Raw genomic sequence first — 72,089 nt, 5'->3', positions numbered from 1 at the left:
GAATACTTGACTATAATATTCATATTATCATTCCAAGCGGATCTGACTTGCTGATATTGTCCATTACTAAATAGACTCAAGTTATAATTTGAAGAGGCAAAAAGAAATAACAACAACACTTACAAGATTGGAACCTGCTTGTGTGAAACAATCCATTAAATTAGCCTCATTTAAAAGATGGGCAGCTGCAAATTATTTTGCTGGCATTTCTAGTATTTGGATGATTCTTCTGTAATGAACCTTTTCTTAATTGGCACTTTTTACTGCAAGGTGTTTGAGGGTGTGGTCTAGCTAAGACATAAAATAGGTCACCTAATACATAAATCTTGATATTTTGTTGAATGGAAAATTATAAGGCTGGCTTCTTAATCATCTTGAAGTACTTCATTTGAAAGAAAGGTGTGGCTTGATGTTTAAATAAAAACCTTTCTTCTGTTTATAGGATAGACTGATGAAATTGAGGATTTCACCGGATTTCTGCAAGGCTTACATACTATTGCTGCCCATTTTTGGATATTATACAGTAGAACTGAAGCAGACGAACAGGTTATGCCATATATGCATTGTAGCTTTTCAGATTTCGAGGTCAAATTTCTGAGATGGCCTGAAAAAGCCATCTCAGAAAAGTTAAGGGATCCTCTTTCAATTCCGTATCAGATGCTCCATTGAGTAGAGGATCAGATTCTTGAATACTAGGTGCTGAAGAGCATGGGAGGAAAAATGCTATTGTACTTATTACTGCTCCTGGGTTGTCCAGTAGTATTCTGAGAGAGTTGTGTAGAAAACAGGATGCTGAATGCTAAAGCGGCTTTTGGTCTATGCCAGCATACACTAGAATGCTTTGTTAAGCAGAATACAGAAATTTGCAACACAATTGGTATTTTTGGTCTTGTGCTCTTGGTTAATATAGTTAATATATGCACCAAAAGCAAAAAATAAAATAAAATAAATATTCTGTTACAGTTTGGCCAGTATATTCATCCAAACATATTCAGAAGGCAGTCTGAAGTTCATCATCAAATGTTCTAGAAGTGAATCTTATGTGCTTTGAACTAGTTGCACCAGCTATTTCTCCATCTGATGAGTCTTGCTTTCTATTGAAGTTTCTCCTTCTGCTTTTCCTATTTTAATGATCTGGTTAACCAGAATTCCTACCAACCCTTTGCCCATAGTGTTTAAATAAATTGGAGCCCACCTCATATCTAATAGTGGCAGCTGCAATATTCTGGATGCACTACTTGCCACTAGGTGTTAATCAGGATTATGTGGAAGTTGTGTGGGAACCTTCTCCAAGGCTCCAAATGTATCAAACCAATTTCCATAGTCTTCCATTCATTGCCAAATGTTGTGAATCATTCCTACATATTATCACTGTTCACGAAGATATGTCCTACGTCCATAAGCGCAGTAACCTTCAAAACTTGGAGCAATTGTTCTCATGCACACATAGTGCAATTTCATTTCAATCACTTTTAATTTTATTAGAATCTTTAAAGCCCAAAGAGCCGAAAGTAAAAGCAGATTCTTTTCTTTAAACTACTGTTGATTTAGGATGATCCAAAGCAGGGGTGAAATGCTCCCGGTTCGGACCGGATCACCTGATCCGGTAGCGATGGTGGCGGGTGGTTCGGAGAACCGGTAGCAAAAATCCGTACACCCCCCCTCCACCATGCCCAGCTGAGCCGCACGATCATCAGAGGCCTCTCCTCATGTGAAAAACACATGAAAGCCCGCTTAGAGTTTGTTCCTCACAGTCTAAGAGAGGTTCTTCAGGTGCTTTTTTGAAAACTGGAGTACTGAATGTAGATTCATGAGGAAAAAAATGAATTTCAACAACTGTAGAATCAAGCTGTAGCACAACAAAATGAAGGGGGTCTGAATACTTTCTGAATGCACTGTATCTCTAATTGTCCATAACAATTTGTTTTTTTTTTTTAAATTGCCCCATGGTATTTTCAAACTGAGAATAACCCAAATTGTAAATTTGTCATTTGGATAAGAGTTAAAATTATACATACAGCAAAATCTTCTAAATCAGTCTTTTGTGGGATAAGTGAAAATAAATTTAGAGTGACACCATCAATTCAAACTCCACCCTTGCCCTTCTCCACACCCTGTGGCTGCTGAAGCATTGCCTGCCCATACTTAGCAGGTAAGGTTGGGAATCTTTATTTTCAATATAGGGGCATATAAATGATTTCTCATTGGCACATCATGCAGTTTCATTTCCATTCTCTAACTGGCTTTTGAGTTGTGCCTGTTCTGTAGCAGGTGCAGCCAGACGATCATAATTATGAACAAACAGAATTTATGGTTTAAAGAGATGATAATTTATTGTAAAAACTGGTGAAAGGCAGAATAATATATACAACAGAAAGCAGGATGGTACTTTAGCAACAGTATGATGGGCAAGACATTAGAATTATAAATATAAAGTTTGTAAGGTAGGGTTGCCAGGTGTCCACTATTTGAGCAGACAGTCCACTTTTTTCACATTATGTTCACTATTTTTTTTCACAAAATAGTGGACATTTTTTTTATTCAAAAGCTTTATGATGAAATGGTACGTAAGTTTTGCGAATCAGAATTCCATGAAATTTTGCGCTATGTTCCAACACGTTGGTTAAGTTTGTTTAAAGCGATTGAAAGACTTCTTTTAAACTGGATACCTCTAAAATCGTATTTTATTTCTCTTGGATCTGATGAGTGCCATAAGGTTATCTGGAACCTTATTTCGGATCAGGAAAATGAACTCGCAAAGGACGATGAACCAACAATTTCAGAATTGTATTTATATTTCACGCACTTCTTCATGTCAATAATGCAAGACACCCTAACTGAAGCTGGAAAGCAAGAAAATTCTTGCATGTGATCTTCACATTATCATGTGTAAGCTGTGTGATTCTTTGCAAAAAAAATACGATGAGCAGTTTTTTGGAATGAAAGTTTTATTTGCCTTACGTAAAAAACATTTGCCTGAGAATGCCGTGCAAAAGTTCAAGAAAGAAGCCATCAACGTGTATCAAAGAGCCATTGCGTACCTAGAAAAGTGGTATAATTTCACTGATTCAGTATATGAGATGCTAAATTGTTTCAATCTAATTGATCGCAATAATCCTCCAACTTTAGAAGAAATGACGAACATCTGGTTATTATCATCATGGCGAGAAGAACTTCCACCCAACACTCTCTTTGATGAAATTTCTGCCTTAGAAGAAGTTTATGTTCATCTGCAGGGCGATTCATCCCTTGATAAGTGGACGTACTTTTTCAAGAAAGAGCCAGCTCTGAGTATACTGAAACTGTTCCAGTATTGTGCATCAATTCCGGTATTAAATGCAAATGTTGAACGAATTTTCAGCGTCATGGGAAATTTGTGAACTGACGAACGTAACCGACTGCTTGTACCATCAGTTCGAAGTGAACTTTGTATATTTTTTAATATTTCTCAACGTTGTACTGAAATTAAGGAATTATTTCTTAAACACAAAGAATTGATCAAAGCTGCGCAGTCAAATAAAAAATACACACGACAGCAAAGTAAAATGTAATTTAATATTTTACATATTATTATAATATATTTGATGTTTTGAATTTTAAGTAAAGTTTTGAAGTGATTATTTTAATACGTGTTAAAATGTTTGTAAGAAAATATATAATTTAATTGTAATTTTTATTTATTTTTTTACTACTTAACACCCCCCCCCCGCCCTGCTTGTCCGCTATTTTTTGGAAGCAGACCTGGCAACCCTATGAGGGCTATGCTAGTGGACTCCAAAATGGTGCAAAGCATGAGAGAATATGGAAGGCTGAGCAAAAAATCCTCCATAGTCTGTACATACAATTGTCAACTCTGGTATAAAAGGTAACATTTTTTTTCCCTTTAACGAACCATTCCTTCCTTTTATAGAGTGCATATCTCATAATTGTCCCATACTTCATCTTGTCTTTCAAATCCAAGGCTTTCTGTGAAAATGAACATTACTTAGGAATCTCTTAGCAAAATAGAAAGGATCTTCTTAGGAATGCTATCAAGCATGTGTGTATTTAAAATTAAAAATTCCCAGTCTGTTTTGAAAATAGGAGAGAGAGAGAGAGAGAGAGAGAGAGAGATCAAATTTGGCAAGATTCCACCTACAGTTATATTTAAGCTTAGACTGCTTGCCAAGAGCAAGAGGACCAGGAAGCTGAACTTTGCTCTACATTGAGTTTGAAAAATAAGAGACAACCAGAAAGCTTTTGAGACTCTCTGAGCATATGTTTCTTTGGAGGAGGGATGGTGGATTTCCCTCATTATGCAGATGAATGGGCTGTAGGGGTTTATCTGCTGGCTACACTCCAAACTTCCATTCCTCTGAAGGACACCCTCCATTCCTGTGAGGGATTCATATGCTCTCTGCATGGCCTGTCTGGCAGATACAGGTTCCTTAAGAGAGATTATTTCATTGTTCATGAAAAAAAAATCATATTTTTATTAAATTATCCCCATAATATGAGGCCATGCATTTCTCTGCTACTCAGATGGTCTTTGCTAATCAGGTGGCATAAGGACTCCCGTTTTGAAGGACACAAGGGTAATCAAATCATAACAATGAGCAACTCAGGTTTCTGTTCTTTTCTGCCACATATACTTCTTTGGTTATGTTTGTCAGTATCCTACAGCAAGATGTGGTTGAGAGGTTATTTATTAACTTAAGAAAGTTTCAGTTTGGAAACCATTGGAAACTCACTTCTTCGTTGCTCTCAATGTCAACTTGCTTTTTTATTTCTGAATCCAATTTGGCAAATTTCTAAAAGTGAGCTCATTTGTTATTATTCATGGAGTGTAGTCAATGTCTATTTAGTGGAATTGTCATGGCACAGAAATGGGATGTAAAAATTAAACACAGATATTCTGATTTCCTTTATAGCTAAGGTGTGGTTAATTTGTGCAATGTAACTCTGAATGCATAATCCACTCAGTGATGGCAAATCTATGACACGTGTGTCAGAGGTGGCATGCCATGGCGTTTTGGGGACATATCAGCATTTACTGACCTGTGACAACAATTATTCTTGAAAACATGCCCCATTCTCACGCGATTTTCAAAGGTTGCAGAGGCTGTACAAGAATGGGCCTTCTCTTGTATGGCTTCTAGAACCTCCATATCAGGGGTGAAATCCAGCAGGTTCTGACAGGTTCTGGAGAACTGGTAGTGGAAATTTTGAGTTTGGAGAACTGGTAGCGGAAATTTTGAGTTCGGAGAACTGGTAGAACTGGTAGTGGAAATTTTGAGTTCGGAGAACTGGTAGCGGAAATTTTGAATAGTTCAGAGAACTGTCAAATACCACCTCTGGCTGGCCCCAGAGTGGGGTTGGAATGGAGATTTTGCAGTATCCTTCCCCTGCCATGCCCACCAAGCCATGCCCACCAAGCCACACAACTCCCACAGAACTGGTAGTAAAAAAATTTGGATTTCGCTACTACTCCATATATCTCCCAAGAATAGTGTGTGATTTTACAGAGTTTTTGGAGAGTGCAAAGACTAAGGAAGAGCATTCTCTGAAGCTACCACAAGAACAAAGGCTTTGTGTGACCTGAAGTAGCATTGGGTGGGCTGCAGGGGCCTGCCAACAGAAAGAGAACACTGCTTGAAGGTGAGCAGTGTATGACAGATACTGGGAAACATTGGGCAGTGGGGGCAATTGCACTATTCCCCAAGGCTTACACCTATTCGATAATGGTGCAATATGACCTTTTAGAATGGCAGTGGTGGCATTAGGGCTGAAGTCAAAAAGTGGGCCTCTATTTCAGTCCAAGGCTTGAGACAGCCACTAAGTGCCATTATTCAGTGGCCTAGATGAAAGTTTTTCTTTTGTTCGGAGGTGGGGGCAGGATGACACTACAGCAAAGTTAAGTATTTTCTGAATTTTTGACCCATTGAGCCCAAAATGTTCACCATCACTGGTCTAGCTTGAGAAATTGCCTTGCTGGTTCTCCCTGAGAATTCTGGGACTTGTAGAGCTGAAGAAGCTTCTTGGATGAGAAGAGAAACGTCTTCAAAGAAAAACCAGAAAGTCCAGTTGCCTCTTGAAAAAACACCTTTGAGACAACCATGACATGGATGACTGAGAATCTCCATAGACATCTGGGACTTGTAGTTCACCATACTGGAAAAATGCCTGGAAGACTAGTTTGCCCAGAATTCTTGAAAGTAGGGTTAGTTCCATGTAAATTGAGAATACATCTTAAGGTTACTATGTTTCTTGCATAGTCACTGAAATTCTTTCATTTCAGCATATATTTGTTTAAAAGATTTCTTATGAATATTTTTTAACTTTAACCATGACAAAGCTTCTCTAATCTTACACCCATATCTGCACAATAACGTGAAGTGTAGCATTATCTAGATTAGGCCACTTTGATGTGTTGTGGATTCTTTTGCCAGCTGATAAAGGGGGGCTTTTTATCAGGTCCGCCTGATACGCCAGTTGTGTCCCTTTCTAGATCGGGACTCCCTACGCATGGTCACTCAGGCACTCGTCACTTCCTGCCTGGACTACTGCAATGCTCTCTACATGGGGCTCCCCTTGGGGTGCACCCGGAGGCTCCAGTTGGTCCAGAATGCGGCCGCGCGGGGGATTATGGGAGCGACGGGGCGCTCCCATGTGACACCTCTCCTGCGCGAGCTGCACTGGCTTCCTGTGGTCTTCCGGGTGCACTTCAAGGTGTTGGTGACCACCTTTAAAGCGCTCCATGGCTTAGGGCCGGAGTATCTACGAGACCGCCTTCTGCCGCCAATAGCCTCCCACCGGCCAGTTTGCTTGCACAGAGAGGGCATCCTCAGGGTGCCGTCAGCCAGACAATGTAGGCTGGCGACCCCCAGGGGGAGAGCCTTCTCTGTGGCGGCACCTGCCCTCTGGAACGACCTACCCCCAGAGATACGCACAATACCAGACCTCCGGACTTTTCATCGGGCCCTTAAAACACATCTATTTCATCTAGCTGGGCTGGCTTGATCCCATCCTTGCGGTTTTAATTTGTAATTGGTTTTAACTGGGTTGTTTTAAATTGATGGCCAAAATTATTTAATGTCTTTTAAACTGCTTTTAAATTTTATATGTTGTGTTTTACCGTGGCTGTTCACTGCCCTGAGTCCTGTTGGAGAAGGGCGGTATAAAAATTAAATAAATAAATAAATAAATAAATAAATAAATTAATTAATTAATAATAATAATAATAATAATAATAAATTAATGCAAGTTATGCATTCTGAAGAAAATATTTTCATCTATCTTGTACATTTAAATTTGGGGGCTCTTTATGATGGATTTTTTCCCTGTTAATATTGCTTATTGCTGATCGTTGTTTGTATCTTGATTGTTTATTGTATGCCAGTCAGAATCATGCTGTTTGAGTTGGATGGTCATATAAATTCTTAAATAAAATTTGTGGAATCTATTATTGAAATATAGAACCTGCCTTGCATTCAGTTTCAAAATGGCTCCCAGGAATTCTGGGAGTTGAAGTCCACAAGTCTTAAAGTTGGCAAGGTTGGAGACTCCTGATCTAGATGTGTGGACTTCAACTCCCAGAATTCTTAGCCACGGCCATGCTCAGAATTCTAGGAGTTGAAGTTCACACATCTGGAAGGGAGCAGTTGGACTCACTCAGGTACAAGAGTCACAACTTTTGCACACTGAAAGAGGAGTCCCAAATGATGCTTTTCCAATATTCTGCAGTTACAAGGATCAAGATACGGTCAAAAGGATCCAGATACAGCCGCCCAGAATCACCTTATAGTGGAGATGGGTGGTATAAAAAATTAACAAAAATAAAATAAAAATGCTCCTGGCGTCAGTGGTGAGTTGCACCCGGTTCGGACCAATTCTATAGAACCGGTAGTAAAACCGGCAGGACGCTTTGCCCACTGACCCGGATGTCATCAAAAGCGATCTGTGCATGCGCAGAAGGGTGCGCAGACGCATGCGGGCACAATGTGAACCGCTAGTAAAGGTAAATAGAACCCACCCCTGCCTGGCGTGTATCAAATCCAGTTCTGTTTGTGCTTTATCTGGCAAGTTTTCCTCTCCTATTCCTCATAACAGGCATTAGAGCAGATGTTCTTCAACATTGAGGAATAACCATTGATTTAGTTATTAAATTTATATGCTGCCCATCTCACTATCAAAATGTATTCTGGGCGTTTTTAGGAAGTACAAGGAGCTGTAACAAAAGGAGAACAAAGTAAAGATGAGAAAGTCTTAACACCCCATTTTATCTTAAAAAGTGCTTGCAGGGGTCAATTCTCTGATAAGCAAACACAGTTCCTCTCAAGACGTATATTTTTATGAAGAAACTGAGCACAACACAAACCATTTAGTATATTACAAAGTTATAAACTCCAGATTAATGGGTGGAAGGCTAGTCTAGGAGCTTTGTAATATCTATTTTGTACCTTTGAGTCAATGTTGATTTCTGGCAATTCCTTGGACCAATCCTTGAAGTTTTCTTGGTAAGATTTTCAGAAACGGTTTGCCCTTGCTTTTTTCTTCCTATGGCTAAGAGAGAGAGATTGACCCAAGGTTACACAGCAGGTTTTCATGCCTAAAGCAAGACTAGAACTCACAATCTCCTGGTTTTTTTGTTTTTTTGGTCTGGAGGCTTTAACCTCTACACCAAATTGGCTCTCCTGTATAGGCAAATGTCATAATTTGGTGGTGAAGAAAATTATGCCATGATGGGAAGAATAGTAATATTCTCTTCCAGTAACACTTTTATTCAATAGAATGTAACTCCAGGAAGTTCTGCAGTATCAAGGGCAACTCTTTGGCAGCTATAAAATAAAGGATATATTGGGATGGGGAAATACTCCCCCCCCTTTTGTGTATATAAAGAAACTTTACTTGTCCTTCTTTGAACCTTGCCTTATCTTCTCCAGATCAGCTGAATGACAAACAAACATTTGTCAGCAATCTTGCAAGGCAATCATTGTGTTCAATGCCCTGAAAGAAATAGTTTTATAAAGCAAAAGGTTGCCTATGACTATGCAGCAGGTAATTTCAATAAAGGTTTTTATGGAAATGTTTCGCACGGGTGAAATCAATACATTTTCCGAGCCTTTCACTTCTGACCAGCATATGATGGAACATCCAGGGTGTGCACTTTTATTGACAGCTGGATGACAAACCTCTTGATTGCCTTGACTTCTCACCACATTTCTTATATATATATATATAGGTATAAAATAATTGCTGTTTCATTATTTCTTGGAACCAAAGTAGAAAGTAATGGGCCATGGGAGAATGACTTTCTCCCTTCTTTGCCAATGATCAAGATTAAAAGTTGCCACAAAACCAAAGTGGAATTCTTGGGGCTTGCTCTCCCTTTCACCTGTAATTTATTCTTCGTATATACCTCCTGTCAATATCAAGTACATCTTCAGAGCAGATCTGGGGAGACTCAGTGTTCCAAATGAGTTCAAAATTTCTTTCAACTTTAGATACTTAAGTGTTTTTGACTCACAGTATGACTGTTGTCAACACCAGCATAGATAGCCAGCAATCAAAGATAATAGAAACTATATACAGGGCTGTCAAACTCATGTCACATGGGACAGATGTGTCACGTGCTGGCCACACCCATCCCCGATTTAGCGGAGGGGAAAAAAGTTGTGATACGTCACATGATGACAATGTGACATCATGAGTTTGACATCCGTGCTATAGGACAACACAATGAGGAAGGCTAAGATGAAGGCTTTAGATATTGGTCACTCTTAAACAGGTTTCTCAATCTTGATCATTTTAAGATGTGTGGATTTCAATCCCCAGATTTCCTCAGGTAGCACTGGCTGGGGAATTCTGGGAATTGAAGTCCACACATCTTAAAATGGCTAAGACTGAGAAATACTTTTCTTAATGTTTGTGATGTGACCAAGAGCTACCAGGTATGAAGGATTAGCATATAATGAGCAGACCATCTCTCTCTCTCTCTTTCTTTCTCTCTCTCTCTCTCTCTCCCTCCCCCTCCCCCCTTTCTGTCTGTCTGTCTGTCTCTCTCTCTCTCACACACACACACAGAGCTAGACTGACAGACATAGTTAGGAACAACATTTTCCTTCCTCTATCTCAGTGTTGGCAGCCTTTATTTGTTTTCTTCAGACAATTATGTTCAGCCTCTGTTTTCATATGACCCTTGCTTTAAAAAGCAAAGTATCTTGACAGCCATTTTGAGCAATTGCAGCTGAAAGAAGCTTAGGGGCTGCTGAACACAGGTTGAAGGAACAGTTCCTCTTAATACTTTACTTCTTGGCAGAGGTGAAAACAATTCTGGGTCCTCCATACTTCTAAAGAACCAATGATTATAGGGAAGAGGCGAAGGCTCTGGTGGACTGGTGCAATAAAAGTAACCTGGTTCTAAATGTTAATAAAACAAAGGAGATCATTGTAGATTTTAGAAACAGCTGGCATGGTCATACTCCAGTCTGTATCAAGGATGCAGCTGTAGAGGTGGTCAACAGTATGAAGCATCTGGGGGTGCAGATAACTAACAGCCTGAACTAAATCCTTAGTGAAGTGTGCAAACCAGCATCTGCATTTCCTGCATTGGATGAGAACACATCTTTTCCTTCTGTCCCGGCCACTTTTTACAGAGGCACGATTGAAAGTGTTTTAACAAACTGCATCACTGTTTGGTTTGATGGTTGCAGTGCCTCAGAGAGAAAGTCCATTCAGTCCATTCAGAGAGTGATAAAGACAGCCGAGAAGATTATAGGAAGTTCGCTTCCCATATAAGCGCTATGTGCTTAGAGCTCAAAGCATTATTAGAAACCCTCCCCATACCCTTCACAGTCTGTTTCTGTTGCTCCCCTTTGGGAAGAGGTTTCAAAGTATTTCTACCAGGACTACCAGATTCTGTAACAGCTTTGTTCCCGATGCCATCCATTTGGTAAACTTGTAAGATTCGTTTTTCTTGCCGTGTACATGCATACATCCAAACTAGACTGTATTGTTTCTCCATGTCATATAATATATGTGGGTATATGCATAATTTTGTATTTATTTCTTCTGTCATGGTTATGTAGTGTATATTGGAGGTGGTGACCCTTTGAGAACTGTATGCAATGAAATTTCATTTTAATGTATGCCAATTAGTGTACATTCAAAGTGACAATAAAGTTATTCTAAATTCTTAAATTCTAAAGAAAGTTGATAGGGTAAAGCTCTAATCTATTATCCACAGACTGAAAACTCATGCTGCTATTTCCAACATGAGAACTGCTACCCTTGTGGGGAATTATGCTACTTGCAAATTCAATGCACCTGTGAGGCACTAAACTGAGAAAGACTGATAAAAAACCTCGCAGGCATATTATGTATCGAGTATTCTATTTTAGCACAATCATCCCAATCCATTAAAAAAAAAGTTAGGTCTGTGGTTTTACGTATGACACAAAGCGATAGCTGTATCACGTGAATGGAGATAAGACATAAGGAGAGAATTCTGCCAGCAATTAGGCAGAGGCAAATCAGGTAATTCTGAGGCTGCTTCTTTTGGTTCAAACTTTTGCTGACTAGAAGATTGCTGAGTCACATTTGAATTGCACAAGAGAGCAAGGCAAATAGTAACAATGACACAAAGTATTTTGGTCTAATTGTTAACCCCAGAGCACAGTGCTATGGTATGAATATTTTACAGGAAATATATGTTAAATATTTCTGACATTGAATCTGTTCCCTTCCCATTGCAATAGAATATGGGTATATCATACACAAATTGTTAATAACAGCAGAAGAGGCCTGCTGGCTCATCGTCCAGCATTATATACCCAAAATGACCAAGCTGATCGCATTGGATCAATGATTGAAACAATACTTTCTCACCTATGTGGCTGAGATATTGATATTCAGATGTATGACTGCCCTTGTTACAGAGGTGAAATCCAGCAGGTTCTGACAGAACCAGTAGTGGAAATTTTGAGTAGTTCGGAAAACTGGCAAATACCACTTCTGGCTGGCCCCGGAGTGGGGTGGAAATGGAGATTTTGCAATATCCTTCCCCTGGAGTGGGGTGAGAATGGAGATTTTGCAGTATCCTTCCACTGCCACGCCCACCAAGCCAGGCCCACCAAGTTACACCACGCCCACCAAGCCACGCCCACAGAACCGGCAGTAAAAAAAAAATTGGATTTCACCGCTGCCTTGTTATATATGTTGGGGTGTCATAAGAAAACCATTGTCTATAATAGAATAAAGACTCACCATGGAAATATTGTGGCCCATTTTTATTGAGGTAGCTGCTTCATTCTCTGAAAGTGGCATATCTAGTAAGCTATATCCTCCCTGGATTTATTTAATTTACACTAAGCTCGCCCACTATAAATTATGCATTCAGTGCATAATACTGTACTATTATTGTTATATGATACAAATTATAGTATTATAAGAGATGGGAATAAGCTTCCCAATTCATTTTTTCCATCACTATCATTTTTCTCTTTGCTTGTACTATTTTTATAACAGTCAAGGACATAATTCTGCTATTATTGACCTTATTTTTGAGAAAACAAAATTTCCAACATGTCCTAGGCTTTCCCAGATAATAATTGAGATTTATCCTTGCTCTAGATTAGATCTCTGGGAGAAAGAAAAAGTTCTTCTACACACAGCTGCTTCTCACTTGTTAATTTCACAACGTTGTGTTGAGTCTGTTTTTGGTTCAACATATCTAGGATCGTATAGAAGACATTCTTACTCTCTACAATATGAGGGCTGCAAAACATTTCTGTGCAGCCATTTTACTATTATCAGGCTCTTGTTATGTCCTGTTTTCTGGGCTCAGACTAGCTTCTCTCCCCTGCTCTCTTCACATATGTTTTAGATCTTTTAAAACAATAGAAGAATAGTGACCTTGTAGCTTTGTAGCTCCCCTTCTAGGGAAGATCTCTGTCCCCTTATAGGAATTGCTTTTGGAGAAAAAGAAAAGAAATGGTCAGGTCCCTAAGATCCCAATTGGGACGCTGCCATTCTGGCAGAGAGGGGCTCCTGGATGCCCCGTTACAACCTTTCCCCTATATCTGGTCTTCCTGTTACTTTGATGTACCTGCTTGGGAAAGGGAGGGGGAGGGATTGGCCTGAGGCCATCTGTTTTGTCTCAGCTCTGAAAGAACTAGCAAAGCGGTGCCTGAGAACAACTTCTTATCACCTTCTCAGCTCAAGTTCTCATAACAACTTCGTACCTGTGGATTGGCTCACCTCGGACTGGACATAGGGGAGGGGTTTTCTGCAACATTATCTAGCATTTTTTGAGTAGGAACTTCAGATCCTGCCTTGCTTTCAGGGGTGAAATGCTCCTGATTCGGACCGGATCACCCGATCTGGTAGCGATGGAGGCGGGTGGTTTGGAGTACTGGTAGCAAAAATCCCTGCCCCCCCCATGCCCAGCTGAGCCGCACAATCATCAACCTCCTCATCTGAAAAAAATGCTTTTAAAAGTAAAAAAAAAAAAAAGCCTTTGATGATCATGCGGCTCAGCTGGGATCATCAAAGGCTTTTAAAAGAAAAAAACCCTTTTTTTCTTTTAAATGCCTCTGATGATCCCAGCTGAGTTGCCTGATCGTAGGCAACTCAGCTGGGATCATCAGAGCCTTTTGAAAGCATTTTTTTACAACCTCTTCACTGAAGAGGTTGTAGCAAAATGGTTTTAAAAGTTAAAAAAAAATTGGCCACGCCCACCCAGTCACATTACCACCACCCCACCAAGCCACGCCCACAGAACAGTAACAAATTTTAGATTTCACCACTGCTTGCTTTCCTTGCTATTATTTCCTTTCAATAAAAGTTTCCTTTTGAAATAATGCCTGTTTCAAGAGTTCTGCTTTCTTGAGGAAAGAGGAGAGGGAAGACCTTACAGAAATGATGCACCAAGGCACAGAATATAAAAACTAAAGACATGGCAGGCAGGATCTGGGATAAGGACTTGATTCAGGGATGTGTTTTGTATTCTTTAAATACCGGTAGGTCTACAAATTTTGGGAAATTATCGACCTCTGAGATAAAATGAGTTAATTTTACATATTTTGATTACATGAATTAGAAAACAGATGATAAAGGTGCTGGTTGGCTAAAGTTTTAAAGATATTTCACAATAAACATTTATATACAGGTGAGTATATTTGCCTACAAAGGAGGGAGGTGTCTAATGATCATGATGTCTCGTAACTTCTCAACTAAGTATGGTAGAACAATGAAAATGGTACCATACGGAAATGTATAAATTTATCTTCACTTTGAGAACAGCAAGGCAGATGACTATGAAAAACACATGGAAAATTTGCTTAGGTCCTATAAAGCACTTGGTGCAAACATGTCACTGAAAATTCACTTCTTACTCTTGCATTTAGACTTTAGCATTTCACTTTGAACTATGGGGCAGTGGGTGATATGCATGGGGAGACATTCCACCAGGATATCGCAGGCATGGAGAAAAGATACCAAAAGAACTGGAGTCCATCCATGCTTGCCGATTACTGCTGGAATCTCCCCAGGGATGATCCTACTGCAGTTCACAAGAGAAAAGCCAAAAAGCGCAGTTTAGACACCGAATAAAGATAGAACCTTGTCTTTTAATCTGATGTTAGAGCTTGTCAGTTTTTCATACAAAAAGCATGAAAATGTTACATGAAAAACCAATAAATGAATGGAAAGTTATGTAATTGATATCAATAAAAATATAAATGTATAATGATTGGTGTGGCACCATTTTCATTGCTTTATCACATTTTGCAGAAAAGTTATGGAGCATAATCGCACATACCCCTCATAATTTTGATGTAATTTTGACCTGAAGTTGTATCTTGGAAACTGGATCCAATTAATATTTAGGACTTAATTTTCCTTTATTGGTGACACAATTCTAGTAAAATTAAGCTACTTTTCATTTCCGAGGCTTTCTGCTTGTAGACCAGTGTACCTGAAAGGAATGGTTATTCTCAGGGTCCTGAGACCTTGCAAAATTGAGATAATGGTAAATTGGCTTCAAATCCTTTTCAAAGGAAGTGGGAAGTGAAAACGGGGCAGTCTCAAATAAAGAAAGAAAGACATCTGACCATACTTTTGTCATTTCTATCTTTTGCCAAAATTGCATCCCAGTAGTTATCTCTGAGCCTTGTGTGTTGGTTCAGGTAAGGTGAGTGCAGGGCACTTTGTGCTACAAACCCACATCGATTGACATTTTTAGTCTAACAGCTGAGCAAACATTATAGGCATGGGTCATTGCCCACAGCCCAGTTTCTGTTGCTTGATCGAAAAACAACAACATAGTTTTACAGAGATGCCAGATGGCTAATGTTCTTAGTTCTTAGAAAAGATGGCAGGCCCCCCCCTTTTTTTAGCACCAAGTGTTCGCAAAACCAATTTCTTTACATTTCTTGAAGCTGCACTAATGCTATGCAAATGATCAAATCAAGGAGTGGCTTTTTATGAGTTTTTATGTTGTGCATTCTTGTAAGTCTGGAGTCACCTGTGTGTGAATTGGGCAGCCATATAAATTGGTATAATAAATGAAATAAATAAACCTAAAATTTGGTCAGTGAGTAAAACATTAACATACTCAAAAAACAGCAGGAGAGAAAAAACAATAGTTATAGACAGGGTATAAAAATCAAGAGAGAAATAATAAAATGGCTGAAATGATCAAGATCTATCTCCAGTATGCCTTATATAGCACCACTAGGAGAGTATATAGGACAATGAGCATGGGAAAGAGATCTTCTCTCCATGCCATTTTGCCATAGGCTTGTAGGTTTCCCAGGAATCACTCCATTGTTTTGATAGGATAGGGTTGCAATGAAGCGATGAGGTTCATTCCCACTCACCTTTGTATCATAAAAGAAAAAAGTTGGTGGGAAAGAAACCCTTTTCATTTCTTGTCTTTTCAGACTTGCTACCCTAAATCTGCAAGCAACAGCAAGTTAAGATTTGACTAGTAGTTCGTTCCAAAGCTGAATGCAATAAATTTACAAAGCATAGCAAAGGAAGGTTTTGAAGGAAAAAAATATTATTTTATCTTTCTCCCTTAATAAAATAAAATATAAAATGTTTAATGGCCAGAACAAGAGCATCTATTTCTAGTGGTATACTGTATAGCAGGGGTGTCAAACTGGCAGCCCGCAGGCTGGATGCGTCACGTGCAGGCCACACCCACCCTGGGAATAGGAAAAACATCGCGAAACATCACGTGATGGCAACGTGACACCGTGAGTTTGACACCTGTGCTGTATAGATATGTGGCCAAAGTGTGTTGCAACAAATTCCATTTAACATATCCATAAATAAATGCATCAAGACTCATTGCCAGTTTTATCATAACATAGTGGATTTTTTCTGTATCTTATCAGTTTAACTAAATTTGCTTAGTTATTTTGGGATTGATGTAGGTATCTCTTGGTATCTTAGAACTAAATCCTCATTTCCTTTGAAAAATGTGCTAGCCAAGTGATTCGGGATTATGAAAGACCACATCTAAGATACCCAAATACCTAAGATATCCAAAACAGCCCCAAATTGCAAACGTCAAGTCTGACAAAAAATCTTGGGGAAACAAAAATATAGGATCCACACACTATTCAATTTTAGGAGGTGAAGCAGGAAATGAACTGCAAAAGTTTCCTAGACTTCACTGTCATTACAGCTAAGACCTTTGACTTCTTCTCATTTAAAAGTGAGGTCATGTCTCTTGTACTTCATTAGAGATATTTGGAGGTGGACTCCTCTATGCCCTTTGTTATGTACCTTTCTTGCAAAATTCAGCAAGGAAAACATTAACTAGAAAAAAATATTGACTTATGGTAGAACAAGTTGAAGTATTCGGATAAGCATTATCATATAGCATGCACTTTGTCCTCCTTTGGTGGCCTTTCAGTAAACACACCGGTTTTTTGTTCTTACGAGAATTTTTAAAAGTATTTTTTTAGCCCTGTTCTGGTATCTTTAGAGGCACGTGAACTCTACAGGCAAGGAGGATGCATAAGGCATTCATTTGCTTTCTTCCATATTCATAACCCTAATACATGGGGCAATTGTCTGCAATAGACGACCCCCCACCCATGATTTCAAATCCTACTTTTTTAAAGTTCTTAATTTGATGAAGGTAGTGGCTCTTCATTGCCATTGGTGGTTCTTTTGAAGAAGACAGTGGAAAATCAAAAATTGCCAAGAGTATCCATGTCAGCAGAAGTCAAGCTTGTTTTAAAAAAATTTTTGACCTAAAAAGGAAAGCAGAACTAACACATTCATTTGTATCACCTCATTCACACCCCAATGCTTGAATTTGCTTAATAATCAGTTAACATTTTTCAAGGTCCCATGAAGTGGTGAGATTCAGCCAGTTCTCACCACTTCGGGAGAACCGGTTGTTAACTTTTTGAGCAGTTGGCAAACTGGTTGTTGGAAGAAATCATTAGGGCAGAGAACCAGTTGTTAAATTACTTGAATCCCACCACTGGTCTCATGGCACAATTTTGCACAATGGAGGTAAGAAAATCAGCAATCCATAACCTGGGAGTGAATATCAAAGGTTTGTGAGGTCTAACATGAGATTTCAGTGTTTCGGGTAAGCTCTTGAGAGATGTGTTAATTTCACAAATTTTCAGGCACAATTTTGCAGAAGGGAGAGACAAAGTTGTCCAAGCATCATGATGCCAACTACTGCCATTTGTTTGTTTGTTTGTAAGTTACAAATGAAGTGGGAAAGATCATGTGTCCTTTTTGGTCAATACAAATTATTGCTTCCTTGCCAAGGCCAGTCAAACTCATGTTGTCTTTTCTGCTGGACAAATTTTATTTTCAGAGGTCAGAGACCACTAGTATAAAATAAAAAGGTGGGATATAAATTCTATAAATAAGTCATGTTTTTTAAATTATTATTTTCCTTAAAATATACCTTGTTGGCCAATTTTAGTAGACATGCTATAAAAATAGATATGTCTCCCAAATCCTATGTTTTCAGCTTATGTTTCTTCTCCACTCATTTTCATCTAGATCATCATCAGAGAAATGCTAGGATATTACAATCCCTCTTAATAAGGCAAAATATTGGCCATTCGGTGTCCAATCCAAGTATGTTTTAATCCATGGGTGGAACTATTATGAAGAAAGTAACTATATATTTATGCTCTTGAGTTATTTATCCAGGAAGTTTAAAAATGGACTAAATATAATTTTGTAATGACATTGAAAACAGTATTGAGTTGACATATATGCAAAAATGAATTATAACGTTCAGTATTTGGGATTTTTGTTTTGTTTGGCTTTTAAACTGCTACTATAATTCTCTCAAATCAATCCAAGACTTATCTACAATTTACAATGGAAGCAATCATAACTCCATTTTGATAAATTAAATTAAATTTTGTGTATAAAATTCAGTTTCAATTTAAGAGTTCTAGAGAAAATTCTAAACACAGGTTTTGTGAATCGCCACTTAATTTCAGATATGGGATTAACTATATTGTGTGCAAAACATATTACCCAAATGAAGAAAAGGCAAAAATGTGAAAAATAGTTTATATTTATGCATACAAATATTTTACAAATATTTAACAAACAGAAGTTGAAAATTACATTTAGAAAAACTCCGGAGTAGAGTAAGAGGATTCAACTCTATTTTAAAGCAAAGTGCTTGTAGCATTGTTACTGCAATTTCCACAAAAGTGCATGAAACTTACTGTAAAAAGCATTGTATTCATTTCTGTATACCATAAAATGTCTCCAAAAGCAATTCATACATAGATGGCATTGTCGCTCACTACTGATTATCAGTTTGCTTTTACATTAACAAGTTTTAAAAAAAATACACTCACACACACATTCCAATTGCAAACCAATTGCAACTTATTTAAAATAGTATTTTTAGTAAGCTATGGTATAAAACAACCAGAGTGCATAAGGGTATTAGCTCTGTAAAACATTTTAAACTATACAGATGTACCCTAATTCACCAGTGTAAAGTGAAGCAGGACTCTGCATGCTGACCCTTTTTCTAAATGCAAACCATGCCTGCTGATTAGCACAGTAGAACCACACTAATCCTGTCACTGAACAGAAGGCATGCACCGCTGCCAGTCTTCACCAAAATCTTGCCCCAATATACATTTGGAGTTGTCAACATCAGTGCTGCCCAGAAGCTGTTCGATAGTACAAACACTGCTATGCTTCCTTTTGGATGCAAGTTGCTTTTGCAGATATAGATCTATGATCAGGGACATGCTTTTACTTTAATCATGATTAAACTATTAATCATGTGTTCACAAGTTACACAGCTAATTTTCCAAATTACTGACATACATAAGAAAGGCATACACACAAAATTCATACATTGTCTCATATTGTTCATCTAGAAAACAAATTATTTTTTTTTGTCAATTCAATGTCATTTGAAATGGGTTTTATATAAAGAAGTTGCTCGTGGTGTATTCTTGATTTCTTCTAGATATTAAAGGGGGCTATTGTACAATAAATGGTTGCAATTTTGCAGCTTAGGTGCTTTAAATAATTTAAATAATTTTGAAAAAAATAGATTGTATCTTTCTTTTCCCTTGTACTCATTAATGCATGGACGCACACTAACACACACACAAAACCTAGTTCTTTCACTTCATATATTTGGCCTTTAATACTATGAAACCAAGGCTTAGTAAGCATGTTACTGAAAATTTATAAAACCAAAAATATTTCCCCCTTATGTTTTACAATGCTATACTGTATTATATAAATAGCTTCGGTCTACGCTAGGTTAATTGCCTCCTATGAAGTGCTACATACATATTCTATACTATTTTACATTATTTCTTATTCAGATAATATACTAAAATAACCCAGATGTTTCTCCAAAACTAAACTAGAAATAACTTCACAGAAAAGAGGTCTTGTTTGTTTGTTTAAAGGCACATTTGAGATCTTTTTGAGATCAATAAACTTTGCTGTCGTTGATTTGTATGTTTTCCTCACATCTAGTATTTCTTTTAAAAAAGAAAAAACTGCACATCTATGCTGTATGAAACAATAACACCCACTAATCATATTACATATAAGAGCGTATTTTGTTTAATTTATTAATCTCCAGCCCACTCCAACCAATAGTAATTGTATATTTGAAAAGAATCAAACTTATGTCCATCTAGTCAACTGCTTTTTTTTTTTTAAATTAAATTTTAACTATTGAGGAAATATCCTCTTAAATAAATATGTGTATCTTTTGCACCTGGTAAAAATCCATACTTGGTTACTTGCCGAAAGGCAAAGGAAAACAAGGCAGATTGTGGGCTTGGGTGCTGGAAAGGAATATCCTTTTAGGTGCCAGCTGTTTCTGACCCATAATAAAGCATGCCAGTCAACATGGACTGGAAAAAACACCTGGAGGAGTCAAAATCCTCTATGCATTGGATTCATCAGGATTTGGAGGCTCATTGGCAACTGACTTTAACTCAGGAGTACAGCAAAGAATGACATTCCTCCCCAAGCTTTTATGGGCAAAACGGAAGTACATGATATGACCCATTGCGACGAAGGAAACAGAAATGATTACTAGCAGTCCAAAAGCTTCAGGGTTAGGAGCCAGTATAACCATGATGAAATGCAGCAGATCCAGAAGGTAATTCATGGAGTTCTGGACGCCATTTATGATACCTCTTTCGGACTCTATCACATTTTCCTGAATCAATTGTGTGACTGTCAGGTCAAAAGACCAAAGGCCTATACAAAGCAAACAAAAGGAAAAAGAAAAGAGTATTTAATTCCAGCTGAAGCAGGGCAGGAGACACAGAAGAACACTAGTTAAATAAGCACAGATCTCTATACTTCAAACAAATCATTTTTTTTCCTCAATTCAAAGCCTTGCCACCCTGTTTTGAAAATATATACAATGGAAGCATTTTGCTCCAGTCTTCCAGTCAGAATAGTTCTGATGGAAAAAGACTGGGATATGGAAATAAGATAACCACTTCTGCTGCGTTTTTTCCTGCAATGCAGGCTACATTTGTATATACCCAGCAACTGTGATGATGCTATTTCTGCACCACTGAGATTTATAATTATTAGTCCATTTTACTTATCTTGGATTTGTTTATGAGAATAAGACAACTTCAATTATGTTGGGGAAGGGAAGCAAGTCCTAGAATGCTTAGCTGCCTAGACATTCTAGAAGTTGCAATCTAATACATAAATTATAATCCAACTGTATCTAGAGATCAGCTTGAAAATCTAGACTTAATATATGATTTAATGACAGGTCCCACAACTACAACAGAAGTATAGATCTGTATTCAAAGAAGTACCATGAGTATTTTATACAGAAATGTACGTACCAACTCTTGCTACAATGACTCCCGCGAACAGAAGGCTAACAGAGATGAGAGACACTGGGCTGGGAGCTAATCCTGGATCAGAAGACGTTGCATTGATCAAAGCAGGCATTTCAGTGGTAAAAGCCATTTCAAGGAGATCGCCATCAGGCGCCAGGGTGGGTAATGGATTGCTTTCAAACAACCTAGCACTGATGTCAGCGAACGGGGAAACCGTGAGATCCAAAGGACTTCCTGGTGTGAACACTGAGATCACACACAAAACAAGAGAAGACAGCTGGGCTATTCCAGAGATGATGCCTGTGCGGATTAACCCACATTTGTTACGTAGCCAAGTGAAGGCTATTGTTCCCAGGATTCCAGTTAAGGCAGAGGCCCCCATTAATAAGCTTAAAGTGGAGCCACTCAATCCCTGAGTGTATGCATAGCCAGTAGTAATGCAGTCAAAGCCAAGGACGGTCATGTAAAGGAATGCCAGGGCCAGACCTGCAAGGAACACTGACTGGTTATAGTAGGAAACCCATCCATCACGGAATGTACTGAAGGGTTCGGCCATGCGAGAAAGGCAGCTAGTATTTTCCTGTTCAGGCTCAGAAACAGCGGTCTCTTTCTTGTGAATTAACTGGACTCCTTCGGTGCCCTTCGATTCACCATCTGCAGAAAGAAGCAGCAGATTAAGGATCGCCCATTCAAGCAAACAAATTTGCACCCATGAACAACAGACATGCTCTTAGCAAGAAACTTTAGAGCTCTGTCCTCAGTCAGAGCAGGTTGTAAACAATTTTGACTGACAGGTCAAAACTGGTTCTCGCAGCATAGCAGGAAAGATTTCCCATGTCCCCACCCCCCACTCCATTAGAAAGAAGAATATAGGAAAGCACCAAATGCTTCTCTTTCCTCATTTCTGCTCTTCTGACTTAGGGCTTTGGGTATGTCAAATCAACCCTTAGTGTCGAGTGCTTCAGCAGCAGGAGTGCCACTGCCTTACTGGCTTTTCCAAATCTTAGAATGGATTTTTAAAAGTCTACTATATAAAGAATCAGAAGGAAACAGAAGGAACAATGAACTCCGTCGAAGTTAAAATGACAAGGAAGTATGCAGAAGAGCATGCACTCATTGATATTTGATCAAAGATAACTTCTGAAATCCTGTTACCTTTCTGTACATTGAGCTGCTTCAGTTCTGACTCTTCACCCTTTGAACCAGTTTTGTGAGCCAAAGCAGGCGTCTTCTTGTACACTTTGTAGAGCAGTGTATATTCTATACACATGGAGATCATGTTCCAGCCAGAAATGAACCCACACCCTATCACTGGTGATCCAAAGGTCATTATTTGTCCCACGGCCATAGGAGCCAAGATGTTGGTCAGCTGATCAATCCTTCGTATGGTAGCATTCATATCTATAAGCCAATGCACAATGTCACAAAAATAACTCTCTTTTCTGTGCCAAATCTACACAATGAAAGGCAGTTTCAGAAGTGGCTTTCTGGTTCCTGAGCTATGGTGGTTTTTATGAGGCCGACTGAAGAACTGCTTACTTTACCAAGCAGCTTCGTCTCCTCTTTATTCTGTTTTTCAGTGTTAACATTTATAAATAATCTCAACAATAATACAATGGAGACCTGAGTATTTAGCATTAAGATAAAGATAGAAACCTTTTTTATATTATACTTTCATTTATTTTGCAATTGTCTATCAATGTTACACTCATTTTTAATTGTACAACTTAAACAATCTTATATTTATCAATATTTTAGAACTTATAACCCTGAAATAAACTTTTTTCTCATCTTTAAAGTTTCAAATTATCTGAGCTATTATGAACAATTTCTACCTTATACCACTATCTCCAGTTAATATATGTATTTCATAATGTATTATTCACAAGTTCTACTGCAATAAAACAATTACTGAAGAAAAAGGAATACTATTTCTTAGGCTTTGTAATTATAATTTTAATCTTTTCTTAAACCCTGGCATTATTTCGACTCTTCCCTGCGTTTTTGTCTAATTTTACACTTGCTTTTAACTTTTAAAATCTGGTTGCATACATATTTGGCTTAGTACGAATACAATATTTATATTGTTTCATAAACCTTTCTAGAAGGCTATATAAAGTATGTTAAATAAGTATCACATATAAAAAAGCAAGTTGTGTGTATTCATTCACAAAAGAATAATATTTATTCTAAACAAGTATCACTGGATGCAAAGATATTATGCCTATCTTGAAGTCTTCTTACTCACACTAAACCTAAACCAGATAATTAATCTTTTATATATTATTGTCACATTGTGTTTCATCAAATTCTAGCATTTAACTAGTATTGCATAAAAAGCATATCCTTTTATCCACCATTCAACATTCCCATCATTCAACATTTTGGGTTGACTACAAATAGAAAAAAAACAGACTATTACAGAAGGAAAAAAGCACAATTTCCCCTTGTCTCAGTAGTCGATTGGTTACTTCTAATCTAACCATTCCTGTTACATATGTAAATTAGAAAATTTTTTAGAGCACAGCAACATTTCACTATCTACCTATGATGTAAAATGGTACATAAAATAAAAATATAGAGCATAAAGAATTTGGCATCATGCTATATAACAATTAGTTGCAATTCATTGTATATCTGAGGGTCATTTTTAGTTTCAACTAACAAAATCTGTGGCGTAATTTGAAGCATATTATTTCTATTTGAGTCTTTATTCAGTTACCACTACAACTCAGAATGCTTAGGACTAAAATCTAAGGCTGCTGTTGTTAGTTTGCATCACAGGCTACCCTTCTTTCCATAAAAGAAGCGACATTAAGGTATCTTATTTGGTACAAATAGAATGGGCTTAGTTATTTGTAGAATTGCCTGCCTCCAAATACCTCTGCCTGCTGACTGAGTCAGCATGCTCCAAGTTCCATCATTTAAGCATGGTCATCTGGTGGGGCTAGGAGATGTGCCTTTATGTCTCTATGCCTGCCCCATGGAACAGCATTCCTCCCAAAATCCATATGGCCCCAATTCTGCCCCCCTTCTGAAAGGCTCTGGTGATTGGGTTTCTCCACCAGGCACAAAGTAAGGAGAGTTTGTGAGCCAATCTTGATTAATTGTTGAAGCTGCTTCTGGCACAATGCAATTTATATTTTATTCTTTGGATGATAATGAGTATTTGTTGTTTTTAACTGCGTATGCCATCCGGAGTTGCATATTGAGTAGGTATCTACATAAATTGATTTGACTGATGAACAATGGAAACAATATTGTTTTGCAAAAAAAGTGATAAAGTAGTATTTTAAGGAGTATTACAATTTGTTTGCTAAATCTTGATGAAACTATAAAGACTACTTATTCATACAAATTATATAATTCTCTGATCTGTTGCTTTATCCAAACAACTAGAGAAAAAAAAGATCTGGAAAAGAAATCTAAATTCATGTTCTCTTGCTGCAGTCCAGCAAAATGTGTGGAATTCAATTGTTCTTTTAAGCCAGTCACCCAGAATGAAATAAGGTAAACAAATATACCTTACCTGCTAATTTGCTTCTATTGTCACCAGCAACAACAACAACCCAGTCTCTCTGTATGGTGATTGCTGTGGCTGTACTGGCCAAATTCGCAATGTTTGCTATTGAGATGACTAGAATATAGCACAAGGTCTGTGGAAATGGAAAGAACTTATTTATGGAAAAGGTAAGAAAGTACAGGCCTTCCTCCCACTACTTAAATCAACTTTCCCTCCTGAACTGCTGCGTTTTGCATGAATTTTACATCTCAAGATATTTGGCCACATATAAGCAGACATAAACTGATCTCCTTACTCTTCCCTTAACCCATAGCCCCAAAGTCCTCTCCAAAACCATCTCCAGGATGTTCTAAAGACCTTTCTGAATGAGATTCTATAGTGAACCTAGTAGAGATACTTTGTAGATACAGCTAACTGTGATTTATAAACTATGGTATACTATATAGCTTAATGTAATATGTAAAATAAGCCAATGTGGCTTAGTCAGCAAACAGCAGTTATAATAAGACATAGCATAGCTTGATATAATCCCTCTGCTTAAGGATATCAGGCTGGCTGCAAAAATGACCACTAGATACCATAATATAAAACATTGTAGCTGTCTGAAGTTTTTGCAGTCCGGATCTCTCACTCTTTTTAAGAATCAGTATATCTACATTTGCAATCAGTTCTTTGCTATTGGTACTCACGTTGTACTAATGTTAAATTGTAAAGGCAAACTGATCTGGTGTAAATATAATTGACTGTATAAGTGTTGACAATTAAACACACTAAAGTTTAAAGCTGATTAAAAACCTACCTAAAGGTTGTCCCAAAGGTGCTTTTTGAAGAGGCAACTGGACTTTCTGGTTTTTCTTTGAAGGCGTTTTGCTTCTCATCCAAGAAGCTTCTTCAATTCTGGATGAGAAGCAAAACGCCTACAAAGAAAAACCAGAAAGTCCAGTTACCTCTTCAAAAAGCACCTTTGGGGCAACCATGACCTGGATGACTGAGAATCTCCATAGACATCTACCTAAAGCTTGAAGCTGACTACAAAACGTGAATGTATTTTTCAGAGAACAGTTAATAGCAAAGTACTTTGTATACGCTTATAAATGCTTTTAAGTTCTGTGCACTTACAAGAAGCCATCCTTGATACAAATTTATAAGCTGTGCTTTAAACAGGAAGACGATCATCAGAAGGATGCCACACAAAATGACTGATGCATTCTGCACAATTAAGGACGTCTGGGCTACTGTTTAGGAGAAAAGAAAGGGAAAGGGTGCACAATGTCAATACTTAAAATAGGAAACATTTCAGCCTGTTATTACATCAAGATGTTTACACCTATTTTCAAGGCAACATTTTTACGGCAATGTCCTAAATATGGACTTAACAAGTAAAAGAGTGTGAGACATTCATCTCTGCATTAGTGCTTAAACAGCACTAGACCATGGACGGTTCCTTCCTGGTGTGAAAGCATCACTTTCAAATTGCTAACGCTATTACCAAGGAGGAAACACCCAGCTTGAGTAGTTGATGTTTACATCTAATGGACATTAATTATTCAAAATTAGCTTTGCTTAGGCTAGATAATTATTTGTGAAGTATTTAGCCAAATAAGACAAGATTTAAGTTGTATTAATAACATAAACATATTAATTTTGAAGAGTACATAACATAATTACAGAAGCCACGGAAGTATGAGGTAGCGTCCCTACTGTGCATTTTTAATAAACAGTTCAAATTACTATTCTAAAGTAGTCGCAGATCCTACCGAGTCATGCCTCATTATGGAGTAAGTCCCAGTGAAGCCTGCAATTCTTGAAGAATAGGTAAACACAGATATGACCGGGCAGTCTATTTGTTATTTGCATAGCCATTCTGAATGAGACACTTGTTCTTTACATTAATGTCAACAGAACTAGTATTTTTTTTTTAAGTTGGGATGTAAACCTTTAATTTTGCATTAGAGAGAAAAGTCTCTTTTAAATCAAGCTTGATATCTGGGGCTTGATGAAGATGATCATTCATTTTTCTTGGCAGCAATACAAAAAATGGTTTACCACCTTTTTTTGGGGGGGGGGGTTGTTTAATCTATTGGTCTAGTCCATGGCTTTCATGTGGTTTTCCATGTAAATGGCTTTTCTGTAGACTTTTCAGAGCCTTCCAAAATCAACTATCTTTGAAACCGTAGGGAAATCTTTGGCTATGCAGCTGAGCATTCTATTTTAGGATGGTCAGTAAGTCTGGTAAAGTTTTTCAAGCTTAATTAGGTGCAACTAGCCAAATGGGCACACTTGGCACTGACACAATTGTTTCAGCAAATTCCATGCTTTTTTGTGATTTAGATTTCCCTTATTATATGCAAATAGTCTTCAATATTGTATGACACTACTAACCTTTGAGCCTTGAATTCTTGTCTACCCAGTCTCCAATAATGGCACCTAGAAGAAGAACTGATCCTGCCACAACCAATCCATAAACAGCAGTTAGGAGCAAACTGTTTCCATATAATTCAACCAGGAAGACAGACACTGCAAAATGCCACATACGATCCCCCTAGAATGAATACAATATGTTTAATTATTCATCACTTTTTAAATCTGCAAATAATTAGAAAACTTTGGGCAGATTGCAAGGTGATACACAACATTCAAAATAAACATCAATAAAATAGCAAAACATACTGCTATATCACCTAAATATGTATATATTACATTTTCAAGTCTCTAGCAGTCTTTCTTATCCAAAATGGCTAGATTCTCAACAGTCTTAGTAATTAGATTCATTAAAAGGAAAATAGGGATAGGTTACAGAATCTTGAGAACAGGATACTTGGACTATTCTGCCACTATAGTATAGTGTTTATAGGGTTTATATCACAGTCTAAAGATTCATACTTTTATTTATATGTTAGATTTTTTTATCTTGCCATTTACATACATACATACATACATACATACATACATATACATACACATACATACATATATTAATATATTACACTAATTAATATCAACATCTACACGGGGAGGCCATCAATGATATACATACAAATTGAAGGAGGGGCTGGAGGTGGTTTTTTTTAGTAGTGGTACTTTGCTAAGGAACACCTTGTTTTCCTTTCATTTTTTCACAATAAATCTACTTATGTCTGACAAACTTTCAGTGTGAGAGAGAAGGTTCTTATATAATTTTTATTTACATTTACTGTTTTTATATTTGCTGTATTGTAAACTTTCTCTGCACTGAAAACAAACAAATAAACAACCTTCAACCAAACCTACAATTATAACATTAATATTTTTGGATTGCATGTCCACTGGAAATTGTGAATCTCAAAATATCTGGAACCTATCATCTTGGAAAAGACTCTCTTAAGACTTGCATCCTGTCTCACTGATAAAATGCACCATCTCTTAATGTCTAGGCTGGCAAGAATTTTTATTTATTTATTTCTTGAACTTAAAGATTGCCCATCTCACTCACAGAACAACTTGGGGTGGTGCCAGTTGTTTTGTCAACTTTTATGTTTGGGTTTTCTTATAAGTCAGATTCTTAGAGGAAGAGAAAAAAACTAGCATTGAGGAAACACAAGGTTACAAATACCCTTCACTTGGCCTCTTATAAACTTTTCAGAATAAGGCAAGGTGTGTTTGCACTGTAAATTCCTCATTAAGAATCCACCCAGGTGTTATAAAGTATATGAAATTGGCCCAATCTATTTTATGTGCACTCCTAAAGGTATTTCAGTTTACACTGGCAAATATAAATATTGTATATGGGTTGATGAGGTAAGTTTGTTAAGAAATCATGGTTAATATCAACTCTTTGGAATGTACTTTTTAATTCCCGGTTTGCTTTTGCATAAGGTATAAACTGACCACAATTTAATGAAGTTACCACTGGTCTAATAAGGAAGCAGATTCAGTGGGCTTTGAAAATGTAATTACTTTTGACTTTGCCATGAAGTAGAAGCTACAGTTTTTAACTCAATATGTAAGCTTGCTATTGTTGAAGTTCTAGCATGAGTTTCTTACTTTCTAATTAATAAATAACTTAATAGCTAAATCAGCAATATTGATATTTACTGAAATTGCAGTATTTCTAAACTTCTTGATACTTTACACAAGTATTTATTTGCCTGTTTCTTTCTACTTAAGAAAGAAAAAAATGATTTAGTCATTCAATATTATTGTATTTGGCTGTTTGCTTTCCACTTAAAGAAAAAAATGATTTAGGCAGACAATATTATCATGAATGAGTGTAAGCAATCATTAATGAATTAAGCAGAAATTTTTATAAATATATTCTGGTATACAAATTACATAGCCATTTCAAATTATGCCATAATTCTAAATTTCCAAAGACAATACAATGAAATAAATAATGCTTAATTCCTTATTGGATCATAGTACTAGTCATATAATTCATTAAATCAAGGGACAATCAAATATGCTATTGTTATGGTTATTGTTAATTTTAACAACTGGAAAAGTGATTATCATATCAAACACATTATTATGATAATGATAAAATGATAGACATCTTTTGGACATTTTAATGAGGATGGCCATGATTTTAAATTTTAAAATTTAAGAGTTGCTATCCACGACAAAGAGCTGACCAGTCACACTATATACAATGCTTTTATATTAAGTTCTTACAATAATTAGTCACTTTACAACCAAGTCAGATTTAAATCAAAATGTAGGTGTCAGGTTCATCAACCCAATACTATTTCTATCTCTTTCTCATACATACTTTTAATCATAATTTTAAATATAGGATATATTTTGAATGTTGTTTGTTGTTTCTAATTTACTTGAGTATTTTTAACTAGAAAAGCAAGTAAAAATAGATTGAGTAATTATTTTTTTTCTTAAGTCCAACATTGTTGCCAATCAGATATTTTTCACGTAAGCTCTCTTACTACTGCAGTGAAAAATAAACAACTTTTTATTCAAATGTAGAACAATGCAGGAAAAGATGCAATAAGTGAATATTTAATATAAGTGAAAACCAAACCCTCTTCTAAAATTCTGAAGATTATAAGATTTAGCATTAAACATTAATAGGTCACAATTCATAATAATCAACGTAACTCTTAAAAATCAGTTACTAAGCTAACATAAAAATTACCAACTGCTTGTTTTAAACTGTTGCTCGGAAATGCAATGTACTCTATCTGCTTTTTAAAAAAGTTTTGCTTCCTCAAAAATGTGATGCAAATCCAACTTCTTGAACAATTAATTTCTACAAGTAGTTTCTATTTGCAATGCAAAACCTCAAACTTCTTACCCACAGAATATTAAAAATTACTAAAAGAGAGTTAAATCCATTGATGATTGTGTTGCAAGCATTGCCTGAAAAAATGGAAACGTGTCAAAGAGAATAAAAATGCCTCAAATCAGATGCAAAGTTCAATTTATTTTGTACTTAGTAGGTTGAGACCAGCGAATGACTTTTTAAGTAGATATATTAAAACCAAGGGAACAAATTCATAAATTATCAAGTTAAGGTCCACCAATTTCAAAAGATCTACCCTTAAGTATGGCTGCATCTGGACCTACCATTCAACAACTGTATGAGATTCTTTAAAATCAGTGAATCATGTGTTTTATCCATAAATTAAAAAGTCCAAAATCTAGTCCTAATTGTAATATTACTGACTGTAGGAGTGATTTCACAATTTACACCAGAGCATAATTTAACAGATGTATTTTTGCTAAATATAATATAGTAATATAAATGCATATGTATCCAAGTAATTGTAATACATATTAATTACCCTCAAATCAAATGCAAATTCCTGTGGTTTTATTTCACTTACCCAAGTGGACAGGGCATGTCCAAAGTACAGGAGGACTTTTGCAGATGTCAAATAGTTAATACAGGATTCTAGGATGGAAAAAACAAAACACTGTAATGAACACAGGTTGATGCCTGGTAAATTACTGACTGCAAGTGTTTGTTATTACCATCATTGTTCAGAATCTTCTTTTAAAGAATTAATTTGAATTAGATTAATTCAAATTTTACTTCTACTACTAAGGTAGCTTGACAGTTACCCATTAATATATTTCAAGAAATACTTGCCATCCTTTAATAGTAAGTTTTTAAAGTGCCTTATAATACCTTTTGCCAACAACATATTATGGGGTTCTGATCATCTCCATTACTCCCATTCCATGTCCCTATATCCTTCATCACGAATATGTTTTTATTTCTAGGTGCTGTACATTTGGAAGGGCCACTCCAATCAAATATACAAGGGATAACTGGATTCACTTACCGGTATTTTAATGTAGAAAGTTGTCCCAAAGACATAAAAGCAACTGTATAAACTTAATTTTCTGGCACAAAATATCCCATTTGGGCATGGTAAGTGGAGGAAAAAAACACCCAAATCATACAACCTGCAGAAAGCACAATCTACCTGCAGTTCTATATATATGTTGGGCTATCTGTTGGGCTATATATATGTTTGGCTGGCCTGGACTGATGGGGTTTTAATTTTTAACTTGTTAGTCTTAATTGCACTTTTAACTGTTAAATTATGAGATTTGGATTTAATTTCTTTTAACTTTTTCATTATATGTTTTTTACTGTTATGAGCCGCCCTGAGTCCGGCTGGAGATAGGGCGGCATATAAATCATAATCATAATCATAATCATAATCATAATAATAATAATAATAATAATATCTGCAGGTTGTATGATTTGGGCCATTTTCCTCCGGTTACCATCCCCAAATGGGATATTTTCTGGCAGAAAATTGAGTTTATACAGTTGCTTTTATGTCCTTGGGACAACTCTCTCTCTCTCTGTATGTGTATGTATGTATGTATGTATGTATGTATGTATGTATGTATGTATATATGTATATATGCAAGTTTTGGTGTATTCGGGCCTTTTCCGTGTAAGATTGAGAGTATCTTGGCCAAGATACTCTCAATCTTACACGGGAAAAGACCCTAATACACCAAAACTTGCATACCTCTACCAGTGAAAATCTACGAACACGAACACACACACACACACACACACACACACACACACAAACACACATACTGATCATTTTCTATGTGCAGGAGGACATTAATCTCACCAATGTCATTCTGGACACAAATGTCATGTCTTATTGAACAGTCCACCAGGGCTTGCTCTGAAGCATCTTCTTTTATCACAAGAGCAAAAAGGATTCCTATAGCAACATTCCGGTGGCCCAATATTATTTAAACCCAGTTTCTAAAAGAAGTGGGGTTCCCTCACGCCTGGAGAGTCGCACAACTGGAAAAGCCTCCTTCTCTTCCCGACAGTCCACTTGATGCTCGAATTGTGCTTCCCTCCCCACCCTCCTCTTTCCCCGGTTCCCCCCACCACCACCACTCCATCCTTCCACCCATTAGTCCCACTCGCCTCCCCCCCCATCCCCGCTGGGAAAAGCGCCTTCCCTGCGCGTCGCGCCCACTTGGCCCACGCGCGTTTAACCCTTCCAGCACAAAACGCAACCTCGACGGCTTTCCCACTGCTGCCGTTCCCTGAAAAGCCCACCCCATCGGGCTCCCGCACACTCACCGCAACAGCCTCGGCTGTTTTGTTGTTCTGTTGCAGACCGAGCCATGGCAATCCGGGGTCGCCTCTCCTCTTTTTTTTTTTTTTTGCTCAGTTGCGGAGGCTGTCAAGCCCTTTCAGGCGCAGAAGCAACAGAGAGAAAGAGGTGGAAGTAGATGAGAGCGAGATACAGAAAGCAGAAACACGGGGCGATTCAGGGTGGGGTGGGGGCTAAAAGGGGTGCAGGAGGACGCAGCGGCTTCTGTCTGTTTGGTCTTTCCAAACTTAGCTATCACTGTAGCTGAAGTTGGAAAGGAATGGCCTTATGCCCAGGCAGAGGCCAAGAACGGCCCCGAGAGAAAAAAAGGGGCCCAGCGAAGAGCCCACCGCCCTCGTCAGACGCTAGCCGCCTCTCTCCTCCGAGCCACAGCTGCCCGCTTGGACTCTGTTGTGCCTTGCGGGAGAGCCGCCTGTTTATAAAACGCTGCCCAGAGGGGCCGAGCCGAAACGGAGGAGAGCCCGGGAATCACCTATCAGCGCCCAGCTGATCTGCATATCTCCGCCCGTCGGTCCGTCCGTCTGGGGTTCTTGCGCTCGGCCTGCGACCTCGGGAAGGAGGTGGAGGAGGAGGAGAGTTTGGGGTTCGCGCGCCCTTTGGGGAGTCTGCGACTGACAAGAGGGGGGCCTTTTATACCTCTGGGAAGGCTGACCGGAATCTCCACCCCAGAGCACCCTATTTGCACCGAAACAACACAACACCCTGAAATAAAATGCAGGGCGTCCTCTTTGGGCAGCCTCTGCGTTCCACCCGAAAGCGTTTAAAACCCCAAAGCCGGCGATTCTGCTGGAAACAAAAAGTGTACGGGATGGATGGGTGGGTCGTAGCGTACATCATTCCCCCCACCCCACTTTTTAATAAAAGTTTATACGTTTTTACTTTGCCGGGGATTTTTCCCTGCGTCTTTTTTTGGTTTAGTTTCTCTTCTTTTGGGCTGTGAATGTGGTTGTTATTTTTTTGTGTCGAAACTTGTATTTTTATAAGCCATTGGGGGACTTTTTAATGGGAAGCCACTCATGGTATATGTATATTTTATAAACGAATAAAACCCAATTTAAACAAATAATCAACAATGACATTTTTTTCCCCGGTGCAAATATGTCAGGCCGTTAACCTTTTGTTTAAAAGCTGTGTCTTTTCTGCTGGTCTCTCATTTGCCTGCTATTGTTTACTTGGGTTACTCAAAGTTTCCTTCTACTTTATCTGTTCTGAGCATTTATCAGCTTTTTCAGGTGAATATTTCTGTGGTTGGCTTCCTTACTGAGGACCAAGAAGGCATTTGGCATCAGAAATGGAAAAAATACCCCTCCTTCCACTGCTAAGTAGAGAAATTTTAGTAAAAATAATTGACCCTTTTTTCTTTTTTTCCATGCAATATCCTTAGTTGGCAATTGAAAATTTTAACTTAGGAAGGGAAAACTCATACATTTAAACCATACCCTTTTCAGCCCCCCCGCTTCCAATCCAAGTCTCCTACGCTGGAATCCTTGAAAATGGGGGCATACCCCTGAACAAGAGCATTTATTTTTATACATGGAGAAACGCTATAAAAATTTGCTGTAGGGCCTATTTGTAGGTAGTAATGTCAAAGTCAATAAAATGTGATCAGTTGGGAATCGCCAACAGTAAGATGTCATTTTTACCTATTTGGACTAATATGTGTAAAGAAAGATCTTTCTTTTTTTCTAATTGGCAGGTTGACAAGACTCTTTCATTACACTAGTTCTTTATCAAAAAACAGTGATTCCTTTTAAACAGTGTTTTCCTTTTCAATTATTTTTTTTGTTACCATACATGTAATTTTCTTGTTTCCTTGTTTTTATATTTTGCAATGATAATTTTGCTTGTTTTACTATTGTTGATTGCATCCAAAATTACTTGAGAGCTTTTGGCAAAATGGACAATATAAGCCTTTTCTCACCAAAATGTTAGTCTGAGACATTTTCTTGGAAGGACTGATTATAAATGAATAGGAAGAGAGGAATCTTAAAATGGAACCTTTTTATCATTTCTGTGTAGTTCAATGGTACTTTGGCATCATGAGGCAACTGGGGATAAAAAAAACATTGAGATTTTTTTTCTTCAAAAAATGGACAAATTAAAGGGAAATGATGTACTTGAGGGGCTTAATTTGTGTTTAGTTAGTACATACAATGTCTTTAACCCTCATCCTAGAATATGGGAAATAAAGAAATAAAAGAAATAAAGAATAATAGATTAAAACATGCAAAGTGGCATTTGTTCATCGGGAAGCATTAATAACTTTTAAAAAGGTTTCCAGGAAAGATTTCCTTCTTTGTGAAAGATGTTAAGCACTATTAGTCCATTTCAGTTTCGGTCAAAATATATAACCTCCCCAAATGGAGTTGAGTGCCAAATAGTACACATTTATGAGAGTTTATTTCCTGTCTAATGCACCTCATTAAAACTCAAAACTCAGCAGCACTTTTTCGTATGGCTGTTGATAAAAACAGGATCGAAACATGATCGCCAACGTCCGATGATGGATATGGCACCACCACAACAACAAGAAGAAGTACCTCATTCCTTTTCTAATGGAAGCAAACACAGGAAGACAGTACATATCAGCTATATCTTCTGTTTTTGTATTGCGGTTGGATGCAACTGGCAGTTAAAAGGAAAAGAGCCACTAGGAAGTCATCTTCCAAGAATCCTATTTATTGGAATCTTTATGCATTATTCTATTGCACAGTAGACACTCTGGACAATAGTAACATGAAGAACAATATAAACAATATATGTACATATAGTTTACAAATGTTTTTGCACATTAAAACTAGGGCCTAGTAATCAAGTCATAAAGTGCAATTAACTATTACAGAGCCTTTGGGAATGGGTGGCATACTAATACAGTACAAAAGTAAATATACTATTAAAGATCAAATGAACAACAATGTCTTCCGCAGCCATTTATAGGATGAAAAGAGGAAACTAGCCCAATCACATTGGGGAGAAAGCTCCATAATAAGGAAGCTGCTACAGAAAAGGTCCTGCTTCCTTCCGAAGACTGGTTAAGCAAAGTGATGCATTTCCTGTTTTTCAGGGATAGCCCTAAGGGGCAGAATAGAGAATTAATACAAATGTGGAATGAAGAAACAAAATAAAGAGGAAAAAAGAGAAAAATGATTCAAGAAAAGAAAATATTCTCAGAATTATGTTTGCTCTTAACGGTGAACTTATGGATGGCATTTCAGCCCAAGTACAGGCAATTCAGCCCATGCCAAGATATAAATTAAGCTTCAGAACAGGAATGATGTGCCATAATTCATTTCTATTATATTTCCTCGTAAGAATATTTTAAAATCCAGAACATATTATTTTCAGAGGTTTTTTTTGAGAGATTCTATTTAGTATCTTAATCATGTTTTAATCAAATCGTTCAGATTGGACATGCAAAACAATGTTTTTGTGAACCTACCAACACAAGACTCAGTGGAGAAAATGATTTTTTTAATTTATTTTTTATTTTTTAAGACAGACAAACATTTAGTACATCTATCATCCCTCCCCTGTGACATCTCAATGTTATCTTCTTCACTTCTTTTTATTTCTTCTTCTTCCAAAAGTTTCTTCTATCTTGATCTTCATCCAAACCCCTATGACAATTCATTCCTATAACCATATTCTAATCATCAAGTTTTTATACATAATTATAAAATTAATCATTTGTATCTCTTTTCCAACCAACAATAAAAATAATTCCATATCTTAAAATATTCTAGTCAGTCAGAGAAAATGTTGAATACATGAATATTACTGAAGAAGAGTAACAGTATGCACTGAATAATTTCTCTTGATAGTGAAGCTTGAAAAGATTATGAGCCAAAGACTCATAAAATACAAATCAAAAGAAAGGCAGATTAGAATCCATTTCATTCAACACATAAGATCTGATACAGTTCCAGACCTGCTTTTAAAATGATATTAAGAATCTGAGTATCAACCAGGAGAGGTCCAAGTGAGTGCATTGAATCCATCTCAATCTGATTCACCCCAACCAGCAGTTGCTTAAAAGGAGACATGTAACGGATGCCCCTTTTGAGGAAGTGTATTGAATGCATTCAACTGTTTACTGAATTGAGATTTACATGCAACTGAAGCAAAAGTTTCTTAAGTCCTTCTCATGGCCATCTTAGAGGAAGTGTGCTTGTGCATGTGTGAGTGAGGCAAATTTATTTATTTATTTATTTATTATTGAAACTTGTATGCCGCCCTATCTCCAAAGGACTCAGGACTCAATAAAAACAAGCAAAATCAATGTTAAAAATACCCAATAAGATTATAAAAAGACCATTAAAATCCCCTTTAAAACCCCTTCAGTCCAAACCAGCCAGGCGAAATAACTATGTTTTAAGGTCATGGCAGAAAGAGCGAAGATTAGGGGCCACCTGGAGCTCCAGGGGGAGCTGATTCCACAGGGTAGGTGCGCCCACAGAGAAGGCCCGCTCCCTAGGGGTTGCCAGCCGACATTGTCTGGCTGACAGCACCCCAAGGAGGCCCTCCCTGTTTGAGCGCACTGGGCGATGGGGAGCTGTCGCTGGTCGCAGATGGTCCGCCAAATACCCCGGGCCTAAGCCATGTAGGGCTTTATAGGTAATTACCAGCACCTTGAATCTCACCCGGAGGGCAACCGGTAGCCAATGAAGGTCCCGCAGGAGAGGTGTAACACGAGAGTGTCGGGACACTCCCATTACTACCCGCGCGGCTGCATTCTGCCCGCACATTCTACCCATGCGGCTCCATTCTGCACCAGCTGAAGCCTCCGAGTGGTCTTCAGGGGCAGCCCCATATAAAGAGCATTGCAGTAGTCGATCCGGGATGCTGTTAGAGCAACCATGTAAGACCCAAATAAAAGTAAGATCTGATCATGATGTTCCAAAATGTATTTATTTGCTGCAAGCAGTTCTTCAAAATGATAGATATTATACTTGGTTTTATAGAAATGCTAAACTGACGTAATTTGTCACGAAGCATCTGCTGCTGCTGAGTTTTAGGTCATTGCTGGAAGCCTGGCTATCAGTTGCAGGGACGGGTAATTTGCTCTCCCATGGAAGTTCTTGTTTAAAATATGCCCCGGTTAACCTGGGGTCAATAGTTGTATCAATGAATCACACTGTTCATCTTACCCATGGGAGGAATATCTTCTTGGTGAGGACCTTAAACACTGGTAAGAACATAAGTTAATGAATGCTTCTGTTAATAGAGAAGACTTAATATTATGATATGGTTGTGCCATAACAACACGTGTGAATAAAACATACACTGGCAGCATATGCACATGGTCATTTTCTTTGATAGATCACGTTCAGCATGTGACCGTGTCACTATCTGTTTGTAAACAAAAAAACTTTTCCCCTGCTTTTATTTCAGTTTGGTTGTGGATTCATAATTGATAGCCTCCCCAAAAATGGTATACAAAGATACTTTTCTGCTCATATACAAATTCCAAGGCCAGATTTATAAGTAATAATAGACTCTAAATAAGAAATGTTTTGGTCTTCCATTTCAAACAAATGTTTCACATCATTTATCTATTCATTTCATTGCACGCTAGTGATCCCCTTATGTTTTTTTTCTCTCCAGATGCTATAGGACTAATATTGTGAATCTTCTTCCTTATAACAGCTGGTTTGTGACTGCTTACAACCTGTGCTCAAAATGTCTAAAAACATGCTTCTGTGTTATATATGTGGCTATATTGCCACGTCAAAATGATGCATACTTCTTGTCCCGTAAACCACTGAAAGATCATAGACAATTTTGAAGATGTACATCTCAATGTTGGGTCATTAGTTCAAGGCACTCTTTGTCATCAAAACATTTGCAATTTTGATTTCATTCAAGGAGGAGACTGAGTACTTGAAACTTAAGTGTGGTGAACTTCCTGTTTTCTTACCACCAGCTAGCCTGAGCAATTTTGCAAAAAAACGATTTGCACGAGATGCAGCACCAAACATGTGACAGGGTGGATCCTTGGATAGGAACCCTTCAGGCTTCTCATATCCAGCTTCAATCAGTCAAAGGAGGCAGAGAAAGAATCCCGAGGGTTGCAAATGAAGGAAATCTGGTGGGTAGGAGGATGCATTCCTTTGAGGGCTAGATAAACAGCAGTTTTAAAAAAATCCCACGAACGTTATCAGGCAACAGATTGCAAGGAGAGAGCTGTTTGGGTGCAGAGAGAGGGGAGAACCTTCATAAAAGGCATTCTAACAAAAGAAGTAGCCCTTTTAAAAAGTCATAGACCTGGAAATATTACATGCCTGACGTACGTTTGGCAATCAGATAATTCAAGCTCAGCCTCCTTCCTTTAAAACAGAAGTGGGAATTCAATTTCATCATCATGGGCAAGTTGCCTTGATGCAAATGCTTGCCGGCTAACGGTTCAGTTGGGGAACAGAGACAGCTCAGGCACAAACAGGTATATCCCAAACAAGGAGTGGGCAAACTACTCAGCATATTTGCCCATATCCACACAATGAATCCACATGTAAGTGAATGCCTACCATGGTAAGCAACTGAAATGGGAAAGGTATAGAAGACACAGTTGGGCTGTTTTGGGGGTTTCAGATGACGATGAATCAAGTGGACATCTTTTTATTGTATACCAATCACTTTTCCATTGTTTGTTTATATGTGTCAGAAGTGTCACAGTTACCGTGATGGTGAACATATGGTACACGTGCCACAGGTGGCCCTAGCTCACCTCCAGCACGCATGCGCGCGCTGGCCAACTGATTTTCGGCCGGCTTTGCCCATGCCGTCCCTCCCCTCCCAGGAGTCTCCACATGGCCCATTTTGGATGCCACATAAGTACAGGGCTTGCACGGAGGCTCTGAGAGGGCGTTTTCGGCCTCTGGAGGGCCTCCTGGAGTGTGTGTGGGAGGCCATTTTTGCCCTCCCCAGGCTCCAGGAAAGCCTCTGGAGCAAATAACGGGCCTTCCGAGCCCATTGGAAGTCTGGAAACAGGCCGTTTCCAGCCTCCAAAGGCTTCAGGGAGGCCTGCTATGCCCAAAACGGGGCTCATGGGAGTCATGTGCGCATGCGTGGGGGAATGTGTGTGGGGGTCACGCACGCATGCACATGGGATGCTGGGTTTGGGGGGCAGTGAATTATGGTTGTCGGCATGCGCACACAGAACTCCCATGCGACCCCCGCTTTTGGCATGCGACGGCAAAAAGGTTAGCCATCACTGCTATATGATATAACATTTAAAATATAAAATACAAGATTCAGATATATACAGATTAAACAGATGTTGCCCAGCAACATTAATGGTGTTCTGTTGCCCTGCCATGAGGTCCTCAGGTGCATTGATCAGGGCATAAAGGCTGTGTTGTCTGCATTTTACCACAATTGTAAAGGGCAGAAACCACCGGATAGCCCCAATTGTTCAATGTCTCTGGATTTTGTAGTACCCATGCACGGTCTATTCAACAATTTCCATAGTTCCCAGCTTTCGTCAGAGCCAGGTGTCAGCTCCTCCGTTGATCCTGTCCAGTATTGGTTCTTTGTAGCTTTCCATAGGTCCTCTCTGCTTTCAAATTCTTTGAAAACTTAAAACATTTCTTTAAGTGCCATATATAGCATTCTATCCTTTAAAAAAAATATTGTGAGTGAGAAGAGATTTCACTTTCTCCTTGGCCCATGACCGTTACAGGCCACTCTCTGGTTTCTGAGGGCAAAATCAGAAGATGTCATCCTCTCACTCCTGCTCTTTTGTAAAAGCACCCCATGATTTCCAGTTTTACCCCACTCCTTTGGTTTCCAGATTCAATTCAAAACAGCTGTTTCCTAACCTGAGCTGTCTTATGCCCTTCAGAGCGGAGGCCTCATTCCAATTCTAAAGCAGCCCCAGCTCCATTGACTGCAGTGTCCAGAAAGTCCTTCCTCTCCAGCAGCTGGTTGCTGTCCTGTGCAGTTATTTCATTCTAGGCTTTCAGGAGATGGCTGTGGTTTGTTTTAGGGCAGTGATAGCAAACCTTCTGGGTGTGTCAAAAATTCCAAAAATGCCTATGTTGGCATCTCTGTCTCTCTCTCTTCTCCCTATCTAGTCATCCTGGACAGTGGCACTTGATGGCAGTGCTGAGGCTGGCCTAAAATAGAGGCTTGGGCCTTGACTTCAGAGCCAGTGCCACCCTTGCCACTCAAAAAGGCCATCTCATGCCATTCCCCAAGGTGTGCAAGTCTTGGGGAATGATGCAATTGCCCCTGCATCCCAGTGCTTTCCAGGAACTGTCTCACACCACTTACCTTCAGGCAGTGTCCTGTTTCTGTTGACAGGCCCCTGCAGCCTACCCAAAGCTGCTCAAGGTCATCCAAGGCCGTTGTTCTTGAAGCAGCTCTTCTGCAGCCTCCAAAAATTATGCCAAAATGTGCCTTGTTTTTGTGAAATTTTCGGAAGCCCTGGAATCTGTGCGGGATCGTGTCCTCTTATGTGACTTTCAGAAGCTGCATGAGAACACATCCGTTTCTCACGTGGCCTCTGCAGTCTACAAAATTGCATGAGAATGTGGAGTGCTTTTGAGAATAGTTGTTTTTGAGTCTTGTTGAACACTAGTGTGTCACCCAAAATCTTGTGATGTGTCACCTTTGACATACATGTCATAGGTTCACCCTCACTGGGTTTAGAATCCTGAGATGGAACCCTATTAAGTCAATGAAACTCAGACATATATTTCCCAAAGGGCAGTCATCCTTTCGGTTCTGGACAATGCTCTCCTTGCTTTCCTATTCCCTCCCCATAATATTGCAAAACTTTCCTTTCCTGTAATTTTGCAAAACATAATTCATTTGCAATGTAGGAATTTTGCTATTTTATTTCATTGTCACTAATCTATCTGTTCTTAACTTGCTACAAAATTCCTATGGACCTATATAGGAAAGTCACAGCCTGCTGTTCTATATTGCTTTGATAATATTGTAGTATTTTAAAATTTTTTGCACTTTCTTGCATAGTACAGCCTTTACTGTAGTTGCTTTGAGGTACAAGAACTGCAAAATGCAAAAGAGGTGTGTGAGATAATATCAAGACTTGCACATTGCAAGGTTAGAGATAAATTGTCTAGGTTTGTTTGGCATTGGCTAAAGGAATAGTTGGAAATATTCTATATTTACCCCACATTGTATAAGTTTGCCATATTAAGCATTTCTGGGTATGGAGTTCAGTATTTTCTGATTTGTTATACTGAAGTAATGTGGACAGATATAAAGAAGAATTCCTTACATCATCATGAAATCCCTTTGGATGCCTTTTTTCATTCATGCAAAGCATTGATCAAGGTTATGTTCTAAATAAATCCCTACCCATTACTGCTCTGCATTTGATAATTATTTCAAATAAGGGTGGTAGTAAACAGCTAAACAGCTGGTTTCTTAAATAATAGATTGACTTGCTGCATCAACACAGAACTCACTGCAACCTCAGGCTTTATGGATATTAAGTTGTTTTTTTTCAACTCATTGCTCAAGGATTCCATTTCAGGATTCTGATGTGATTATGAGGGATTGTATTTTTACGACTGTCCATAATTTGCTCTGGCCATTCTCATAAACAACAATAATGCCATTTCCTTTCTCCCATCCCAAATATCTTGACATGTGTGGCTTTCACAAATACTTTTTATCACTGTTTTTATTTATTTAAGGCTCTGGATAGGGGCAGAAAGGTACGTAAGGAAATCTGTTTCTCTGTTTGTTTTGATAGGAATGGAGAAGAAATCCATCCCAGATTTCCTTTATATCGAAATGTTCTGATCTGCCAAGCTTTGCATAATGTAATAATTCATTGATTTTTATCTGAATTACCAAACGTATTTATTGCATAGTGCTAAAGGCATTCCCTCTATCCAGGAGGCATTATGCAATCTTAGATGTAACTCATTTAATTAAGGTTGTATACCACCTCCACACATTCCATCTTAATATGATACAAACTACACCAGCATTTTAGGGCCTTTCCCTGAAACCTCTTCCAGTTATAACCCACTGGAGTTTTACTGAATATGTAATCTGAATAATTCTGGAGAACTCAGAAGTTTCTGCACTATAATGAGAGGTTTTAGTTTGTTTATTTATTTATTTATTTATTTATTTATTTATTTATTTATTTATTTATAAAAGATATTGGCTGCCCATCTTACCATAGAATAACTCTGGGGGACTTAAGAGTTACATATACAATTAAAACATAAACAATTAAAATCAAATATTAAAACCAAAGGCACATGGGGAGAGGTGGAGGTGGGATCTGTTATTACTCAATCAATCAGCTCCATTGCGCTGTTCCCACACTGGGGCCCCAAGCCAACTGGTAAAGCCACATCTTTATGCCCTGATGAAAAGGGGGCCAGGATGTTCCAGAGGGCAGGAGCAACAGCAGAGAAGGCCATCCTCCTGGACTCCACCAATCAGAATAATGGGGCTGATGGGACCCGTAGCAAGTATCCTCTGTTGGCACGAGTGGTACGGACCAATCCCAGTGGAGTGAGATGGTCCCTCAAGTAACCTGGACCCATGCCATGAAGGGCTTTAAAGGTAACCTCCAACACCTTGAATTGCACCTGGAAGCAGACTGGCAACCAATGCAGCTCTCAGAGCAGTGGTGTTACAGGTTGGTTGGAGGTAATAAAAGGAACTGCATGGTTACTGGTCTTCTAGGCAAACTCTAGTAACAATTTCCCTAGTTAAACAAATAATGCTCTCTCTTATCCAGAAAGCAGAATAAAGAAGGAAGACTTCAGCAGCATTAATTGTGCATCTATTTTGGGTAAAATCTTAATACCACAACATAGGCCACTTTAGAGACATCTGCCTCTTCCAAACTGAAATGACTTTTTCTTGAAATGGTCCAAAATGAACCAGATTAGATTCATACTTTCTGTTTGTCCCAAGGCCAGTATGGACTGGCCACCGATTCCTTACTGGAGGAATAGATAACATATTCTGTTATACACTCCCAATTCATTGCAATTGTACCTCATACCTGTCTTTTCAAGTTTTCATTCAAAACTGTTGCTTTCCAGCCTGTTGTGTCTTAAGCTCTTCAAAATACTGTAGGTAGTCTGAAGCTCTTCATGCCATTCTAACTGAAGCTTCAGCTATGACTGACTGCTGGCATGTCTCCCTTTCTCTAGTAGTTGATCATTGTCCTGGGCAGTCATGTCATTCGGACTCCTGAGACACAATGTTCTCTGCGGGTCAGCAGTTCCATTTTTAAACTTACCTTGTGGTTGATGCAACAACTGTTAAGTCTTTTTTTTTTTGCCTGTATTTTCCCAATTTCTCTGCAGTTTTTTCATTCCATTCATCCTTACATCTCTGGGAGTCTACCTTTTGATTTATCTGACATAAAAGCATGTTCCCCTTTTTCCCCACTCTGGGCACACACAACTGAAAATATCCTTCCCTTGTCCCTGTCCCTGTCTCTTTTCTTTTCCCCACCCTTTTCCTTTCCCTCTCTTTCTCCTTCTCCCCCTTTTTCTCCCTTTCCCCTCTCCCTTTCTCTTTCCTCCTTTCCACTTCCCCTTTTCTTTTTAACCTGTAAGTTGCGATGTAGGCGTATTGGAATGAAATTAAAAGGTTTAAATTAATGTTGCTTAGCAGCTTCCATGAAACTGAACCATCAGTTTCTCTTTGCTAAAAAGTTTCCATGGCTTACAGTGGAACACAGGAATGAAGGAGCACCTGATTTCCTTTGCTTTAAATCATTACAGCATCAAAGCAATGATGGCACAATAAAGGGGCAGAGGAGAAAGAAAGGGCATGTATCTGTGTTCCCTTGGGAAGGGTTTATGAAGCCATCTGTATGTACAAAGGTCTGAAAAAGAAAAAGTATAAGGACTATTGAGGAATAGAACAGTCCCTTAAAGGAAAAAGCCACCTAATGAGAAGGAAGGACTGACTGGAGAAGAGCCTAATGTTGGGAAAGATTGAGGGCAAAAACAGGATGACAGAGAACAAGGTGGTTGGATGGAGTCACTGAAGCAGTAGGCATGATCTTAAATGGACTCCAGAGGATGGTAGAGGACTGGAAGGCCTGGAGGAACTTTGTCCATGGGGTCGCGATGGGTCGGACACGACGTCACAACTAACAACAACAACAACAACAAAGGAAAAAGCAAGCATTGGTATTCTGATTTACTTAGAACCAGCAGATATGAAAGGCAAGAAACCAGAGAAAGACCAATTATGGCCTGTAGTGGCCATAAACTGGAGTGAACACCAACCCAGCCCTGTTGTTAAACCAAGCTGCAATTTCGGAAGCCGGCTTCCAGAAGAGCCCGGAGCAGAATGGGAAATGAGCAGGTGAGGCTGTGTAATTGTTATTCTGGTTGTCGTGTCTGATACTTTGTGACCCCCCCTGGACCACAGCATGCCAGGCTTCACCCCAGATCCTCCACTGTTTCACATAGTCTGCCCAAACTCATGCCTACTGCATTGATGACACTACCTAACCCCTTCTCCTTTTGCTTCAATCTATCCCAGCATCAGGGTCTTGTCCTCTCTTCTCATTTGGTGGTCAGAGTATTTGAGCTTCAGCTTCAGCATCTGCCCTTCCAAAGAACAAACAGGGTTCATTTCTTTTAGGATTGACTGATTTGATCTCCTTGCATTCCAAGACTCTCAAAAGTCTTCTCCAATACCTCAATTTGAAAATATCAATTCTTCGGCAGTCAGCCTTCCTTGAAGTCCAACTCTCACAGCCATACATTACTACTGGGAAAACCATCGCTTTGATTATTGTATATGTGCTGTGGTCTTGCTCTTAATCCTTCACATTCCCTTTGGAATTTCATTAAGACCTTGCAGCAGAGTTAGCTTTTCCACAAAGGTTTTATTAGGTGAATGAGAAGGAAAAAAAGCACCCTTCTGAAAAACTGCCAGAGGCTATCCTATCCTCCATCTGAGAGTCAGGGTCAGGTTTTTAAATGACTTAGCTCTCCTCAGAGGTGGATCAATGGCCATTCTGTACCAGATTTTCCTTTTCAATACTTGTAACTTTTTTATATGGAAAGTAGCAATCAAAACACATACTCCTCTTTGCACCAGAAACTATAGGAGTGAGGTAAAATGTTGTAACATCTAAACACATCCTGGGGTGGGGGTGGGAGCTGATCTATTCTATTCCATACACTCATAAATTGAAGTATGCATATTCTAGATCAGAAGTGTCAAACTCAAGGCCCATGGGTCAGATCAGCCCACGGGGTGCTTAGATCTGGCCCGCGGGGTTGCCCTGGAAACAGCAAAGGACCGGCCCGCGGTGCCTCTGCCAGTGAAAACTGAGCTCGGGAGGGCCACGGGTGGCTCTCTCAATGTCAACCCTGAAACTCCGTTTTCACTTGCAGAGGGCTGCGGGTGGATCCCACAGCCCTGCCTGGGCCACCATATGTGCCCCCGACACGAGTGACATGAATCTTGCCACGCCTCATGGCCATGCCCCCTGCACCCCTGAGGTCAAACACAACCCTGATGCGGCCCTCAATGAAATTGAGTTTGACACCCCTGCTCTAGATACTTGATCCCAAAAGGGAAAAAAAACAAAACAAAACCTGCAGCACATTAAGTTGTCATCCAGAAGTGATTTGTACATTTTCTATTCTTATAGTAATAATGACAATGTTTTTGAAAGCTGGCCTTCTTATCAAGACATAAACAATAACACAAGTGAGAACACAATAGCTTTGAGTACACCTTAGTTCCAGGTGCAGTTTATTTGTATTTTGTTTATACTTCTTGAATAAAGCTTGCTGCAGTTGTTGTCACTTTAAGAACGTACTTGAGTCATTTGCCCTAAGCAACACAAAACAACTTTAAAAAAAACGACTGTTTTTTAAGTTCTTAATTTTATGCAGACTCATCTCAAATAGTGGAAATATCAAGTCAAATTCTGAGTGGAACTTAAATAGCTGACAAGCTTTTCCACACTTCAGACCTAAACTGTTTCTCTCTCTCTCTCTCTCTCTCTCTCTCTCTCTCTCTCTCTCTCTCTCTCTCTCTCTCTCTCTCTCCTCCATCAAATAAAATGAAAGTTGCTTGAAAATGAAGTTGCTTTCTAAATTTCAAACTTTTTCTTTCCTTTGGTTACACTGAAGATTTGATGTTCTGTTCAGGCCATATTTATCTAGTGATTGGCAGATCACCTTGCCAGCTGAAATGGGGAAGAAAGGGAGGGAGTGAGAGAAAGAAAGAAAGATTTTACTACTTTTCCTGTCACAAAGGTGCTTTTCAAAAAGGCAACAGGATTTTCTTGGGTTTTGCTTCTCATCCAAGAAGCTTCTTCAGTTCTGACTGAATGGTGGGGGTTGGAAGGATTTATATTCTTTGCAGTCATTTGGTCGTAAAGCACTCCAAAGGTCCGTCATTAGCTCTCAGACAGTTGCTCTTTTGAAGACAGCAAAGTCCACATTCTGGACAGTGAGGGCCACTGGTTTGAAAGGGGTCAAAGAGGCTGTCTATATTGAAATTAAACAGCCCTCTCTCAACAGAGGGGGAGGGATATCTCCTGTCTACAATGCAGCCTTTTCAGCAGTTCCAAGAAGATCCCACACTGATTTGCACTCTGATTCAGGTGACTCTGAGGATACAAATAAATCCCCAAGTGGCCTCAACGACTCTCAGAGAGCTAACAACCTCAGAAACTAAGAAATCACTGCCTGAATTCCACAGTAGCTGAAAGCTATCAAGAACCTACTTGCCACCTCCGCTCTGTCTTCCTGAATAATCAACAGTTGAGGAGCACTATCTTGCCTTCTCAACCCTGATTTTCCACACCCTATCAGTCAACTGATAAACGCTTGCTGCTCGCCATCTCAGTTCCCACTTCTCTGCTTGTCCTAATGGTCAGATTAACATTTCCATGGTTGAAAACAGATTCATTTAAATGTACAAAGCATAGTGGATGTAGCAGTGTGAGTATTAATTTCAGAAATCAGACGATAATGAACAAGTCCCAAGTGCCGTGTAGTGGCCAACTGTGAATTTATGTGTTGTGCTATGTGATTCCACTTAAGGAATATAAAACAAGTATGAGATTAATAAATATAATTATGAATACTGAAAAAAGAAATTATATTGGGAGATCTGCTTGTCTATAGACCCTTAGTTCTCAGACCCTTAGTTCTCAGATATTGAAGAATATTCTATTGAAGACTATATACAGAACACACTAATGTGTTTTTAAAAGTTTGGTCATTTAATAATGCAGGTAGTTCTCAACATCCAACCACAATTGAGCCCCAAATTTATGTTGCTAAGTGAGAAATTTCTTCAATGAATTTTGCCCCATTTTACAACTTTTCTTGCCACACTTGTTAAGTGAATCACTGCAGTTGTTAAATTAGTAACACGGTTATAAGTGAATCTAGTTTCCCCATTGACACTGCTTGTCAGAAGGTGACCCCGGGACACTGCAAGTGTCATAAATGTGAGTCAGTTGTCAAGCATCCGAATGTGAATCATTTTATTTTATTTTTATTTTATTTCGAATTTATATACCGCACCTTCTCCCGAAGGACTCAGGGCGGTGTACAGCCAGATAAAAAACATACAATACAAACATTAAAAACAATTAAAAAGATATATATTAATTTGGCCCCAATTTAAAATAACAAACCAATTAAAAATATTTAAAAATATATTAAGCCAGCCCGGCTTGCTGAAAAAAGAAAGTTTTAAGGGCACGGCGGAAGGCACCGAGGTCTTGGATTCTCCTTATCTCTGGGGGCAGCTGATTCCAGAGGGTAGGTGCCCCCACAGAGAATCATGTGACCATGGGGATGCTGCAATGATCATAAGTGTGAAAAATGGTCATAAATCACTGTTTTCAGGGCCGTTGTAACTTCGAACAGTCATTAAACGAACCATTGTAAGTTGTATTAAATTCTCCAGATGTTATTATGCTTGTTAATTTGAACTGTATTCTGCAATACAACTCTGTTAATTTCAAACACCTATTAATAAAGTAATGGATAATGCTGAGAACTAAAGAAAAATTTGAATGGTGACACACATGGGGTCCATGATATTACACTATGCTAGAAAATATGCCCGTGTCTATAATTGCTTCTGGATGGCATTCAGGTGTTCTGGATACCATTTATCTTCAGATGAGCTGAAAGCCAACTCATAGAATATTGAGCAATCATACTTCAGGCTGGCAGGAAGGATTACAATACAAGAGCCTCCTTTTTTAGACTAGACTAACAATTCATCAAGAACAGCATGTCTCAGGCTTCATTAATATCAGCCAGACTTGTAAACTCAGTACAGTTTCTCTCTCACAGCCCAGTATCAACCATGTGCTTCATAAATGAACCCACATAGATCTGTCAGATTGGGATATGAAGCCAATACTAGATTAGAAAGGAAATTGAAGAAATATGTCACACATCCTCCTTGTATAGACAAGTTGAGCAACACTAAACAAATTAACAGCTCTTGCTAAATATCGTTCTATTCAAATCAGCCTTAAGTAATGAGACAGTCATGCTAAGGAAGCAGCATACAGTTAATCCACAGCTGCATAAATACTTTATTGTATTTTACTATTTAATTTTCTTATACGCTGGTCATTGACCAAAATGATTTTTTTAAAAAAAATTTCTTCTCAGTCAGTCAAGGTTTGTGGATGCTCATCTTCTCATTGATCTACTTCCTTTCTCTTGGTATTAAACCCACCATCAACCTTGGTAAAAAAAAAAAATCTTGGAGGGCTCTGGTGATCACTGATACGCCGACCCACTTGTGGGTATAAACAGATGAATGATGGATAAAATTAAACTGCAACTGAAGATTTGTGGATTAGTATGCTCATAGTCTGGCAGTTGCCTTGGGTGGCAAGTTGTTGCCATAGTTGGGAATGTTTCTCTGCTCTTTCAGATTCTGGACAGACTGGTTGCAGTAATGCAGGCCTATGTCATCTCCCAATTAGATTGCATTATCTTTATGGATTTTCCATTGAAAAGTATTTAGAAATCATAACAATCAAATTGTTGCTGTTTGAATTTTTTTTACAACCTTGTGGCAGTTAAGTGACATGGGAAGAAGATTGTATAGCTGCTGCTGTTTTTTTTTTTTTTTGAAGATCTTGGCTTCACATGTATTTATTATTCAAAGAAACAATTATGTTTCAAAGATGTTGTGGGAGTCAAAATATAGGCAGAGTCTCCATATTACCAAAGGGTGCCCTTCTCTGACATCAGTGGGGCTGGTGTAAAACCCAGCTGTCACATGATGCTCTCCCTTCTCTCACTCCATCTCACATGAATTTCTGAAAGGGAGAAGAGAAGGAGGAGGAGGAGGAAAAGAAGAAGAGGAGGAGGAAGAGGAAAAGGAGGAGGAAGAGGACTGCAACAAACACACATTATGCAGGGAAACTAAACAAACCTGTAAGTCAATTCATCAGGATGGGAGCTTAAAAACAGAAACAAAGATATGATGCCTGTTTCAAGGAGTGCCATTGTGCACCTCCAGATTCCTGGAGAACATAATTTTTCCTGAGTACTCACTCTCTCAGTGTCAGCCAGATTAATAAACATCTTTTCATTTACCAGTCTGTTGATGAAAGGCTGCAAGCACCTTAAGCTGACATTGGTAAAAAAAAAATCTAGCCAAGAAGTTTAGGAAGATTGTTGCTGAGATTGAACAGCTATGGGGCTGAAAATTCTCCTTCCTTCTTTGATTCAGGCTTTTTCTGAGGAAGGCAAATTATTAAGAAGTATACTTTGATATTTGTATTTGTAAAATCCAAATCATATTTATGATATTTGATTTTAATTTAAGCAATCAGTAACAATAGAAACAATTAAGACTGTCTATGGCACTGCATCTATCTTTAGACATAACAATGCTGGTATGGGCAATCTTTTCACATCTTAACAGTTTTTCAAAGGCAAGAATTGCAGAAAGAAAATGATGACTTTAATAAAATAGGCAGAATGAGAATTTTCTGGTGTTTTTTCTTGGATGTGAGAAAACAATATGGGGTGGAGCAGAGCTTTGATTGAATAATATTCTTTGTACTCTCTTATTGGTCAGCTCAGAACTTCAAGATGATTGACAGGAAAACTGTTCGTGGGTCAACTTCATCGTGCTTTTGAGGAGGTAAGTAGAAACAGCTGCATGTTGAAAATGCCCTTCTTGTGATTTTTTTTCTTGGTATGTGAGGAAGACTGATACCTGCTTGTCCAGCTCACCATTCACCTGAGCTACAGTTGTGTTGAAGAGAATGCTAGCAAAATCTTGCTAAATCTTTTTAATGCTTGGCATTAAACAATCCAATAATCATTTCCCTTACAGAAGAATCTTTGGAAGTGGGAAGAGTTCCACAAAATGAAGGCTAACATAGGAAAATAGGTGGTAAAATGTAGGACAGTGGCCTAGGTAAAAAAAGGCCCATACAACAAAATTTTATGGTAGAGTCTCTGCTGCCAGCCTGGATCTCCTTCTCTCTGCCTCCTGTCAATTATTTTATGTGAGCAAGGGCATAGGCCAACTTCAAAATGGAGTCAATCTATGAGTGAGTTTTCTGTTTTTCCATTTCTGCCTTATAAGCTCACCCTATCCCAGTCCATATTTCCATTATCAATAAATAGGCTGATAGGCATTCTGATTCCTTACTGATTTGTGCTATTCTACAACAGTGTAAAACATTCCATGGGCAAAAAAGTGTTTGAGAAAAACTTTTCCACAGACTTAAGCTGTAAGAGTACGTAGTAATTTTAGCTGTGATTAAAGCACGTTGTTGTCATTGCAGGCTACTGATACATAGAAATACAACCAGGTAAAAACATGGTATTAACCCATCAGGAGGATTATTATTATAGGATTGGACCTAAATTGGAAGGGATTGTTTTAGTGAACAGGGAGGAAACATAACTAATGAATAATGCAGCCTTGGCTTTGCAGGTTGGATTTGTATCTGTACCAAGATGGAATTAGTGGGGAGAACAGAGGAGAAAATATTTTCCTTTCTAATTATATGTTGCTTTAAGCTTCATGTTTGCTTGAGGTTAAACACATCACAGTGCCATAGCTCTCATCTGATATGCTTTGGTTACAATGCTATCTGATCAACATTGTCTATTTGTGTTTACCTGGGATCAGTTCAATTTCCCCACCTATGCTTAGAATCAAGATAAATTCCTGACCTACACAATCATACACAAACATGAAAATAACACACGTGTCTCTCCCCCCCTCCAAATCGAAACCTGTCAGAACTGAACGTACTGCTTGTTCAACATTCCAGAGCTTTTAGAGAGGCACTTTGGTTTTAGAAAGATAGTCAGGTAGAAAATTGATACCTTACACTGGTAAAAAGAAAATATATGGTAGCTTTTACTTTAATGGAGGGTATTTTTTTGCCTTATCAATGTATAGTGCTCCAGTCTAAACTCTACTTTGGAAAGAATGGGATAGGATGTCAAAGGAAAAGAAATTCTTTGGGAAAACGTGGAATAATGTCAGGTGGACATTAAGAATCTGAAGAATGTAATAAAAACCAAGAATCTAATAAAATCGAAGTGTAATAATTGTGACAGTTCAAGTAGCGGGAATTATCCAAAGGTATTGTATTTAAGCAATGGGAATAAGAAGATGGAGAAGGGAAGGAACAAGAGAGAAAACTCAGCTTGTGATTTCTTTTCTCTTTTGCTTTGGCATTCAGATACAAAAGCTGTTACCTGATTGTGCATGTTATGTTACAGAGTCAACAACTGTGATTGTAGCAAGCAGAAGGTTGTCTGGATCCAAATGAACTGTAAAATTAGTTCTGAGTTTTTAACAACTTTATGGTAGGCCAAAGGAGAGATCATTTGTTTAGCGTTGAGGAAAAAGTCTCACTCGGTGCGCTTGTTCTTCTGGTTTGCCAAAAATATGTCTTGGAATTCTGACTAACAGTGCATGGTTTTTCATCCCCATCTACAGAAAACGCACATTTGTAGGAATCCTATTTTTGAGAACTTTAGACTGACAACTTGGAATGTATATACTGTAAGTATTCTATAATATTCTTCAAGCTACACGATGCAAATCAGCTGCAAATGTAAAGCACAGATTAACCAAACACGCTGAATAATCAAGTTAAATGTGATAAAACATTGATTTACATTTCCTCACTATTTGTAGAATCATAATTATACAGGTAGTCCTCGAGTTATGACCACAACTGAGCCCAACTGAGCCCAAAATTTCTGTTGCTAAGTGAAATGTTTGTTAAGTGAGTTTTGCCCCATTTTGCAACCTTTCTTGCCACCGTTGTTAAGTGAATCACTACAGTTGTTCAGTTAGTAAAACGGTTGTTAAGGGAATCTGGCTTCCCCATTGACTTTGCTTGTCAGAAGTTCGCAAAAAGTCATCCCATGATCCTGGGACACTGCAACCGCCATAAATACGAATCAGTTGCCAAGCATTTGAATTTTGAACATGTGACCATGGAGGTGTTGCAACGGTTGCAAGGGTGAAAAACGGACATAAGTCACTTTTTTTCGTGCCGTTGTAACTTTGAATGGTCACTAAATGAACTGTTGTAAATCAAGGACCACCTGTATAAGAAAGCAACCTTCCCTGAAATAGAATTCTAGATAGCAGAATTGTAAATAGCAGAATTGTAAATATCCATAGAGATTGGTCTCAGGAAAAACATCAGTTGGTAAAGAGAAAAGTGGCTAAGATGTTGAGCTTGTTGATCGAAAGGTCGGCAGTTCAGCGGTTCAAATCCCTAGTGCCGCGTAATAGGGTGAGCTCCCGTTACTTGTCCCAGCTTCTGCCAACCTAGCAGTTCAAAAGCACATAAAAAATGCAAATAGAAAAATAGGGACCACCTTTGGTGGGAAGGTAACAGCGTTCTGTGCGTCTTTGGCATTTAGTCATGCCGGCCACATGACCCTGGAGACGTCTTCGGACAGCGCTGGCTCTTCAGCTTTGAAACGGAGATGACCACCGCCCCCTAGAGTCGGGAACGACTAGCACATATGTGCGAGGGAAACCTTTACTAAAGATAAAACGGAGTGAAAAGGAAAATAAATAGAAATCCTGAGGATGAGTCCATGAAACGAAAAGGAACAAAGGCAGCCTCTGCTTCTAAAGGAAATATCAGGCAGAAATGAGCCTGAAGAAACTCAGAGGAGAGGTGGAAAAAAAAGGGAAGGTCCTGGGAATGCTTCAGAAGGAAGAGGGCAGTTTGGCTTAATGATAGGCTACAGGCAAAATGCCAGACACTCCCTAAAATAAAATCAGGATCCAGAAATGATTTATTGTGCTTGGCTTGAGAGTCTCACCTAACCTCTCTCCCTCTATTGAAACATCTAAGCAAACAATATTTAAACTACCAGTCATGCAGCAATTAAACCTCATAATATCCTGCTTGCAAAGCTGACTGTGAGAGGAGAGTTGACATTCACCAACAATTAGCTTCGTGTCATCCTGACACTATGCTTGTTTACAATAGTGGCGACTATGCTTGTTCTTAAGGCTCAAGAAAGAGGCCAGAAATTCCAAAGCAGGAGCATCACTGCATTGCCTGTGGAGCAACTGGGTACCGTTTCCTGCCAGGCACGAGCTGCGTTAATTTTGGGGGTAGAGTTATTACCCCTTTCCTCCAAATCATTTGCTCTGTTCTTCTCATCGACTTGCAAACCTTTGACCCCTGCCTACAAAGATGAATCAGGCTTGGTGCTGAAGGCATTGTAGATTGGATTCCCTCTTGCAAAGATGCATGTGAGATGGTGATGGCCAAAAAAAGTCAAGAGGTAAGCTGCAACCACACAATTAAAGCACTTCCTCTTTTCATATGTGTAACATGTAAAACAATTCCATTTTCGACCACCTCTGTCTGTTTGGAATTGCCTACCATATTTTGCATGGTATTTATTTCTTGACCATCTTTTTCTGCCCTTACAATTTTGGGTGATTTCCGGCACTTGGGGTCATCAAGCGAAACAGGCAGAGAAAAGAGAAAAATGAAAATAAAATGTGATCTAAGAACTTTAACCAGATTGTTTAATCATGCTCCCCCATTGCCCTCTGGAATATTTCAATCATCTGTGATTTCCAGAAGGCCAAGAGCAAGGGGGTCATTGTCCACTCCTGTCTTAAAATGGTTACTCTATCACAGACATTATCAGACCAAACTCCTTAAGAAACTTTATTGACTCTCCTCATAAATGTGCAGTCCTTGCTAATATGTTCAGTAATGGTGACCCTGCCTAAGATTATGACATTAATCAGAGTAATAAGGAAAACAATTTGCCTGTAAGTGAAAGAAGACTTCTCTGATTCATAAAATGATTCCTGATTCAAAGGCTTTTAGCATTCATATGTAAAACACAACCATATGTTAAGGTTACTGACAATAAGCTATGTTTTTAAGAGGTGAGCAAATGCTGGAGTTTGTTTTAAATCATACTTTCTTGATTCACGTTGTTGGAAGAAATGTCCATCTGGGTTCAGTTCCAAGTGGGGAGAAAGACACTGGAAACATGGAGACTGCTTGGATAGATGGTTTAATGGTGGACAGGACCACATGAGTTTTTTGGGTCCTGGGCAGAAAGAGACATGGGTATGTGTGAGAGAGATTTATACTCTTTCTTGGGCCCCGCCTTAGAGCTTCCTGTTCCTGTGGCAAGCTATTGGCTGCTGTAGGGGTCATAACTAACCTTGTAGGTTTTCTGAGTCAAGCTTGGTTGAATCTTGCTGGGTGATGATGTAATGAATGGGCTTTGGGCAATTCCTATTATGGCTTAATGGCTTTGTCCTGGTTTGGATCTTGAGTGAGGGCTAATCCTATCATGTCCTGAGGGCCATGTCTTTTGTGTTGTAGATAGGCTGACCCAGCCTTTGTCTTGTAGATAGGTTGACACCAAAATATCTGCTGGGCACAGGGAGCTGAGGCCCTGAGTTTATGTCTTTAGAAACATGTTTTTCCTTTAGGGAAAATACAATATTCTGCCTTTTTAATATTTCCTAGAATGTTTCATTTTTCTAGGAGAGGGGTGGGTGCTAACTTCCTACAGTGTAAAACAAGCAGAAATCTTCTACTGTGACATGGAATAAAGAAGAATCTTTATTCTATTTCTTGTGAGGGGAAGGAGAAGAGACAGGAAATGTCCAAAGCTGGGTGAATGTCACTTGGACTTCTTTCTACCTGGGAATGTACTTTCACTAATTTGTATTTCTTGCAAATGCACCTTATGAAAAATTATTCACTTTTTTGGGGCTTTTCTGATATTTTTCATCTCTTTTCCATCAAAGCTCTTGAAGGTTGATGTGGGTCTTTTGCTAGTGATCTATAAAAAGTCTGATTCCTGTTTCATTTCTTTCATAAAGACAGTCCTACCACATCCAGTGTATCTGCATGAAAATGTACTTGCTATCTTTAATTCAGTGCCTGGTTCAGTGGTGGGTTGCCCCCCGTTCGGACTGGTTTGCAAGAACCGGTAGTAAAACCAGTGGGAGACTCCACCCATTGACCCGGACATCATCAAAGTTGATCTGTGTGTGCGGGCACGATGCGAACTGGTAGTAAAGGTAAGTAGAACCCACCCCTGGGTTGGTTGCATCATCTTGAATTGCAATAATTGCAGCCAAACACTTCCTTTAATTTCTTTCACAGCACGGAGTTGGAATTTTGGCTCATCTATCCTTTACAAACTGCTTCAAATTAGCAAAATCGGTAGATTTTCCAGTATGAAACTGCTTAGTTCAATACATATCACATGTTTGTCTTTTTATGCAGAAGTTGTTTTTGGCTGACCCCTACGTTTGAAAAGACAAATAACTGCTTGAACATTTACAATGCAGAAGCTTGGTTTAAGCCTTATTTTGTTTCATCTTATATCTAGCATAAAATTAATTTGTTTTAAAAATCTTTACTTTGTTATTAGCTGATTCCAAGGAAGCAAACACCATCTTTCAACGTTGCTTCATTCTGATAATGGGTTGGATGGAGGAGTCCTAAGAAGGAATGAAATTTGGACAAAACAGAGGTATAGCAAAGAATATATTGGACTTGAAGTCTGTCAATGTGATGGGATTGTATTCCTCCAGAAAAAGCAGCTTTGCAGTTTGCAGATGCTCACTGATCCCCAATTCATCTGGATTTGTAGTTGGCAGTTGTGATGAGAAACATGTTCACACAGTCACAGCTACTGTGCCATCTGTGACCCTTCTTCAGCCAGATGGACCTAATAAAATTTATAGATATATTAAGAGCCTGGTGGCGCAGCAGACTGATAGCCTGTTATTTACATTCAGCTGTCTGCAATTACTGTAAGTTCGAATCTCACCAGGCTCAAGGTGGACTCAGCCTTCCATCCTTTCTAAGGTAGGTTAAATGAGGACCCAGTTTGTGGGGGCAATAAGCTGACTTTGTATAAATATACAAAAGTATGAAGGCTATTGCTTAACGCATTGTAAGCCGCCCTGAGTCTCCGGAGAAGGGTGGCATATAAATCAAATTAAAAAAAAAAAAAAACCTGTTGGATACAACCAGGGGTGGGCTTCAAAAATTTTAGCGAGGGGTTCTCTGCCCGGTTGCTGGGTGATCATGGCCATGGTGGTCATGGCCTAGTCGGCCTCCTGCACCACGGTGTGTGTGTGTGTGTTTTTGCCCTCCCCGGGCTCCAGAGGCTTTCCTTGAGCCACCAGGAGGGTGAAAACGGCCTCTCCAGGCTCCGGAGGCCCTCTGAAGTTCCCGAACTTCTGGTAGGCCGATTTTTCACCCTCCTTGAGCCTCGACATGCGCCCTGCACTTACTTGCATCCAAAATGGGCTGTGTGGGGATTCCTGGGAAGGGTGGGGCGGGGTGGGGCCAGCCAGGAATGGGATTTGGGGGTTCTCCAAACTGCACAGAATCTTAGCTAGAGGTTCTCCCGAACCCCTGCAAACCCCCAGCAGCCCACTCCTGGATATAACACATATTGACTGTTGCATTGTATTATAAGTTTTACTCTTGGCAAACATCAAAATTTGCACTTGGTGTGGGTTACTTTTTCTGCTAAGTACTTGCCCAATGACCTGGATCCGCCGATCTTTTTGAGGAAGCCCCCACAACTAGAAACTTGCATGGCTTCTAGCTGTAGAATGCAATGCCCAAGGAGATACATCTCTCCCTCACACTCCCAACATTTCTACTGTACTGTTTTTAATTGTTTAATGATGTTTAACATATGCATTGGTTGCATGGCTGTTTTTTTTTTTTTTTTGTATTTTTTATGTTTTACTTGTAAGCCACCCAAATGTGAGATGGATTGCTATATATATTGAATAAATAAAAACAATATTTTAAAAAGTAGCAAAAATTATCCCTTTTATTAAGTCTTGAATTGTTAATTCAATTAACAATTAATTTAATTAATAATTAATTGTTAATTGTTACTGATAGTGATTTAAATGGCTAATCTTAATACAATATGTAGTAAGTTTTTTTTAAACTATTGTAAGCGACCATGAGAGTTTATATAAATAATGTGAGGTACATTTAATTATAAATAAAATATATGAAATAAATAAAATTGTGTGCTGGAATAATAGCATAGTTTCATAGAACAGTCTACTTTCTTTCTCTCTCCCTCCCTCCCTCTCTCTCTCTTTCTTTTCTTCTTTTCTTCTTTTTTTCTTTTCTTTTCTTTTTTTCTTTTCTTTTCTTTTCTTTTCTTTTCTTTTCTTTTCTTTTCTTTTCTTTTCTTTTCTTTTCTTTTCTTTTCTTTTCTTTTCTTTTCTTTTCTTTTCTTTTCTTTTCTTTTCTTTTCTTTTCTTTTCTTTTCTTTTCTTTTCTTTTCTTTTCTTTTCTTTTCTTTTCTTTTCTTTTCTTTTCTTTTCCAGAATTTCCACATCAAGCTATTAACTCTTTGGAAATTCTTAACAAATTCAGTAGTTGCAGTTTTAATACATTTAGAGGTCCCACTTTGGAAAGTTGCCTTTACACCTTAAGTTTTCATATTTAAAATCTGGGAACTAAGCAATGATGGAGCAGACTGTGCACAGAAATTGTTGAATATCTTCCTTAAGGCTGAAAGTGGAGACTGGACAAATAGCTATTGGATACAATTTGAGGGTAAAAACTGGCCATTTTGCAGAATTTGAGGTTTAATTCCCAGATTCCCTTTATTATGAAAGGAAAAACGTAACATTTTACAAAAATACACAATGTATGTATGTATGTATGTATGTATGTATGTATGTATGTATATATGTATGTATGTATGTATCAGGGGTGAAATTAAATTTTTTTGCTAGCGGTTCTGTGGGCGTGGCTTAATTAGTGGGCGTGGCTTAATTAGTGGGCGTGGCTTGGTGGTAAGGTGACTGGGAGGGTGTGGCTTATTGGTTAGGTGGGCGTCACTTCTTTGCCCTTTTTTAACCTACAAAACACAACACAACACAACTGGCTCACCCAGAATTTAAAAGCAGCTGTGCTAGACCCAAAATGGCCCCTGCAACAAGCAGGAACCTCACATAGCCACAAAAAGCCCCAAAAAACAACTTTCACACTTTACACACACACAACACAACACAACACAACTGGCTCACCCACAATGTAAAAGCAGCTGTACTAGACTCAAAATGGCCCCTACAACAAGCAGGAACCTCACACAGCCACAAAAAGCCCCAAAAAACAACTTTCACACTTTACACACACAAAATTCCACATACAGCTTTGTGAGATTTTGTGTGTTTGTGTAGTTAGAGTGAAACACTACAGAAACCCACTAAATCTCAGAAAGCTGCACAAATTTTATTTTATTTCATTTCATTTTTATTTTTATATAAAAGCAGCTAAATTTAAAACTTCCTAAACTTTAAATGGCTAGGTCTAAAAAAAAAGAACAACTAAAAAAACCTCTAATTAACTATTTTTTTAAAACTCCCAAAGGGGAAAAAAACTTACCCAATAGAACAGGGGTCTCCAACCTTGGCAACTTTAAGACTTGTAGACTTCAACTCCCAGAATTCCTCAGCCAGCTTTGCTTTGCTGGCTGAGGAATTCTGGGAGTTGAAGTCCACAACTCCCTGCCTGCTTGATTGCAGGCAGGGAGATTCAGTTGCTTACTGATGCAATGGATTGCAGGGATTACAGCAAGGTGTTGCGACCAGCAGCTAAGGTAAGCAAGCTGAGGGGGGGAGGGGGAGGGGGAGGGATTTTTGCTACCGTCAGAGCCATTTAAAAGAAAAAAAGGTTTTTTCTTTTACATGGCTTTGGTGATCCAAGCTGAGTTGCCTGATTAGCAGGCAACTCAGCTGGGATCGTCAGAGCTTGCCTGGTCAGAGCCATTTAAAAGAAAAAAAAGGCTCTGATGATCGCGCGGCTCAGCTGGGCATGGGGGGCGAGGGCAGGGATTTTTGCTGCCGGTTCTCTGAACTGCCCGCCTCCATCGCTACCTACTCACCCTAGCCGGTCCGAACTGGGAGCATTTCACTCCTGTATGTATGTACGCACACACACACACATCACACATGGGGGAGGGCATGATGATTCGATGGTTAAAGATGCTGAGCTTGACTATTGGAAAGCTGACTGCCTGGGTTTGAGACCTGAGTGTTGTTCAACAGGGTGAGCTCCCCTTCCTTGCCCCAGCTCCTACCCACCAAGCAGTTCTAAAGAATTTATTTATTTATTTATTAGTCGCATTTTTATGCCGCCCAACTCCCGAGGGAATATAAATGTGACTTTGGTGTACTATTTTGGTGGGAAGGTAACAGCATTCTGTGCATCTCAGCATATAGTCATGCTGGCCATATGATCATGGAAATGTCTTTGGACACTGTTGGCTCCCTCAGCTAAGAATGAATGCCTTTAGGTGCATGGAGCCTCAAAATCTGAGTTTCTGTCATCCTTAGTTCTGGATGGGATTGCACTACCCTGTTCAGGTCCAGTTCTCAACTTAGGAGTTCTCTTGGACTCACGACTTGCTGAAAGAGCAGGCAGTGGGCGTGACTAGGAGAGCCTTTGCACAGTTTCAATTTGTGCACCAGCGTGACCTGTTCTGACCCAAGTCACGCAAATGGGAGCAGGTGCTAGAATAGTATGTTTATGGCACAACTATACAACTGAATCAAGCAGTTCTCCAACACTCTGCAAAGCAACCTGAAAGTCCACAAACCTTTCCAAAGTCCAGCCACAATTTCCCCAAGGGTAAGTCCCAAGGACAAGGACTGATATCCATAAGAGCAAGGTCCACAATCCGCAAAGCAAGAACAAGTCTGAGGTCCACAGAGCAGGTTGGAAATTGACATGGCAAGATCAAGGTCTGATGCAGGAGTGAAATCCAGCAGGTTCTAACAGGTTCTGGAGAACCAGCAGCGGAAATTTTGAGTAGTTCGGAGAACTGGCAAATACCATCTCTGGCTGGGCCCAGAGTGGGGTGGGAATGGAGATTTTGCAATATTCTTCCCCTGCCATGCCCACCAAGCCATGCCCACAGAACTGGTAGGGAAAAATTTTGAATTTTACCCCTGGTCTGACGTCCATGAAACAAGGTCCGAAGTCCACCAAGCCTAAGTAAAGTCTGACATCCATGAACCAAGGTTCAAAGTTCATGAAACCAAAATCTCTGACAACCACACCTTTCCCCACACCTGGTTAAATAACCCCAAGCTTGGTGTTTTTCATTAGGAGGGTCAAGGCTGCTTCCTCATACATAACCTCACCAATCTCCTCTGTACTTCCTTTGCTCCGTTCTGCATGTCCATGGTTTGGGTGGGGGCAGCAACTATTTCTCACTGAAGGCATCCTGTTGTTGCTCCACTGTGCTAACCAGCGGCAGCCGAGCTTCCCCTTCTTTTGCTTCTGCAGGTTGCTGTCCATCTGGTTGACCATTCCTCCTGCTGTCAAACTGGCTTGGGACTGGGTCCTCCTCAGCTGCTGAGGATCCGTCTGATGGTCCCAATTCCAGCTCATCATCATCATCTGAAACAGTGGCCAGTGGGGCCATCACATGACCCTTCCTGGATCTTGATTCCTTGTGCTTCAATTACTCAAGTCCTAGTAATCTGTTGTCTGGACTATTGCAATGCACTGTATATGGGGCTATCCCCAAAATTCATTTGGAGACTTTAGCTGGTTCAAAATGCTGTAGCAAATGGCCCATATTAGACCTCTGCTCTGCGAACTACACTGGCTACCGGTCTGTCCGAGTGCTGTTCAAAGTGTTGCTTATGATCTTTAGAGCCCTTAATGGCATAGATCCAGGCTACCTGATGAAATGACTTGTCCCACTAGGATAATCCCACCCCACTTGTGCCGGTAGAGAGGGCTTACTGCAGATCCCATAGATCAAAGAACTCTAACTGTTGGGATCCAGAAGCACCATCTTCTTTGAAATAGCATCTATACTTTTGTAACATCCTAATTTGGAAGACCAAATAAATGACAATAGGTATAGTAACTAGCCTGAGCCCCCACGATGAAAATATTGGAATGGTGATTAGCTTCTGACTCTTAGGATCCACTATCAACAGTAAAGGAAGCAGAAGTGAAGAAATTGCTGCACACTAACTCTTGATAGGGTTGCAGTGAATGGAAAAGGTATCCAGATGCTGGGATCTACCTGCATCTCTAGTGCAAAGTTCATAATCATGCAGGCAATGGTTTTTCCTGAGATACTCTATGTCCAAAACGGACTTTGAAGAAACAGGATAGAAAGAATGTTGGTGGCTTTGAATGTTGATGTTGGAGACTCCTGAGAATCATATGGATAGCCCAAGGCAAAAAAAAAAAAAGATCATAAAATAAATCAATCCAGAGTTTTCACACAAGATACAAATGTCTGTAGGTGAAAGCCCAGCACCTTTGTGAAGACTATAAGACCAGGAAAGATGGAAAGAAAGATAAGAAGAACTACCATACTACCAGTATGGTAGTGACAATGAATTCACTATTGGAAGACCTGAAGGACCAGGTTGTGGACAGATAATCCTGGACAGAGTCTATCTATGTAGTTGCTAAAAGCTAGCACTTACTTGATGGTGCATAATCAATCAATGAATCAATCAATCAATATATGCATTGATTGTTTCTTTAAAAATTCACATGTTAAATCTGCAAGGGAAGAGTCACTGGGTGGGAATATTAAAAGCAGGAAACAACAAACATGGAAAACGGTGAACCCACGCAGCCACTTCTTTGCTTTCAGTCTTCCAGGACAAAGCTTCATTTCCTTGTCTTCTTATTTTAATTGCGCAATAGACTAATAAACCTGCTTTCCTAATGTACATTTAACCTGCCATACTGTATACGGAAGAATTTTCACAGTCCAAAGTTTGACATGAAATAACATTCATGGTGATATAAGGAGGCTGGAAAAACAATAATGTCAAAGTTTCAACAATGATAGCCACAATTGTTCAAGTGTTAAAAAGGCAAATTTTCAGCTGCCAGGCAATACAACTAGCCAAACCTGCCTGTCCTGACAAACCCAGAATGTTGGTGGTAAGGATCCAAACCACCCTAGTCAAGTTGAAAGACAGTCACCCGATGGCATTGTTACAGATCAGAGCTAAGAAGTTGAAAGAATGAAGTCAAACAGGCAGAGATGAAAGGACATATGGGAAGTGTACCACAAAAACTGAAGAAAGAATGGGGAAGCAAGGTGTGAAAGTATAAAGTTATTTACTGTGCAATTTTGGCCATTAAGCATCCATGGATACAGTTACAATAATTGTCACAGGGGAACAAACAACAACAAAATAGCTGCACCTCTGGTTCTTTTTGTCTGTTCCAAACACTTTAGCAACTTATTGCAATCAAATGTGGTTGTGTGCAAACCCAAGCCAAATTAAAAAAAAAAAGTTTGTTTTCTTGGTTGTTTTCAAAAAAAAGCCTTTATTGTGTGAATTGCCCCGGCCCATTTCTGGAACTGATGAGAAGTCAAGATGACAGAGCTTTTCACTTGAATCCCTCTCCCCTGCCCCTGGGGTTTCTCACCAATTATTCCATATTTCTTTAATGTAGAATGTAGAAGGTAGAATATTTGTTCTTTTAATTAATAGTGCTACAGGCTGTTCATATAAAATGAAAATAGCAGACCTGTGGTCTACCAGATGTGGTTGAACTACAACTCCCAGCGTTCCTTACCAGTTTCCATGCTGGTTGAGGCAGTTGATAATTAGGGTGCAGCAATATCTAGAAAGCTGTAGATACCACACCCCAGATTCAAAACATGAGTGGGCAACTGTATCCACCCTGAAACTGGGTGAAGATTTAAGGACTGCATGTATGTACAAGAGCCCAAACAAATATTGACACATACTTTATACTCCTACCGAACAGGGATTTATTCTTCTGTTGAGTGTCTCTGTTCAAGAGCACTGCTTGCCATGAGTGTGTATGAAAAAATCCACCAGATAAACAAAATTAAATGTACCGGTACTTCTCCCACCAGCATCTAGTACGTAGCATATTGTCTTGTGGCATCAAAACTTTCATTTGCTTTGATATGAAACATTTATTCTCTAGATCATGGGTGTCAAACTCATCATGTCACCGTGCTTCATGTGACATTTCATGACATTTTCCCTCTTTGAAGACCTGAGGTGGGCATGGCCTGTGCATGACACATCCAGCCTGCGGGCCGCCAGTTTGATACCCCTGCTCTAGATCCTGTTTAGACTGGATCCTTGAAGAAAAGGGGATTCCAAAGCTCTTTTCATCATTGCCTATGAATCAATGTAGCAACCAAAGAGAGGAGTGATTGAGTTGTCAAAGGACAAGATTGCAGCTCAGTGACAGAGTACGTGATTTGCATGCAGAAGATTACAGATCCAATCTTTAATATCTTCAGTTAAGGCTAGGAAATGCCCTGCCTGAACCTCTGAACTATTGCTTCAATATAGGGCTATGTAGTCTCACAATGTGGCTAAGGCAATTTCCTGTTTTTCTAGACAGGATTTCCAAAAAATATTGTAAATTTTGACTCATCATATCTTCTCATAAAGGCACTTGTGGGAAAATGCAGTCAGAGAAGCAATAGTATTACGTGTTTCTCAACCTATTCTGGTTTAAGACATGTGGACTTCAACTCCCAGTTGTGTTGCTAGTTGGGGAATTCTGGGAGTTGAAATCCGCATGTCTTAAAGCAGCCAAGGTTGTGAACTACTGGTGTTACATCATTAAAGTCCTAGAGGTCAGCAGTACAGCATCTGTGGGTATCAAGGCAACTGCAACATTATCAAATATATCTTTGGAATCTTCATTTTTTTGGGGAAAACAATTAAGCTCTAAATATAATGAGACTGCTGAATCTTGTAAGACTAAAACAATGTCTTGGGCAGGAAATTCTAGCAAGATCTCTGGTGAGATTGCAGAAATCTTATTTTAATAATCTGACAATCACATCCCATTGTACAAAAGTGCAATGGCCGTTAGCACTTGAAGACAGGATGCTTAATATAAAAGAAAAGCATCTTTTATTCTTCTCCAGGTATGACACGCAAAATTATTGTAAAGTATGCTTTAGCCATCTTTTAAAAAATATATAATTTGTATTCAGCATTGTAACAACAATAAGAAGAACTAATACAAACTAAAGGAGAACAAGAAAGGAGAAAGGAAAAGAGAGAAATAAAAGCCAATAGAAACCCAGGTCCTGACAATTTCTGTGGCTTGCTGGGACAGCACGTGATTTTCCTCAGGTTCTGATAATCTAGTGAGGACTGAAGTGCAGGCAGCAGCTATTAAGCTGTCATCCTTAATAACAGCTAAGCTGCAACATGGCAGCAACCACGTCAACAAACTATTGATTCCACTTTCAGACAGAAGGCCAGGCTGCAGTCGAGAAGAGCCTATTACTAATGATCCCAGGTCCAGACCAAAGTAGCGCACCAAAGCAGTTGGAATGACCACATCAAGCTGGGAAGAATAGAATGTGGCATACTAGTGGCTTTTGAAGAAGAGAATTGAGGGTAGAAGATTAGGTATATGAGCAAAGAACTACAGCAGTGTACACAAAATTATGAATGTAAGAAATTAACTAAAAGAAAATAAGTTTACAATATAAAGCATAGGTCCCCAAACTTGGCAACTTTAAGACTTGTGGACTTCCACTCGCAGAATTCCTCAGCCAGAGCTGTTAACCAATGGAATAGCTTGCCTTCAGAAGTTGTGCGTGCTCCATCACTGAAGGCTTTCAAAAAAAGACTGGATAACCATTTGTCTGAAATGATATACAGTCTCTTGCTTGAGCATGGGGTTGGACTAGAAGATCTCTGAGATCCCTTCCAACTCTATTGTTTTATGTTTTAAGTCTACAAGTCTTAAAGTTGCCAGGTTTGGAGATCCCTGACATAAAGCGTACCACTAATGTATATCTTAAACAGTAAAATTAGGTGAGTGTGAGACAGAATCATAAGAACTAAGGTTGAAGTTTAGGAAATATGCTAAGTTAATTTCTGCAATAACAACAGAATCATGAATCACGTTTCTGCCCTGCCATTCTTTCCTATGGGATCTCAAATAACTGTGTGGTTGCAATTTCTCTACCTGCAGTATACAGGTAAAGAAATAATTACCCTGCACTTAGTGCTTCGAGATCTAGCTGACCAAAAGAACTAAACAACTATAGTAATGAATTTTAATTAAAACAAGGAAATAATGTTTCTTGGAACCCTATACACTTAAAGTTAATTGCCATGTACTGTTTATATTGAAATATGTGATGGAGGGCATTGTAGCCAAATTGCCAACCTGAACTGCTGGAAATGTCACATAGTGGAAGGGACAATCACAGGTAGAATATGAGTTTATGCAAATTTATTGTCTCATTTTTTTTCTATCGTTGATATTTGGAATATGGATTTGGCTTTGCATTCACACATACACATTCTCCCTCCCTCTCTCTCTCTCTCCCTCTCCCTCTCCCTCCCTCCCTCTCTCTCTCTCTCTCTCTCTCTCTCTCTCTCTCTCTCTCTCTCTCACACACACACACACACACACACACACACACAAACAAGGAAGGAAAAAGAATACAGCAAAGAAAGAAGTGAAAAATGGGCAAACAAGGGATTTAGAAATGTCATAAATGGTACATTACATTTTTAAATATGTCATTAACTGGCTGTAAAATTTAAACATGGATTTAAGGGAAGGGAGAAACCCGAATTTTGGATGTGACACAAATCAGTTTCCAATTTGAATTAAATTCTGTCTCAAATTTACTTCTGAAAAATGATGTTAGACATTGAAGCATATTTCTGCAACTTACTATAGTTAGCCATTCTTCCATGGAAAGGATCAAACATCTTTTCCAATAAAAAGCATACAATATCCTTGCAACACTTAACATGTACAAAGCTAATTCAATATACATTGATTTGTGGGATTATAGCTTTTGTTTTGTTCTCTTAAACATAAATCAACTATAGATTTCCTTTCTCTCAGGATATAAACTAAGTTGTACACCTGAGTTCCCAACTCCTGTTACAGAGCTGTATGTAGTTGCTTCATTAACCTGGCTGAATAATAAAGGTTGAACAAACTGCACATATAATTATATCTATAGGAATATCCTATACACTCTCTCTCTCTCTCTCTCTCTCTCTCTCTCTCTCTCTCTCTCTCTCTCCCTCTCTCTCTCTCTCTCTCTCTCTGTGTGTGTGTGTGTGTGTGTGTGTGTGTAATATTAAATAATACATACATAAAACCATATATTAAATTATATATATATATATAATCATTCTTAATGAGTCAGGGGGATTAATAATCTGTAATTTTCTGATTATTTATAAAGAAGCCATTTCGCTTTACTGTTATAATTTGACTGAATTTTGTAAAGGCAAAGGATTTTTTATGGCAGGGAATCACTTGTTTGTTAAGAATATTTGAGGTGTGATGCTTTTATTACATGTAATCATTTATTTCCAGAAGACTTTGAAACATTCGCTTATGGAAACATCAATATGTGTTGGAATGAGATAGATTTTAAATGACTACTCTACAGGTTCAGAGTTTCATTCGTATGCACTTAAATCATTTTGTAAACAATGATTTATCCATTAGCATGCATTAATGCAATTTACTGCTTCAAGGGCAAGGGGTAATAACTTCAGCAATCATATTAGCTCTATCATGCCATGATTGGCACTCTTTGGTAGCACCATCTCTGTGCAAACCAAAGAAATGAGAAATGTATGGATTTCAGGAAGACATTTTAAAAACCAATCAGGGTAAATATGTAATACTTTCCTAGTAAATTCCTTGGAAGACTCAATCAAAATAGAATCTCCTTGAAATTATTCCATCTCAGATCAGTCATTGATGGCCTCTCTACCTCTTCTTCCATAAACTGAATTCCTCCCCTATTTCCCATAGTTAGAGTAATCTGTTGACACAGGCCCTGAGATGCTCTGAAGCAGTTGGAAAGGTGAAGTTGTTGTATTGACCATAAAACTCTCCTTATCAACCTCCTTCTCTTACCTGCTATGATAAGCAGGAATTAGCTTTGTTCCCAAAGACAGAGGAGCATATGACAGAGGAAGGATAGTTCTTATCTCCTGGGTCATTTTCATGAAGAAAGCCACATGACTGTGAAGCTTGATCTACGATCCCAAATATGTAGATATATTATTTTTCCAACCCACTTTCGCTATAGGTATAGATGTCTATGGAGATCTCAGTCAGTAATATCTGGATACTTTATTTGACTAAATTTTTATATCATAGATTTCTTTTTGAAAAAATTGGAAGACTGGAATCTCCCTTGTATTAAGTCAAACTTTAAGTTCAAGTCAAATTTTGGGTTCATTTGGATTCATCAAATTTTTAGGTTCATTCATAGACAGAACTAGGAGTTGTGGTGGACCGTCACTTAAATATAAGTCAGCAGTGTGCTGCAGCTGCCATAAAAAGCCAAGGCAATCTTAGACTGCATTAACAGAGGGATAGCATCTGGATCACAGGAAGTGATAGTACTGGTCTATACTGCAGTAATAAAGTCACACTTGGAATTCTTTGTCCAGTTCTGGTCACTATGATACAAAAAAGAGGCACTAGAAAGAATGCAGAGAAGAGCAACAAAGATGATAATGGGTCTTGAGGCTAAACCATATGAGGAATGGCTAAGGGAAATAAGTGTAACAGATAGATAAATAGACAGACAGACAGACAGACAGACAGACAACTTTATTGACCAAGTGTGATTAGACACACAAGAAATTTGGCTCCAATGCATAAGCTCTTAGTGTACATGCAAAACAACAAATAATAGTAATCATAATATGAAAGCTATAATAATTATAATGATGATACCAATAAAATGGTAGTGGAACAGATGAGAAGAATAAAAGTAATATAGACATACTACATGGGTAAATATACTTAGATGTAAGACAGCACTGTGGGAATTAGATGTTCAACAGTAATGGCACAGAGAAAAAAACTGTCTCTTTGTCTAGTTGTTTTGGCATGCAATACCCTATACTGGCATCCCGAGAGAAGGAGTTGAAACAATTTATGTCCAGGATGTGAGGGATGTAGCCTAATTTAGCCTAATGAACAGAAGGTTTAGGGATGACATCAGTGGTGGGATTCAATTTTTTTTACTACCAGTTCTGTGGGCCTGGCTTGGTGGGCGTGGCATGGCATGGCTTGGTGGGCATGACTTGGTGGGCATGGCAGGGGGAAGATACTGCAAAATCTCCATTCCCACCCCACTCCAGGAGAAGGTTACTGCAAAATCTCAATTTCTTCCTAATCAGTTGGGACTCGGAAGGCAGAAAATAGATGGGGGCAGGGCCAGTCAGAGGTGGTATTTACCGGTTCTCCAAACTACTCAAAATTTCTGCTACCGGTTCTACAGAACTGGTCAGAACCTGCTGAATACCACCTCTGGATGACATGATAGCTGTCTTCCATTACTTGACTGGCTGTCACAGAGAAGAGAGGTCAATTTACTCCCCGAAGCACTTGAGGTCAGGACAAGAAGCAATGGGGAGAAGCTTGTCAGAGGGAGACCCAACTTGGAATTAAGGAGAAACTTCTTAACAATGAGAACAATTAGTCAATGGAACAGCCTGTCTCCCAGATTTATGCGTGTTCTGTTGCTGGAGATTTTCAACAAAAGACAGGACATCTATTTGTTCAGGATGGAATAAAGACTCTTGCTGTGTACAGAAGGTTGCACTAAAAGACCCCCAAGATCCCTCCCCTCCCTTTAATTCTATGTCTTTCTATTTTTTATTCAGTATTGTTTATACTTGGAATAAGCAACTCGATATTTTCCAGATATTTTAGAGATTGCAACTTCCCTGAATCTTTCTAGTGGCCATACTAGTTAAGAATGAAGACGTTTCAAAACCAATCTACTGGAGTTAATTTTCCAACCTTTGTCTACCTAAACTATCAGCAAATTTCCATGGCTTTAAACAGGATTGTTTTCACAACCAAACTTGGAATAACCAAAAGTTCTCAAAAGTGTATATCGAACTACAATCTTGGCCTTAATATGGTTATATTAACTGGCCCCAAAGAAACTACTGTATATATTAAATGTACTTTACATTACTTTAGGTATAATCTTACTGTCATTATAACTAGCCAATTTATTTCCTCTGTTTTGAATATAAAGACCAGGTATTGTATTCTTAAAATAAAAAACCACACTGTTATATTATCTAAAATGAGGTAAATCTTTATTCCAAAAGTGGAAATAGACCCTAATCAAGATAGCATTTCTTGTTTTCTTACTGAGGTATTTTCTTTGATTGGACAATAACAATAGATGTCTTATTAACAAGTAGTTCACAACAGTTTAAAAGCCAACCCCTGAGTCAACATATTTTCTAATTTGCAAATGAATGTTCTAAGGATTTGGTTGTTATTTGCAAACCTGCTGTGGTTTAAGCGAGAGAAAAATCTAAACAAGAGTCATCTATATTAACTGCATTTGTGATCAACAGTGACAAAAAACCCAGAAAGAATACAAACAAATGTTATTTTTGAAACTCCAATATTGTAAACGAGAAGCACAATGTAATAATGCCTAAGATACTATGCTACCAGGAGAAGAATCTAATAAGTCTATTTCCCCTCACAAATTGAATGTTCATATAACATTAAGTATAGAGATGTTGAAGGTACTGAACATTTTCATATAATGCATATAAATTCATAATATTAAATACTATGTTTATAGTATATATGAGGGTAAAACAATGTACATCCATGCATAAAAAGTGCATTTATCCCATTTTTTGCTATGATACCATCCTATTGGTGGTTTTGAGTGCATTCTATGTTTCCATACAATGCAGCATAGTAACATTCCATGGGTATTCTTTTCATCATCTCCTGTCCTATACTCTTCTGTTCTCTTATTGGACTGACCATCTAACTAGGAGAACCAATATAACTGAGCAAAAATTGTGTGTAATATATTAGATATAACAATGTACCCAGTGGTGGGATTCAAATAATTTAACAACCGGTTCACCCAGGGTCAGGTTGGCTGTTGTGGGAGGCATGGCCCATCCCTGTCCTGTGAAGAATTGGGAGGAAGTGGAGGGAAGGGTTCCTCCCATCACCGTGGAGCTGCATGCAGGGGGTATTGGCCAATCCTTGGGCAAAAGTGAGAGGGGTGAGGAATTAAGTTGGCAGCATGACCGAAGCTGGGCCCAATGTAGGGGAGACTGTGGGGTTAGTTTGGCCAGGCAAATTATTACCCCCCTGCTATCAGAGTGGATCCTGGGTGCTGTGCTACAATGGAGAAATGGACAATGGAGCGGCCAACATGAGGGAAGGAGGAGGAGCAGGGAGAAGAAAGAGGGAAAGCCATCTTCTCCTTCCCTTGTGCTGTCTCTGTTGCCCATTTCTCCATTGCAGCGCAGCGCAGCACCCGGGATCCACTTTGATAGCGGGGTGGATGGGTAATTTAACAACCAGTTCTCCTGAACTGGTGCGAACCAGCTGAATCCCACCACTGAATTTACCCAATTTTGTATCAACACATTTGCTTGCTGCTTTGCTTTATAGAATAAATCAAACTGATTTGTTTTAGATACCTTTTAATTAATTAATTTTAATTCAGATACCTGTTTTTTTTCCCTTCTTCTTTCAGTTGATCAGTGCCAAAGTTAAAATTGTATTCTGTACTGAAATTGTTTTGCTTAGAATCAAGTAGCAGTTTGAGCGGGTGAGGGTTGCTTTTGAGATACTTGTCACTACAGTACCTTTGTATGGGCCAACTTAGGATAATTTCAGCTCTACAGTCACATGTTCTATGAATACAGCGAGACTGGAGTAAGGAGTCCTAACCTCCTGGGGAAATGCATAATCCTCAAGAGATGCAATCAATCAATGGTTAGCAAATCCTAATACTGAATTTCTGAGATCCTTGAGTATAGTTCACTTTTCGCCACTAGATGTCAGTGCTGACTTGACCATCCTGGCTAGTGCAAATGAAAAATATTCCAGAGATGAGATGGACAGAAAGTAGACACAATCCACACAGACTATGCCGAGATCTTAAGCTACACAGAAGAGTAATTTAAAGAGAGTAATGAAGAGAAATTACTTATTGAACATACATTCTTCTTTTCTCCTACTGCAATGCTTCTTTATTGAAAAGGGCCACTAACTAGCAGTTTCCTCTTTACAGGTAGTCCTTGATAAGTGATGGC

The 72,089-nt window shown here is 38.8% G+C and overlaps 1 protein-coding gene and 1 long non-coding RNA gene across 6 annotated transcripts; one reads left to right on the top strand and one right to left on the bottom strand.

The window, feature by feature from the left end:
• Nucleotides 1–18,532: 18,532 nt before the first annotated feature.
• SLC40A1 (solute carrier family 40 member 1) lies at nucleotides 18,533–32,913 on the bottom strand. Its single transcript, XM_034429249.3, has 8 exons — nucleotides 32,429–32,913; nucleotides 30,681–30,748; nucleotides 27,247–27,406; nucleotides 25,984–26,099; nucleotides 24,871–24,997; nucleotides 22,497–22,742; nucleotides 21,345–21,995; nucleotides 18,533–20,733 (listed from the first exon to the last, which is right to left on the bottom strand). The coding sequence occupies exons 1-8, from the start codon at nucleotides 32,472–32,474 to the stop codon at nucleotides 20,414–20,416; spliced, it is 1,734 nt and encodes a 577-aa protein (XP_034285140.1). The 5' UTR covers nucleotides 32,475–32,913; the 3' UTR covers nucleotides 18,533–20,413.
• Nucleotides 32,914–44,241: 11,328 nt separating this feature from the next.
• Nucleotides 44,242–56,840, top strand: LOC117674937 (uncharacterized). Of its 5 annotated transcripts, none has more exons than XR_009621330.2 (5): nucleotides 44,242–44,786; nucleotides 50,520–50,585; nucleotides 52,410–52,475; nucleotides 53,932–54,232; nucleotides 56,366–56,840. It is a non-coding gene; the product is annotated as an uncharacterized LOC117674937 (long non-coding RNA). The 5 variants fall into 5 exon arrangements; XR_009621329.2 differs by lacking the exon at nucleotides 44,242–44,786 and adding an exon at nucleotides 49,654–49,870; XR_004594052.3 differs by lacking the exon at nucleotides 44,242–44,786 and adding an exon at nucleotides 49,883–50,075 and having other exon boundaries at nucleotides 53,955–54,232.
• The last annotated feature ends 15,249 nt before the right edge of the window (nucleotides 56,841–72,089 follow it).

This window comes from Pantherophis guttatus, chromosome 1, assembly GCF_059756535.1.
Source record: "Pantherophis guttatus breed Tessera chromosome 1, ASM5975653v1, whole genome shotgun sequence".
NCBI classification, from domain to species: domain Eukaryota; kingdom Metazoa; phylum Chordata; class Lepidosauria; order Squamata; family Colubridae; genus Pantherophis; species Pantherophis guttatus.
The sequence above is the reverse complement of the archived record's forward strand: the minus strand, read 5'-3'. Positions and strand labels throughout refer to the sequence as shown.

What these genes read in the sequence shown, in the direction of transcription:
- SLC40A1 (XM_034429249.3), bottom strand. Translation starts at nt 32,474, where the DNA reads ATGGCTCGGTCTGCAACAGAACAACAAAACAGCCGAGGCTGTTGCG. An exon ending in CAAGAATTCAAGGCTCAAAG is followed by an intron (nt 26,100 to 27,246) that starts GTTAGTAGTGTC and finishes TCTCCTAAACAG; the next exon opens with TAGCCCAGACGTCCTTAATT. An exon ending in TGTATCAAGGATGGCTTCTT is followed by an intron (nt 24,998 to 25,983) that starts GTAAGTGCACAG and finishes CCATTTCCACAG; the next exon opens with ACCTTGTGCTATATTCTAGT.